Raw genomic sequence first — 72089 nt, 5'->3', positions numbered from 1 at the left:
ATATTCTGTCACTTCTATATTTCTGCATGAGAGTAATTAAGTCAGATATAATCATAATGAAACATCAGAAAAATCCAATTTACCAAAATAACTGGCCTAAAAGCTTCAAGTGTCAATGGGGATCTAATGTCATGAGGAATAGATAGCAGTAATGCATTATTTTGAATTTCTTGATTGTTATGGTTGTGCCATGGAACTGTAGAATGTTCCTGTTTGTACGAAATATACACCAAAGTATTCTGGCATGATGAGGCATTCTATTGGCAATTTTTTTTTGCAAACAGTTCAGAAAAAAAAGTTCTTTGTACTCTACTTGTAGCTGTTTATTATATACATTTGAAGTTTAAAAAAAATATGCTAGTATATCCTATGTTTCCAGTTGTTATAACTCAACTGTAGGACACTAAATTAGTTTTACAAGTTGAATACTTCATTGTACATAATATTTTATGTAATGCAACTATTTTTTATAATGATTTTAAACTTTTTCCCAGGTAATTCACATTGCTCGTTATATTTATTCTTACACCAACCATCAAAAGTAGCTTGGAAATTACCTGCCCTATTGTTTGGGCAGAGAAAATGAGGCAAAAATAGTTCAGTAATCATCATTCACTAATAGACAATTAATTGCTAAATATTTATGTCATGCAAGACACCACATAAAGTGCCACCACCTGCATCTCAGAGTTGTCAGCCACACAGTGGGACCAGAATTTCAGGTCATGTGATACCCACCCTGAGTTTTCTAATGACTTGTTATCCCGAACATCAGCTGCCAACTTCCTACATTGATAGTGGCTCTTGGAGCACTGTGTTGAGAAGGAAGGATCTACCTGGCTTCTGTGGGTCGGATGGGGGGGCAGAATGCATACGAGTGGGTTTTGTTGTTTTTTTATTTTTGTCCCCACATTTTGACTGTAAAACATTATTTCCCTAAAAATTAAATCTAACCTCAGGGGAAGCTATCATGGAGGACAGGACCAAATCCTTAGATTGTTATAAAATAAATTCAAAAGAACATCCAAAGAAATCTTAGTTGAGATGCCAGCAGGACATGATAGTTATGTGACCTGTTTATTACATGTCTATTGTGTGACAATCACAGTACTAGGTACTAAAGGGGAAAACAAATGTATAGCCCTCGCCTTTGCGTTCAAAATTTGGAGTGGGTAGAAGACCGTCATGTAAAGGATCAATACAGAAACATGGAAACAGAGCAACTTCTGCCCAGATAATTGAGGGAGGCACTGGGTTGCTTAAAACTGGTGTCTTAAATGTTAGGAGTTTGTCAGTTGAGAGAGAAAGACAGAGCATTCCAGATGGAGGGAATAGTATACTAAAGACAAAGTCTTGACAATGTTTGGTATGTCAAGGGGATTTGGGTGTGGTAGAAACATTGGGAGTTTGTGTGTGCATGTGTGTATGTGTGTGTGTGCGTCCATTCTGGTGCACTGTGACAAGAGAGCAAAGAGGGACAAACAATAATGCTGAAGTAGTAGGTAGGGCCCAGATTGTGAAGGAATTTACTGCTTAGGTAGAGAATTCTAAACATTATAATTTTATTCTGAGGACACTGGGAAGCCAGCATGGTGTTTTTAGGTAGTGGAGCAGGCCAATAACTCTGATACCATGCTGGGGAATGAAGAGACAGAAGAAAACAGAGCCAAGGAGACCCATCCAAAGGCATGATGAGACCAGAACTAAGACAGAGACCTTGAGGATGGTTTAAAGGCCAAAATGGAAAGAAGCTTCTTTGATAGAACATCATAGGATTTGTTAATTGACATGGTGCAAAGATGAGAGTGGGGAAGAGCCGACTATAACCCAAAGATAGCATTATGTAGAGGAAAAACCTTTAAAACCGATGACAACAGGAGAAGCAGTTTGAGAACGGACAACAAAGCAATACTTCTCAGCTGCTGGGTTCTCCATATTTAATTTCATAAGAAACCCATTTTGCAGGTGAGAGAGAACAGAAACTTGGAGAGTTTAGTTTTCTTTTTTTAACGCAAATCACGCATTTGGTAAATGTGAACATTTTGCGTTGTTTTGAATATGTTAAAGATATAGCGGCTGCTAGACAACCAAGGAGGAGCTGGAGGGCTCCAGCAGGATGTCCAGAACATTGGTGTGGAGCTAGCATGAGAGCTAAGTATATCCAGGGCTAGGGGTAAAGCTAGCAGTCTGAGGCTATGCAAGATCAAGTTTACTCAGAGAAAAAAGAAAAACAGAACCACAGGAAGCCTCCACATTGAGGGACTAACAGTAAAGGAGCCACTGAAAGAGACAGAGAGGCACTCCTGGGTGTCTCAGTCGGTTAAACAGCCAACTTCAGCTCAGGTCATGATCTCACAGGTTGGTGAGTTCGAGGCCCACATCAGGCTCTCTGCTGTTAGCACAGAGCTTGGTTTGGATCCTCTGTCTCCCTCTCTCCTGCCCTTCCCCCACTTGCACTCTGCAAAGGGATGAAGGGGCACCTGGGTGGCTCAGTTGGTTGAGCATCTGACTTCGGCTCAGGTCATGATCTCATGGTTCGTGAGTTTGAGCCCTGCATGGGGCTCTGTGCTGACAGCTCAGAGCCTGCTTCGGATTCTGTGTCTCCCTCTCTCTCTGCCCCTCCCCCCCATGCTCGTGTGTGCTCTCTCTCTCTCTCTCTCTCTCTCTGTCTCAAAAATAAATATCAAAAAAATTAAAATATTTGAAATTTATGTGAATTTGCAGCTCTACTTTCTGAACGTCACCACGATAGCATTGCATCATTGTGGAAAGAGTATAAGAAAGAGGAATTATGTTTTAGCTCTGCTTATTCAGGACTATACATACATCATTTCTCTGGATCTCGGTTTCCATATGTGTAAAATGATAATCTCTGAATTCCCCTCCAGCAATAAAAACTCTTTGATTCCATGGCTGAACTCAGACAATGTTAACCAGCTGCCCTGAAACACACTTGACATTTCACAGGATAATTAAGAAACCAAAAAAAAAAAAAAAAAAAAAAAAAAATGCATTTGAGCTACTATTTGAAATCGATATATTTTTCATTTGACATTTTAAAATCCTGTTTTTAGATTTAACTAGAGATTTATTGCTGTTGAAGTGAAATTTTTAAAGAGAGCCATTTATTTGCTTCTGCCAGTTGCATGCCGTGAACTTTGGTTTTAACACTTCTCTCTTGTTATGTGATAGAGAAACTGGCTTAATACTTAATGCCCAGGGGAAAGACTTCCGTCTCTCATAGACACCCCCACCCAATTTTTCAATTTCAATAATTTCATTGGCAAAAGAAAGCATACCAGAAGTGGCCAAAATTAATATGTCAAGTAACTAATATGTCAAGTGTATCTCTAGTTACAATCGGACAAGCCAACAACTGACTAGAAAAAATTGGGATGGGAAGAAAGAGGGAAATAGAAAATGAAAAGAGTGATTTTTGACTAAAGTAAGACTGTGCCTATAAGATTAGGTAGTGAAACACCAAACAAAAACAAAAAACAAACAAACAAACAAAAATCCCCAATTAGTAATTAGGTACAGTAACAAAAAATGAAGTAACAAGCTATGTTGAAGTCACCCCTAAAATGAATTTAAAATAAAATGCCGAGGCATCAAATTTGCCTGTCACTTCACAAGAAAGGAAGGAAGGAAGGAAGGAAGGAAGGAAGGAAGGAAGGAAGGAAAGAAAGAAGGAAGGATGGAAGGGAGGTAAGGAAGGAAGGAAGGGAGGGAGGGAAGGAAGAGGAAGGAAGGAAGGAAGGAAGGAAGGAAGGAAGGAAGGAAGGAAGGAAGATCTCAGATGCTTTGAACTAACTTATGGGCAAAACCAAAAACCTCTTATGGAAATTTTGCCCAAAATATTATTTCTTCAAAACAGGATGTGCACTATTCATTACAGAATTAATTATTAATTCTATTCTCAGTATAAAAATCATATATGGCTTTCACAACCAATCCAAAAAACAAAGGCCTAAATAAAATAAGAAAGGTAATGCACATAATAATGTGAGGGCAGTGTAAAGGAGATGTACTTTAAAATAATGTTTTACATTTTTGTAAAAGGGCACTCAATATTTCAAATGAAATTTTACTCACTTTCTGGAATGCTGGAGTACTAGAAAGGAAGGAAGGCTTTGCAGGGTGGTTAACAGAATTTTCAGGAAGTTCATGGGAAATGATTGCAAACATGTTGATCAAATTGTATAGTCAACCGGGCAATAAATGGCCTGCTATCTTATTTCTTCTTAATGGGAATTTAGAGAAGCAATTATAGATAGGCTGAGGAAAGGGGTCCAAACAACTAGCCAAATGGTGCCCTGGTTGTTGCTAATTCTCCAAGTGGGAGGACAGCCTCAGGCCCACCCCTTCGGAAGAACTAGTGCTAACATTCGGTCTGAACAGGCAGAAGGTTCTGCCCTCTTTCTGACCACAGTTACAGAGGCACATACCTACATTGAGTGTGAAGGCAGGGAAAATCGCACTCCCTACAAGCAGAACCTAGGCAAATCATTAGAACCTTTGCTGGTTTGCCTGGAAGATTGGGGGGAATTGTGCAGGACGCTTGTTAAAGAGAAGTAGAATCTTGGGGCCACCTTATGACTCAGCCTGTCCTGTGGTCTGTCATATCAACCTAGATCCGTTTGAAGACGGTGGTAATAGGCCTCAGAGCTTTTTGTTTGTTTGTTTTGTTTTGTTTTGCAGTGGGCAGTGATCTACTTGCTTTATGGAAGCTTTGGGCCCCTCAGAAAATTTTCCTGAAACAATTTCCCATGGAAAACCACAGAGAGGGCATTGACTGACTGGTATTAAAGCTCTTATCATCCTTGATTTGGTTTACAATGCCGAGCAGACTGATTCCATGAAGAGTGAGAAACTAAAATCGAAATAAATTTTTGCAAGCAGCTGCCATCCCTCTCCAAACTGGGACGTGATTTGCATACCACGTGGAGCCCTCTCCCTCTTTGCTCCCCTGTGACCCATCCCTTCTTTCACTGACCTCAGTTGGTTTAAGGAGAAAGGAGATTAGAGCAAGGGTGATATCTCCCTGTTCTGAAAGAGGATAAAAGGCCACAATCTATCCAGTGTGTTGGGGAACATGGGGAAAGTAAGGGATTCAAAGTTTTGTGGTTCTTGTGGATACAGGCACATGTGATGAGGGTATGCCCACATTCAACTAATGGGGTTGGGGCAGAGTTCACAGTGGGAAAGGGAAGTTAACACGAACTCTGGGGTGGAACCCTTTGTGTTATTTAATGTATTGCTGTTCTGGGTTCCACTGCTGAATATAGAATTGGTATTAGCGTTTTACATGCTTGTATGCAAATACTCATAAGAACAAAAAGGGCTTCGCCTGATTGGGAAGATCTGGATGTAGACAAGTGCTAATACTTCTGGGGCCCTCCATCGTCAACAGTCCCTTTGAGCTACACGTTTCCATGACTGACTTTGTTGCCAGTTGGAGCCTCTGGCAAAGGGAAGTAGCCTCCACTTGGAGATGCCCCTTGGGGTTTGGACTCATTGCCTCTTCATCATAGCTACTAGTCTTACCTCTTTTGAAAAGCAGCTATTAGTTTACTGGGGCTCTTGTTGAAACTGAATGCTTGACCTCTGGGGGAACTGTGACCATAACTTGATATTTCTATTTTGGGGTGGGTCGACTCAGACTCAATGACTACAAAGTGAAAAGCATCCAGTAATGGGAATGGTACATTCAAGAATGCAGCTGGTCTGGCCTCAGAGGCATCTTGGCTCTACATTAAAAAAAAAAAAAAAAAAAAAAAAAAAAAATGGCGGCTATTCCATTCCACCACCTGCAGCAAAGTCACTGGCTCAGTGGGGCCCTTGGTTCACAGAGTTTGTCTATAATGCTTGGGGTTGTTTCACTGATGGTTTGGCTAAGCTGATCCAATGGTGTCCACTGGGAAGCTGCAACTGTTCAGCCTCAGGGCCAACTGTTCAGAACTGAAAATGGACATGGTCATTTCCTTCAGTAGGCAGAACTCAAGGCTGTTCTTATAGCTCTGACAAATACTACCCCTGGTAAAACTCATTATATTTTTACTGATTCTTGGGTCATTGCCATGGCCTGATTATTGGATTGTTACTTAGAAAACTACAGACTGGGGTGCCTGGATGGCTCAGTCGGTAAGTATCTGACTTTGGCTTAGGTCCTGATCTCACAGTTCGTGGGTTTGAGCCCCATGTTGGGCTCTGTTCTGACTGCTCAAAGCCTGGAGCCTACTTTGGATTCTGTGTCTCCCTCTTTCTCTGCCCCTTTCCCACTCATGCTCTGTCTCTCTCTGTCTCTCAAAAATAAACATTAAGAAAAAATTTGAAAACAAAAAACAACAACAACTAGAGATTGGAAGATTAAATTTAGACACCCTCTTTGGCACTGCTAATTAAGGAAACAAATAGTGACTGCTAATTGAACCCTCTGGGTCACTCATGTAGATGGACACATTTTCTGTTGAAACTGACTAGAATTAAGCTGCTGATGGAGTCTGCACTACCCAGACTGCAACTGTTGCTTAGTGGAACTATCATCATACCAGACATGGTAACACATCAACCATTATATTGGGTACACAGTAAAAGATCCTGTTTGAGAAGCATAGGCGGCCATTGCCAAATTTTGAGTCCCAACAAAATGCGACCCGGTGGTCTCTCAGTGAAGGTAACCACACAGTATGGAGCATTGCCCATACTTGTTTCTAACACATCAATTACACCTGATCAAATTGGCCTCTTCTTGGGGTTTATAAGTGGTGGCTCATTGCTATTAACACTTTTTCAGGTTATGTGTTGCTGTTCCAGTCTGATAAGTTTATACTGGCCACACTATTGTGACTTGTGAAACTAATCTGTGTTATACTTTTGGCTTATATTTCTGGACCACCTCCAGTCTGACAATGGTGTGCCTTTTATCACAAAACAATTCAACAATGGGCTGATAGGTATTCAACGGGCTTTTCACATTCCCTGCAATTCGCTGGGATCTGGGGCTGTTGAGCATTGAGGGATTTTCCTCAAAAACAGACTCAGAAATGTCTGGCTCTACTTCTTTCACTCTATTCTGATCCACACACCTTAGTAAGGCAGTTTGGTTAATGAATGCAACTGTCCGCAGAAAGGGATCATCTCTTCTCAGAGGTTTTCTCGATTAGAGTCAGAAAGAAAAGGTTGGGTGATTATATAGAGCTCTTTTGAATATTCAAGGATTCTTCCTGATCATTCTTTTTTTTTTTTTTTTAAATTTTTTTTTTTTTAACGTTTATTTATTTTTGAGACAGAGAGAGACAGAGCATGAATGGAGGAGGCGCAGAAAGAGAGGGAGACACAGAATCTGAAACAGGCTCCAGGCTCTGAGCTGTCAGCACAGAGCCCGACGCGGGGCTCGAACTCATGGACCGTGAGATCGTGACCTGAGCTGAAGTCGGATGCTTAACCGACCAAGCCACCCAGGCGCCCCAATCATTCTTGAGTATGATTCTTTTTCTTTTTCCTAATGACAACCCCAGGTGGGCTTTGTTGGTACACATTCTAGGAGACCACTCAGCCAAAAGGAGGCAGGGGATTCAAACTTATTTTTGGTTCACAGATATGGATTTATTTGCTGTGTTGATATGGTCTTAGATCAAAAAGATAATCACTAACTCTTTGAGTACAAGTGCTTGCCAAGTCTCCTTACTGCGGTCTATGTGGGCCCAAGTTGTGGGGCACAATGGGTCTCTGTAAGTTTTATAAAATATCCTTGTCCCTCTTGTACCCAATTCTTCTGGGACAAGATATGGGTAGGAGGAGGCAACAGCTGGCAAATGGTAGAGTGACAGTTACTGGGTTAGGACATAGTTACATGTTAAGAGGAGGGAAAGCAGCAATTCTGGAAATTGATAATTCCTCAGACCCCAGAAACTTCTGGGGGCAAAAAGGACAAAAATGATCACTGTCTTTCAGAACCACCTGTGGAGCTTTCCTCAAGATGGAAAATACCCTGGTGTCGTTTTCCCAAAGTGTTATAAGCACCTTAAATTTAATTGACTGCTGGGTCAGCCACTTCTCAACAGAAGATTAAATTTGGTTGCCATTCTTGTTAACATTACTAAGAAGTCTAAGCAAACAGTAGAGGATGGCCCCAGTTCCAAACCCTTCCCTTAACAAAACAAAAACCACTTATCAACACACTTTTCAGTTATATTCCCCACACACATTCCCATAGCTATCACTTAGTCATTCTATGATATGGGCAAATGCCACCCAGCTGGCGATCTGCACAAATAGCACAGGGTGACCACCTCTGGGCTTCTCTGCAAAAGCAAGGACTAGACTCAATTACTGAACTGCACTTGAAACTGTAAGGCTTACCAGCTGAGCAAGGAGTTCACGCTGGAGACCGTGTCATCTGTGACCTTGACTAACATTGGTCCCATTTTAGGAGGCCGGATGATTATAAAGTAGGTGTTAACTTGTCTCTCTGGAAAAAATGGTGACTCTTAAACTTTTGTAAGATTTTCAAGTGTTTTAGGAAATACCACAAATGGCTCACATAGATTTCACATGACTATAGAGATCTCTCCAAAATTAAACTATTCTTTAAAAAAAAATTTTTTTTTAATGTTTATTTATTTCTGAGAGTGGGGGGAGCAGAGAGAGGGAGACAAAAAATCCAAAGCAGGCTCCAGGCTCTGAGCTGTCAGCACAGAGCCCAATGGACCAGAGATCATGACCTGAGCCAAAGTCGGAAGCTTAACTGACTGAGCCACCCACATGCCCCAAGCTATTCTTGTTCTGGGTTGGGGGGTGGGTGGGTGGGGAAAGCTTTCTACAGAGGATAACTGATTGTTATGTATAGCCTAAGGGCTATCATCTCTACGATGGGAATCATCCAATTAGAAAAGCTGGTAAAATTTTTTGCCTGTCTTTAGCTAAAATGATCAATGATATTCCTCCTTTTCCTGGAAACATTCAGTACCAACTCAAATCATGGCCATGGGGTTGTGGAGGACACATTGTCCTAGGTGGTGTCCTTGTAGGCCAAGGCAGAGTCAATGTAATTGCTCATACATCCTGTGACGTCTGGATTAATGTTAATGGCCAAGTGGGAAGGTCAATGCAGAAACTTACGGAGGACAGCTGGCCTCTTAAGGTAAACCCATAATGGTCCATGGGATTTGTTCAGGTAGATGGGACCAGAAACTTGGGGTCCACACTTGAGTTCAGTGCTACTGGGTGGCCTCATTCTGGTGCTTATAATCCTGTTCATAGTTGTCTTAATTCAGTGTTGTATGGAACAAATTGAACTGATTTGGTTGCAGCTAAATGGCAGAAGTTAACAAATATGACAGAGATATCACATGCATGGGTTTGCACCTTACCTTCAGTGTAGGAATATGCTAAGGCTACTTGACAGGAGTTTGCATGTGCACATCCACAGAAACATATTTTAATTTTTTTATTTAAAAACTTTTTTTAATGTTTATTCATTTCTGAGAGAGAGAGAGACAGAGAGAGAGTGTACAAGTGGGGGAGGAGCAGAGACAGAGACAGAAAGACATAAAATCCAAAGCAGGCTCCAGGTTCTGAGCTGTCAGCACAGAGCCTGACATGGGGCTCGAACTCATGAACCATGAGATCATGTTCTGAGACGAAGTCGGAAGCTTAACCGACGGAGCCACCCAGGCGCACCCAAAGGGCAAATTGGAAAGTAAAATTATAATCTACGTAACAGCAACAGCACATGTCTTCCCTCTAAATACAATTCTAACTCTTTGTGTGTTAAGATTACTCAGAGTCAAAGTCTTGTGAACCAACTGTCTTTATGTATCTTATAATCTGAATTTTCTTGAGATATATGCATGCTTTGGGTATTGAAATGTTTGCATGGCTGCGGTAATTCTGTCCTCTTATACTAAAAAATGCCTGTTTTAAAAAAGAAAGTATTTATTCTGAGAGAGGAAGAGAGAGAATGTGAGTGAGTGAGGGTGCAGACTGAGAGGGAGAGAGACAGAATCCCAAGCAGGCTCTGTGCTGCTACCAGTACAAAGCCGGATGCAGGGATGGAACTCAAGAACCGTGCGATCATGACCCGAGCCAAAATCAAGAGTTGGATGCTTACCCAACTGAGCCACCCACACGCCCCAAGAAATACATTTTATATGATAAAGACTTTACTTAAATATATTCTGGCTAAATGGTATCTGGACCGTCAAAGTACCATGAATTGTCAGTCTGCTTTATATTTTGTTCTCAGTTCATTTTGTTACACTTCAATTGGAATACTCAGCTTCTTATAAAGAATACATTTAAGTTCCTTACTGTTGATGATGATTTTTCTTATTCAGATTTCAGTTGAGAAAAAATACAATCAATAAACATTTAACTTAAGATCATAAAAGTAATAAAGTACATTATAAAAATTCAAACAGAAGAAATAGAGTAAAAACTACAAGTCTCCCTTCACTCATATCCTAGCTTTCTCTCTCTTCCCTTGCAAAATTCCAGTCTCCCCAACATGAACATATAGAATTTATTGTGATACTGATTTACGTTTTGTTCTTGTTGCCATTTTTTTTTTCTCCCTTGCTTTCAGAAATGTTTACGTGGGTAAAGCAACAGAAGGGTTTGGGATGGGACGTGGAAGGAATGACTGAGTGGTTTCTTTAGGAGGATAAAACCTTAAACCCTGGTGTTTCCAGCCTTAATATATTTTTTCAGGCTCAAAAATCGGGATTTAAGAGACCACCCACACATGGACAATAGGTATCTCAAGGTCAGTGAGACTGGAGGGCCTCCCTGGGAACATATGCTCATGATAACACAATGGATATCCTATCAGCCCAATGGGTAGGGGACCAGAATTAGACTGGAGATTATCCACATACAATTTTAGATACAACTTCCACGCATAGATCTATTTGTGGAGATGGATTTATAACCATACTAACCAATACTAGTAATACTTTAAATTTGTTTACCTTTACATTTTATTAAGGACTTTTACATATACTCTATGCTTGATCCTCAGACAACAATTTCACAGAAGAGTATACTATAGCAGAGGCTGAGGCTTATGCCAGAATACATGATTATTAAGTGACAGGACAGGTATTCTTAAAAAAAAAATCTGGATTCCTTCCCTTATACTATATTTGGGATGTATACACTTGACATGTATAGGCCTGATGCCTTTTTTGTTTTTTAAATGTTTATTTGTTTTGAGAGAGCGAATGGGGGAGGGGAAGAGAGAGAGGGAGACAGAGAGTCCCAAGCATGGGGATTGAATTCACGAATCATGAGATCACAACCTGAGCTGAAATCAAGAGTCAAATGCTTAATGGACTGAGCCACCTAGGTGCCCCAATGCCCTTCTTTATGCCATGTATATGTGGTACTCTTAGGATAATGCAGCCATGAAGGCTCTAAACAGAGTGATACCGTGTATATTCAAGCCAAGGCCTTGAAAGCTTCAAGGAGGTGAAGGTCATTAAAAGCTTGGGATGATTAAAACCCTGCACAGTCTTCTCTGAAAAGATTTTGGATATTATTAAATTCTCAGTATCTCTCCCACCCTCCCTCTTTACATTTAGAGTCGGTAACTTCAAATAAAGAGACTTCTGCCTATGACCACGATGCCTAAGATGGGGCAGATCTATTCTTCGACCTGAAACAACGACACAGTGGAACCACGTGCATGCTCTCAGACACTGGACACTGGCAGCACAGGACAGCTCCTTAAGGAGAACAAATGAGGCGAGGTCTACAAAGGCCCAGCTTACTGCGTGAAGGGAGCGTCCTGGCTGCAGTGCGGGGAGGGAGACCCCAGTGGAGCCCGCAGAGGAGACAGAGCCAGGACAGCCTGCGTCCGAAGAGGTTGAGGAGCTTACAATTCACAGAGCAGAGCATGAGAGAGCCGCACGGGGAGTGCCACAGACCTGCAGAGCCCCCCCCCCCCACGCCCCCTACACCTCACCTCTTCGTGAGTACAAACCATCGGAAGCATGTGAGGGGAGTATGAACCACCAGAAAGGACCAGAAGGAACAATCGCTGGGGCTCACAAAGGGCTGGGAAGTTTGAGTTCCACTAGTCAGAGTGTAAAACCTCAGGATCCGGCAGGTGTCAGCTGGATTGCCCAGAATGTACTGCTTGAGTGGTGAGGCCAAATTAGTCCCAGAGAAACGCTGCTCTGAAACCTCCCCAGAAAGGAAGCCTGAAATGATCAAACTGTTTCTAAGTACTTTTCAGGTAATTTAATTGCATTCCGTGACACAGCTCGTATTGATAGAAATGCAAATGGTCTGGCACTTCATGAGGTAGAACTCACCTCATTTGGGAGCTAATAAAGAATCATGGAGCACACTAAGAAGGCAAGAAAATATCATCCTTAATGAAAAGATAAATTAATTGATAGAAACAAACCAACAAATGACAGAGATGATTGACTCAAGAATATTACAACTGTTTTTTAATTATGTCCCATATATTCAAGAAGGTGGAGAATGAGCACATTAAATATAAAATGCAACAAATAAAAGAAAATAGAACTTCTAGAGATGTGCAGTATCTGAGGTAAAAAATAAAGTGGATAGGATTAATAACAAATGAAACATTGCAGGACATCAATGAACTCAACAACACAGCAAGAGAAACCATCCAAAATGAAACGCAGAGTGAAAGAATGAAAAAAAAAAAAGGAAAACAAAAAAAAAAAGGAAAAGGGAAGGAAAAAGGAATAATTATCAGTAAGCCTGAAGTCCCCAAAAAAGAGAAGAGGGAGAGACAAAGATTTGAAAACGCTGTGGCCAAAATGTCTCTAAATTTGATGAAAACTATAAATCCACAGATCTAAAAAACAGAAACTCAACAAACTCCTGACACAAGGAAAATGGAGAAAACAACACCAAAGTGTGTCATAATCAAACTGCTTAAAACTAAAGATAAGGAAAATTATAAATGCAGCCAGGGGAAAAAAGATTAAAAAAACAGCAGAAGGGGCGCCGGGGTGGCTCAGTTGTTTGAGCCTCTGACTTCCACTCAGGTCATGATCTCACAGCTCATGAGTTCCAGCCCTGCATCGGGCTTTGTGCTGACAGCTCAGAGCCTGGAACCCGCTTCAGATGTCTCCCTCTTTCTCTGCCCCTCCTCCACTCACACTGTCTCTGTCTCTCTCTCAAAAATAAATAAACATTAAAAAAAATTTTAAAGAAAAACAACACAAAAAAACGCAAACTAGAAGACAATAATGTAAGATCTTTAAGGTAATGAAAGTAAGGGGCACCTGGGTGGCTCAGTCAATTAAGCATCTGACATCGGCTCAGGTCACGATCTCACGGTTCATGAGTTTGAGTTGCGTGTTGGGCTCTGTGCTGACAGCCCAGAGCCTGGAGCCTGCTTCAGATTCTGTGTCTCCCTCTCTCTGTCCCTCCCCTCTTCCCTCTGTCTCTCTCAAAAACAAACGTTAAAAAAAATAATAATAAAATAATGAAAGGAAAAAAAACAAACCACCCTGTCAAACTAGAATTCTATGTATCTTTAAAAAACTGTAGGCAAAATAAGACTTTTTCAGCCATACATTGAAAGAATTTAATAGTGGCAGACCTGCATTATCATAAATGTTGAAGTATTTCAGGCAGAAGGAAAAGAATAGCATATGGAAATCTGAAACCACATTAAGGAATGAAGGGCACTGAAGAAAAGTAAATAAAAAGAATGAAAGAAAGGTAAACCTCTTTAAAGGATAATTTAGTGGAGCTTCCAGCCACTGACATAATACAAGGAATGAATTTATTCTTTCATCTGAAACAACCAAAAGAAAAAAAAAAAGCCAAAATACTGGAAACAAACTTTTTCAAAATACTGGACATCAATCAGGCAGTAAAAGACGGTGTTCTCTGACAGAAAGGGAAGGAAACGAGGTGAGCTTTACAGATGGCCCCAGCTTGTTGCCTTGAGAGAGTTCCCAGGCCACAGAGCTGAGGGGGTGGAGCTTGGAGGACTCCTATGTTGAGAAGCAGAGCTAAGAGTCTGAGTAGATCAGCTTGGTTAGAGTTTGTAAGACAGTGTCCCAGGGAAGAGTACGTTACATGGAAGGAGAACTCCAGAGAACCAGGGATGGTCTACCTGGTTACTTAGAGCACTAATCACCACATGCATGTGAGGAGAGTATCTGAAACGAAAGAAACACCCAAAAAGATTAGAGGGAACCACAAGGATAAGAAACATGAAAAACCAGACCAATATATATCACAATCAAATTGTTCAAAATCAGTGATAAACTCTTAAAAACAGCAAAAGTAAAAAAACCAAAAAATTAGATGTAGAAGAACAAATAACAACAGATTTCCTGTGTGAAATAAAGTTAGCAAGAAGATAGTGGAACACCATGTTTAAAATACTGAAGAAAAGGGGTGCCTGGGTGGCTCAGTCGGTTAAGCGTCCGACTTCGGCTCAGGTCGTGATCTCACAGTTCATGAGTTTGAGCCCTGCATCGGGCTCTGTGCTGACAGCTTGGAGGCTGGGGCCTGCTTTGGATTCTGTGTCTACTTCTCTCTGCCCCTTCCCAACTTGTGCTCTGTTTCTCTCTCTCTCTCTCTCTCTGTGTCTCTCAAAAATAAACATTAAAAAAAAAAGTTAAAATACTGAAGAAAAAAATGTTAAGCCAGAATTTCATACCCAGTGAAAGTATCTTTTCAAAACTAATGCAAAATATAGGCTTTCCTAGACATATAAGCTGAAAGAATCCATTGCCAGCAGATTTGTACTGGAATTATTTAAAGGATGTCCTTCAGACAGAATGAAAAGGATACCAGAAAGACATATCAGCACAAAGTAACTGCAGAGCACTGGAAGTGGTAACTACACAGGTATACATATAAGATTTTTTCGTCATTATTTAGGTTGATTTAAAGGAAAGCTGACTTTAAATAAGAGAGTAGTAATGTGTTGTGAGATTTATGGTACATGCTATTTATAAGTAAAGTGTGAAAAATAGCATAAAGACCAGGAAGGGGAAAATGGAAGGTTCTTGTACTAAGTGTGAAGTGTTTATAATAAACTTGTAGGTACGCTGTCAAGAGATAAAAGAAATCTCCAGGCCTAGAAGGTTTCACTAGAGAATTTCAACAAAAATTTAAAGTAAAAATTAATGCCAATTCTATACAATTTCTCCCAAAAAAACAGAAGAGGAGAAAACACCTCCCAATTCATTTTACGAGGTCAGTATTACCCTGATACCAAATCCAGACCAAAAAATGTACAAAACAAATTAAATAGCAAAACTTCAAGCCAATAACCTTCATGAATACAGATAAAACAGTAACACAAAATATGCTCTCTGGCCACAATGGATTTAAATCAGAAATCAATAATAAACACATTTAAAATATTCCTGAATATTGGGAAACAAAATAGGACACTTGTAAATAAAATGCCATGTTAAGCCTTTTCATGTTTTCTCATTGCTCTTACTTAAACCAACTTTACATTATTTTTAAAATTTAATCATTTAATTACTTAAAAGGTCTCCAAATATTTATAAATGTATCTGAAAAATAACACACAGATGTCTAAATTAATATTTACCATGAATAAGATGATGCTACTCTCTATGGTGCTAAGCATTTCAATAACCAGTAAATAAGTCAGTAAACTTGATATTGTTTACTGATAATATTTTAATTATCACTTATCAAAGTATAATTTGGCAGTAAAAACCACTTTTCACAAAGACATTACAGGTAGGTCAACAAATCAATCTTGATTCATTCATTTTGCTTCTCCATTTCTCCTGGAAGCTTTTGAAGTATCCATGACTTCAGTTTTTCTAGCTCAGCTTTGCTTAGCTCATGGTAAACACCTGGGAGACTATGAAACTTCGTGCTCACTCTTAGGGACTTTAACACGGAGTTTGTCTCTTCACCCCAAGAATGAGGAACTAACTCATCTGCAGTGCCGTGACACTGGAATAATTCAGGGAGTACACCATCACTTTCCTGAAGAGCCTGAAGAACAGGATGTACAAATGGAAAAGTTTAAGAAATTCATTGATGAACATCATTCTTGGAAATCAGACAGGGCAGAAAACTTCCAATATTTAAAGGGAAAAGAGGCAGTGGTGGTGTGGTCTAAGGTGCACACTGGTGGTCCTGGACTGGGGGCCCAGCTAGTTGCTGGCACCAATGAGCTATGGTTGTACATGACCAGCACTGACTCCATACAGGACCGTCTCAAACACAGTCGAAGCATTTCCTGAAGAAACCGTGTGACTCCGTAAGACAAACTTCTTTACATAGAGAGTGGAGAGAGGGAGGAATGCAGGCACCATCAAGAGAAAAATTACATTCTAGTTTTCATTTCTGTATCTGCTGTTTCTAATTCTGGTATGAAGTTACAACACTATAGTATCGCTTCGTATATTAGCATATTGCTATGAGAGGTGTCGGGAATGTAATTGGTCATTTGTTTCGATTATGTTCATGACATAAAAAAACAAGCCTGGCTATAATCATCTCTATTTTTATTATGTGTAAGGGATACATATGATTTTTATCCTTTCCTCTTGGACACCATGCTTAATAATATTCTTTCTATGGTATTTCCTGAACATTAATGACCAGCTGGAATTAATATTCATTATGACTAATTGGGGATGGATTCCCAGGAGTGCTCTGTGCATCGACTGCAATTGCTTCATGATCAATTTTGTTTTAGTTTCAATGTGTGATTATTTCACGCTTTTTTTTTGGTTTTGTTTTGTTTCTAAAATCTGGAACTTACCTGGTACACAGCAGATGTTTTATTCAGAAAACTAGAAAGAGCAAATACTCCTGCCACATCTTGATGATTTCTGTACACTAAATGCATTGCCATGCACCCTCCCATAGAAAATCCTCCTAAAAGAAGCAAAAATTCACTTAATCAGAAAAAGCCAGAATCTATGCAACAATAATTCAGAACAAGATACATCTGGGCCAATATTCCATGCATGTTTTAAAATATTTGGAGACACAGTGCGAAAAAGAAATTTAGTCTACTTTAGATCTCATTAAAAAAAGGACCTGCAATGCGTAAACGACACGGGCTCATCTGTCATCACTGGTAAGGAGACTTGTTATAAAAAGAGCTGGAATTAAACAAAGAAATCATGTTCAACGAGTAAGAATATTTACCATAGTTCAAAATATGAGTCATAGTACAAGTGTTATTTGTTTAAACATCTAGTGTCTACTTATAGTTTGCTTATACTTGTGTTATAGGAGTCCTCACTGCAACTAGAATTAATAACATGCATCTTTCTGTCGTTCTTGCCAAGCTCTGAGCCCCATGAGGAGTTAAATTTCCAGTGTCTGCCATATAATAGATGCTTAGCGATTTTTTAGGGAGGATGATCAAAAATCTGGTGAGCCAGTTGAAACATCTCTAAATTACAATATCGTTTTGGAAACTGATTTGTGATGGTATAATTAAAAACGTACTTACCTATACAAACTTTCTCAAAGTTAAAAAAATAATTTACTCACTTAACAAACTTTTATTGTCTTTTATGTGCCCAACACTGTGCTAGTCACTGGAGATATGCAGTCTAAAATACACGGTCCTGTGCTCCCTTCGGTAGCACATATATGAAAATACATGGGCCCTTCTCCTCAAGGGGGCACCAGAGACGTCACAGGATATGGAGACAGGTACGTGACTTGGTGACGCAACTTCAGGGGAGAGACCAGGGATGCTAGTCCCCAGTTTGAGTGAGACTTAAAAGGCATCTTATTTACATTTTGTGAGAAATAAATATAGAAAGTGAATCACACAGCCACACTCTTATGGAAATACAAGAATATACACTGGTACAGAATCCAGATCTCGCTTCCAGCCTCCTGCTTTATTTCACTTAACAAAGTGTAAAGCTGAGTCCTTAGAGACTATAAATTTGAATTTACCACAATCTACTTTTACAGATGAAGTGAACGGAGGCCCAAGATTAGGTGACCTGCTTAAGGATGCACCCCTAATTTTAGTTGTAAACCAGGACTTTTGGAATCTAGATTGCTTGCAACAGACTTTAATGTGCTCTCTACTATCTTCTGGTATTTATTAGAATAGAACGGCTTTTAAATTTTATTTATGTATTTTTATATTTTATTTATTTACTTAATAATATTTAATAGTATTATTGGGCCAACTGACAGTATCATTTTGGACCCAGGATACAATGTGTGAGTGACGATTACGAGGCTTGCAAAGTCTAGATATTTGAGAAGCACATAATATGTAAATAATTACAGTGTATGATAAATATTACATCTGTGGTTTTCAACATACCAGAGGGAAATAATAGGGTCTCGTCAGTAGCAGAAGTGCACCATGGATGAGAACCACTTGAAAGGCTCTTTCAAAATAGCCCCCACGCCAGCCACAGATGCAGATATGGTTAATTAGAGATCACAAATGGGCTTGGCAGGGGCAGAGGCAGCACACACATCTTAAAATCGACTGTGAAAGTTGCATATGTGCCTCAAATTCCCAAAAAGGTGAAAAACCACTGGGTTCCGGGGTGCCTGGGTGGCTCAGACAGTTAAGTGTCTGACTCCTGATTTTGGCTCAGGTCCTGATCTCATAGTTCACAAGTTCAGGCAGAGTTGGGCTCTGCACTGACAGTGCAGAGCCTGCTTGGGATTCTCTCTCCCTCTCGCTCTGCCCCTCTCCCGTGGGCGTGTTCTCTCTCTCTCTCAAAATAAATAAACTTAAAAAAACAACACTGAGCTCCATTACCTACGAACGTGCACATTAATGAACCTTTGCCATGCTCCACGTGGATATGAAGACCTTACCACAGACAAGACTAGCGTTTCTGGTGAACATTCACTGTTAAGTAAGCAGAGAGAATTCTAAACTTCCTGGGTTGTGCCACCGTTCTAGTTACAGACTTGTCTTTGCTTCTCAAGATTTTCTATGTAATACAGTACGTGGGTTATAAAACAAACGCTTCTTGAAATACAACTGCTATCACGTTTTCATTTATTAAATATAAATTAGTTCTCTAGATTGGGCTTCATTAAGCATTTGCATATTACAGATTGAAAAACTGGTGGTGCAATCTTTGAGGGTAAGAAACGGTTCTTTCTTCCAGCATGACGTGGTGCTTGCGAGCTCATGAGGGAGCTCAGCAAAGTGTCTCCACCGTCTGGTGCACATGTGCTGACAAGCTGGCCTCCCCACTGCACGTGCCCCCGTGGTGAGTACAGTGGCTGCTACATAGTGACAACTCAATAAAGTCTGTTCAGTTAGAAACCATGTATTACGGGGTGAAAATAATACAAAGTTTACACACGTCTCTTAAATGTATCGTATTTAAAAATTTGTTTTTAATGTTTTTATTTATTTTTGAGACAGAGAGAGACAGAGCATGAGCAGGGGAGGAGCAGAGAGAGAGGGAGACACAGAATCCGAAGCAGGCTCCAGGCTCTGAGCTGCCAGCACAGAGCCCGACGCAGGGCTCGAACCCACAGACCGCGAGATCATGACCTGAGCTGAAGTCGGACGTTTAACCGACTGAGGCACCCAGGTGCCCCAAATTTATCGTATTTAAAAGGACATGATGCATTTTCTAATTCAAAGTCTGGTGGGAGAGGACCACGTGGAAGTAAAGGAAACTGAGTTCTAACCCTACCAGTGACACTCTCGCCGAGTGTCTTTGGATAAATTATTTAAAACCCAGGATCTCATTTCCAATAAGATTAGATAATTGCACTAGATGATCTCTAGGGTCTCCACCAAGTTTTTAAATCTATAATATATAAATGCTTCATAATCACGTGTAAAAGTCAAAACAGCAAGGACTTTCAAAGTTTACAGAGCTTCTATAAAAACAGACGCCTACTTTAAGTTTGAGAGTAAGAATCCATATCTTCCAGAACACAATTTCAGCCTTCTGTAAAGTTCACAGAACCAGTCTTAGCAAATCCATTCTTTGCTTCATCCCTTCAGATCCCCCCCTTTCTCCAATTTACTTATAAAATGAAATTCAGGGTTGCTTATAATCAAACCCACTCTTTTTTTTTTTAATTTTTTTTCAACGTTTTTATTTATTTTTGGGACAGAGAGAGACAGAGCATGAACGGGGGAGGGGCAGAGAGAGAGGGAGACACAGAATCGGAAACAGGCTCCAGGCTCTGAGCCATCAGCCCAGAGCCCGACGCGGGGCTCGAACTCCCGGACCGCGAGATCGTGACCTGGCTGAAGTCGGACGCTTAACCGACTGCGCCACCCAGGCGCCCCTCAAACCCACTCTTAGCAATAAAACTGCATCTCTAAAATGAGGGCGGAATGTGAGGGAGGCGAGATGGGGCTGCTCGAAGAATGAGAGATCAAGAACAAAAGAGAAGGGGGGACACAGACCGTGGTATGGGGGAGCAGCAGCAATTAGGGGAATGACTCGACTTCCAACTGCTCCCCTGTAGCAAGACAGCATTCTTTAACAGAAGCGATCATGCCAAATCATACTAGAAACTTTTCCTAGCACTGAACTCCTGGGTGGAATTTGTCAAGTAGGTCTTTATTGAACATAAAACTCGAAACCAGACATTTTACATACAGCCACTTCTGCTCTTGATTCTTTTATAAAAAGTCCGGGACATAAAGAAAACATTCAGTAGTCTAATAAGGTTCATGTGAACAGGGTTTTGTGTCTGTTTTATTCACTGATGTACCCTCCCTATGCTTAGAACAATGCCTGGCACATAGTAGGCACTTAAATATTTTATCTAATCAGTGAATAAATGTAATTGTAGTCCCATAAGAATATTTCTGTAAGGGGACAAATTTATATCATCAGGAAATGTGGCTATCTGGTGATCGGACTTGATATAAAAGTAAAGCTTAGAAAATGCAGGAGTGAATTGTTAGTGCGCCCGGCTAATGATTCCTAAATCTGGCTCCTTGAAAATAGAGATTCCCAGACTCAGCCCTAGACCCACTACCGCAATCTCAAAGCCTATTTCCAATTTTTAAAAGCTCTTATACCCATAAATCAAATGTATGAGAATCACAGTCTTAGAAAAAAATCAATAGCTGTAAGGCAGACAATTCAGCCTTAGGTAAAATGGGGTAAGAACAGAAAGTGAAAATATGGCCATGATTTACAAGAAATCCCTATGTTATAGATACCAAGGCTGTAGGAACAAAGTTTTTATTTTTTGGAGTGATCCAAGAGCTTGAATTATATTTTTGCCAAATGTACCTAAGGAACATATTAAATGTGACCAGCGTGACTAAGGAACTAAATGTTTAATTTTATTTAATTTTAACTAGTTTAAATTTAAGTTTAAATAGTCACATGTGGCTAAGGACTATCATATTGGACAATGAAGTTCTAGGTAATCTCAGCTGCACCAACAATCGAAAAAAGCTTCAAAATTCATAAATGGAGCAAAAAGAAAATATTTCATAAAAAATATTGAGGCTAGGATCATTAAATGTGAACTTTTAATATGATAAAGATTTAAAAATCACATCAGAAGAGGGGTGCTTGCGTGGCTCAATCGGTTAAGAGTCCAACTTCAGCTCAGGTCATGATCTCATGGTTTGTGAGTTCAAGCCCCGCATTGGGCTCTGTGCTGACAGGTTGGGCCTGGAGCCTGCTTCGGATTCTGTGTCTCCCTCTCTCTCTGCCCTTCCCCTGCTCACACCTCTGTCTCTGTGTCTCAAAAAATGAATAAACATTAAAAAAAAACTTTTTTGATAACAAAAATCACATCACAAGATAGAATTTGAACATGATAAGCAAAAACAACTTTATTGAAAAAATTTTACAGATTAAATTCCCCCTCCATCATTTCATTTTTATTGATCAGAGAAACCTAATTACTTTGTGTGGTTTCAGAGCCCCCTAGATGAAACCAGTCTAGTAAGAATAAAACCAAAAGTAAGAAAGAAAACATTTTCTCACATATATCATTATGAAGAAATATAAATGCATCCTGCAGACATTTAACCTCATGTTTAATACTCATAATTTACAATGAAAATAAATGTACTCATTGAAATCTTATTATTTAAAGATTTAATCTAAGTCCTTTACCCAATTATAATCTTGTGAGGTAATCTGCAATTTCTCACCAGCCATCTTTGACAATACAATCACCTTTAGCATCACATTTTACTATGAAAAGGGACTTTGTGTATTTTTTCCTAATAGAAGGAAATTTAACACAAAAGACTAGTTATTTGAATTCAATTTCCATCTAAATGACTAAAATGCAATATAAAATATACTGTTCAATAAGTAAATACCAAATAGTAAACTCATTGTAGGTAATGGTTATAATGTATATTTATAGTTGCTGGCAAGGTATTAAAACGTCAAGAGTTAACATTTCAACATCCATTTAAGATTAACAAGCTGAATAAAACATGTTAAAAAAATAATAAACCTAGCTTTTATGAACTCTTTCAATAAAATAAAACAGAAACAATGTATAAAAAACTATACTGGGAAAACTAGTCTATCTGAAAACAAAATCCAGAGGAAAAAAATACTTATAATTCAAGTTTACCATCAATTGAATAGGATTTTTAAAATGTAATAAAATCTACCCTCCCTACAAATTTCAACAACTCTTCCATTTAAACTTATGTATTATAGTAATTCAGACTGAGCTATGATAAAGTCTCAAAGAATTGGGGAATATATATTTATTTGTAATTTTCCTCCAATACAAAATTTACAGGGTGAACAGAATACTTATCATCTTCCATAAAAAGCTGTTAGAACAGCAGTTACAAGCCTTTAAAGTTCTAATTGTTGTTGAAGAAACACAAGTTGTTTAATTAAGACACATATATGCTAAAAGAAAATAGAAAACTGCTATCATTCTCCAAGTGTTAGGTCAAGAAAGAGCTTCAGAAGAAACTTGTAGAAGGTCAGCCCAAAGGGAGCCTATAAATTCTGGTGCTAATCTTCATCTTGGTAATTCCAATTATCCCTTCATTTTTATTTTAAATATTGTAAAATTAATACATTGATATATACCCAGTATACAAAGTGTTTTCACCCTACAGACAGAAATGAGTCATCCAAAGTTTCACTCTTCATACATAATTTTAACATGTTTTTAAAAATTCACTTAACAGTTAAACCCTCTACATGTACCATTTTTTGTACCTTGCTTTTTCTTTCGTATCATACTGACTTGAAAGTCTTTCAACAGAATTATAAAATCCGTTATTTTATTAATTGAACACATACTTACAAAGTTCCTTCTATGTGTACATATAGCATTTAATAGTTACATAATATTCAATTATATTAATAGACCATAATTCCCTTAACCATTTCCCTCATGGTTGGCATTTAAAACATCCATGTAAATGACTCAGGTGTAATTTCAGGAGCACTTGATTCTCCCTGCTCCATAATTCTGACAGTATGCTCATATTATCAAAATTCTTATTATCTGGTTATATCAGTTTTTAGGTTCTATACATCCTAGATGGAAGTTAAACCTAAATTTTGTCAGTTTTGTCTTAACAAATTATCACCACCTAGTGGCCAAAAAAGGAATCCCATCCTAGTACAAAAGGAACCAAGTCAAAGGGTCTGGGTTCTAGTCCCAACTCAATTTTATGTTAGCTAGTAACCTGTTTGATTTTTAGTTTAACATCTGAAATGAGAATAATAATTTCCTGTTCTACCTATCACAAGGCTCAAAAGAGATATTGTGCATGAAAACAACCTCATAATTTAAACACTATCTAAAAATAAAACATTATGATGTATAGTAACAGCAATTTAAAAACTGTCAAGTGTAATATAAATGCCAACAATTTTAGTAGTATTACTACTATATACACTTTTAAAGCACAACAGTACACATGGGAAAAATTTTATACCTTTCTCCATTTTGATTTCTCACATTATACAGAAACATAGGAAATGAGTTTTAAGACAGATAGTAACAGAGATACAGATGTTAATAAAATAAGATGTTAATATGTTAATAAAATAAGAATTAGACAGGATGATCTAGCATTACTAATAATTTTCTCAGCATAGAAGATTCGATCCCAGGGCTTATTAATAACTCTCTTGTCAAAAATCAGAAAGTGATTTAAAGTCACTGTTCTGCTGCCTTTCTCCTAACTTTTGTCATACCCTCTGTGGAATCATGTGTGGTATAAATATATAAAATCAAATAAATAACTATGTTTTTAAAGTTTATTTATTTATTTTTGAGGGAGGGAGGGAGGGAGAGAGAGAGAGAGAGAGAGAGAGAGAGCGAGCGAGCTAGAGTGCATGAGCGAGCATGGGGGAGGGGCAGAGAGAGACTGGGAGAGAGAATCTGGAGCAGACTCTGCCCTAGTATGGAGTCTGCTCAGGATTCTCTCTCTCTCTCTCTCTCTCTCTCTCTCTCTCTCTCTCCCCTCTCAGCATTCCCGTGCTCTTTCTCTAAGATAAAACTAAAATAAAAAGAAAGCAATATATTTCCACTGATGACTAGAAAACCAAGATTTTGCTTTCATAGCTAACATTTGCAGTTGACTATAATGTCCTCAAGTATAATCTTATTCATCTTCATGTTCCCTAAATCCTGAAACTGTGTGTTAGTTGCCATCATTCCCTTGCATCTATTGCTGTTCTCCTGGCCTTCAGACTGGCCAACCGTCTATGGCGTTATCAGCATAAGCCTTCTGAAATGTACACTTGATCACATCATTCTCTGCATCTAATCTGATAATCCTAGGGGACTGGATGGCATACTAAACTAGTATTTTCTGAGAGATTCTGATGTGCCCCTTGCTTTCTTTCCCTTTCTGTTTACCAGTCATATTTTAACTCATTCGTTAAAACTCAGTTGGAGCCATCTCTTCTAAGAAGCAGTCCCTAACTCCTCCCAAAAGATTTACTTGTTCTTTCCTCACTGCTCACATTGTACCTTGTATACACTTTTACAATACACTGTATTAAAACACCTTACTTCTGTACCTTCCTCATCAGGCTATAAACGTTTTGATAGTTTTCTCGGTACTCCAAGACTTAAAATTTTTATTAACAATTTGGAGATCAAATTTAGTATGAGAACTATCATTTTTGACCTGAGCAAACTAGATAGACTAACCCCAAATAGTTGCAAAACATACATTATAAAAGCAATTGTCTTTAAAACTAAGCTTAATAAAACACCACTAATTAAAATAAAACCACAGACACAGAACAGGCTCCCACCCACTCAAATACAGAGAACAGTGTTGTTTTATAAAGCTTACACTGGTTGCAGTTATAATCTCAGAGATAAGGGCTCCAGGAGCACATATTATATGATACTAAGTCAGAAATGTTATCACATGTTAAACAAAATCAATAAGGATAACAATTAAAAATGTTTTACCTATTATCTCCATGTTTTTCCTTTTCAATATTAAAATTTTCTAAATTTTCCTTTTACAATGAATTTTTAAAAATAACCCAACCTCACTGTAGTGCACTGTGTTTGTGTGTACTAAAAATTGGTCAGAATCTTAAATGCATTTTTCTTTGACTTCCCACGGAATCCCTCCTTCGTTAACATGTTACGAATAGCACTTAAATCTTACTCCACTTAAAATGTACTATCATAGATACTACAAAAGCACAAAAACCAGTTGGAAGTTATTAAGCAGTAACTTCCTTTTAAATAATGTATGAAAAAGAAAGCAAGAAATCCAGCATGTACACCATTGAGGAGAAAGAAAACAGATGATGGGGAAGAAGTGGTGAGCCGTCTAAAGGTCTCCCAGGGGCGGCCATGACCTTAGTAGGGCCCTTCTGCTCTTTGGAGTGACCATGGCATAAAGACTGTTTAATAACAGGAAGAAAACGGTCTCAAAATTACATGCCAGACACATTCCTAAGTATTTTGACTAACTCAACTATCACATCTGTAAGATAGGTATATTACTATCGCCCAAGCACAGAGGTTAAGGAGATCTTATGCCTACAAAGTAGTGAATCTAGGATTAGAAGCTAACCCATGTAAAGAAGACGGCAAACAAAAAAGGGGAGGTATTATGATGAATGTTTTGTCATAGTATAAGAGGTCAAGAATCATGTGTGTTTTGGGGTACATGTAATGTTATAGACTGTTATTGAAGATTTATGTTCACTGACTAGTTAAATAACAATACAGGTAACAAGAACAAAGCACACTGCGTCTGTGCTCTGTGGTCTCTTTCACATTGTAAGCTAAGAAAGAGGCTTTATTGAAGCTAATCATCTCATCTCAAAAATTCTAAAAAAAATCTTCCTTTTCCAGCGTTTTGTATTCAAAAAATAATATATAACTATTATATATAACATGTTAATATGGCTTTGCCATAAATTTCAATTTTTTAAATTTTGCAATGTAATAATCTACAAAGCTCCCACAGAGAAATTTTGTTGTTACAGATTCAATGGTGTTTTGATAAAATACCGACCATATTACTGATGGCTTTATAAAAAGACTTTTTTTGTTTGTTTGTTTAAGAGAGAGATAGAGGGCATGAGTGAGGTGAGGGGCAGAGAGAGAGAGAGGGAGAGAAAATCTTAAGCAGGCTCCACACTCAGCACAGAGCCTGATGTGGGCTCGACCCCACAACCCTTGGGGTCACAACCTCAGTTGAAATCAAGAGTGGAATGCTCAACTGAGCCACCTAAAGCCCCTAAATAAGACTATACTTTAACAAGGCTCTCTTGGTACTTTAGAAAATATTAAAATCTCCATGATATGGTAAAAAGCAAATAAAATAAATTCCAGATGAATCAAAGAAGTACAGGGAAAAAATAAATCACATATAGAAAACCAGTAGAAAACCTATTTGAGGGGCACCTGGGTGGCGCAGTCGGTTGGGCGGCCGACTTCAGCCAGGTCACGATCTCGCGGTCCGTGAGTTTGAGCCCCGCATCAGGCTCTGGGCTGACGGCTCGGAGCCTGGAGCCTGTTTCCGATTCTGTGTCTCCCTCTCTCTCTGCCCCTCCCCCGTTCATGCACTGTCTCTCTCTGTCCCAAAAATAAATAAACGTTGAAAAAAAAAAAAAAAAAAAAAGAAAACCTATTTGAATATTTATCCAAGTTCTAGAGACTTTCTCACACTAAGACATTATTTGGGAAAAGAAAATCATAAAAGGAAAGAGTAACAGACAACTAAGAAAAGCCTTCCTGTGTTAAAATACAACAAAAAGAAGTAGATGGAGGATAACAAAATAAGTATGAATTAATTACGACTTTTCATTTACTTATTTTTAGCAAATATGTTTCAAGGCAATATTATTCAGTGACGATGCAGTAAGATGGACATTCTAATAGGAGTGGGAGAAGTACCAATTGGTACAATTTTTTGGTGAAAGGAATTCGAAAATATGTATTAAAAGTCTTAAAGATGTTTAAATTGAATGGGAGAATCATGGGCTTTGAAATGAAGTAAACCTCAATTCCAGCTTTTTTTTTTTTTTTTTTTTTTTTTTTACAGTTTATTCATTTATTTCGAGATAGAGTGAAAGAGTGAGTTGGGGAGGGGCAGAGAGAGAGGGAGAGACAGAGAATCCCAAGCAGGCTACGCACTGTCAGTGCAGAGCCCGATCTGGGGCTCGAATGCAGGAACCGCGAGATCATGACCAGGCGCCCAGGTGCCCCAATTCAAAACTCTTATTAGCTCTTTGACCTTACAACAGTCCCCACGGCCTCTTTCCAGAGATGAGTAATACGAAGTAGCTGATGGATGTGGGGAAGGGAAGAGGTGGGGACGGAAGGAGACGAGCAGATGGCAGTTATCGGTCAACATGATAGAATATTTAGCTCATATACATTGAGTACTAATCAGAATATTTTCTACTTTTTTACGTACAAAGATTTTGCAGTTTTATCTTAAAGCAAATTCTTATCCTAATCTTTGGTTTTCCCACTGTCATCACATTACTTTGGAATCTCCGGAATCAATCACTTTGGAATCAACTACTGAATTGTTCAATTACTGAATTGGTTTCCCCCACACACAACTTCGCATCTGTTCACTTAACCCTCCTGCCCGATTAGTTTTCCTGACACACAGTTCTAACGAGCTGCATGACTCACAGACCTTCTTTGACCATCCCTCACCAATCATCCACAGAATAAAGGACAGAAGGGGAACCGGAAAGAATTCGAGAGCCTAGAATGAGCCAAGTATTTTACAAACACCAACTCCCAGGAAAACAGATGTTGTATTGTTATTCCCACACAGGTGAGGCAGCAGAAAAGTAGTGTAGGTAATATGTGGTGGTAACAAGGCAGACGTCACATTTGAACCTGTATCTGTCACTATACCATCCTGCTCTGCAGTCTCTTAGCACAGCTATCAGAGTCAACAAGGCATTTTCCTTGGACAACAGACTTTCTGCTAAAGCCATCTAACGTCCAGACAGATAAAAACAAGCACCACTTTTTCTAGTTCATATCATTCTTTATGCCTAGACCTCCACACTACAATAGATAAAACTATTTATGTGTGCATCTCAAATCTCAAATGCCACTGCTACCTTCCTATTAATTCTTGAATAGCCTCAAGGTATGATCTCTGCTTTCATTTCCTGTGGTACTTAATTACTTAAATCAGCAATTCACTGACCAGGTCATGCCATTCATTATAAATTTCCTAAGCATTTGCTCTGTGCCAGGAATTGTGATGGGTCCTGGGAAGAAGTAATAAATGCACGTGATCATTCTCTTTGAAGAGCCAGCAGGTACATTGCTTTAGGTCACTTATCACAGGCTTGCTGGCATTATAGTAATCACTGTAAGTACCTAATGGCTCTTCCAGGTTGTTAACATTTGTGAGACAGATCCTTTTTTATTGATCTGTGTGTCCCTTTGAGCATCTAACATGCCTGGCACACAGTAGGAACTTAGAAAATATTTGCTAAATGATTGAATGACAGACTTTGTCATACATTCCCACATTTTGGATTCTGTTTTGTAACTGTTTTATAATTTACCCCTACACTGAGTTGCGTGCCTTTCCTCATGGTCTTCCCAGCACTCCCATTATGTTTTAAAACAAACTTTGTTTTTGAGAGAGAGTGAGTGCAAGTGAGGGAGGCACAGAGAGAGAGGGAGACAGAGGAGCCTAAGCAGGCTCTGTGCTGGGCTCAATCTCAAGAATCACAAGATCATGACCTGAGCCCAACCTGGAGGCTTAACTGACTGAGCCACCCAGGCACCCCCTTATGTTTTGTATTTAGATGCTGAAACAGAGGACCAGGAAGGTGATGTTACTGGGCTGGAGGGCTCACTGCTTTTAATTAACAAAAGTGGAAGTTGAAGGCAAGGCAGAAGACAATGGATTTTACTCATCATATTATACTGCTTCTCAACTCAATGACTAGTTCAGTACTTCAATAAACACAAAGGAAGTTTACTAATTTACCAAATTCTGTCTATACAAGATCTCAATGTGCATTTTATGGTTATTTAGAATATGATAGAGCTAATTTGCTTTATAATTTCATCATTAAATGCAAGTCATTTTAAATTGAATAGTTGTATTTGAAAATAAAACTCATTCACCAAAATATATTCTGTACCATTCCACATTCTACCCAGCCAATCTCACTTTCCTATGTATTATATAAATAGAGATTTTAATAGTTTATGTATTTGATGATTACAGAAAAAGGAAAGGACATTAAGTAGAATAAACAGCTTATATAAAGGTATATATATCCCCTTGGGAAGAGAGATTGCTGAAGACATGTTTAACAAAAGTTTATAAATACCTTATTCCTGTGACACTAACTCTGAAAGGTATACTTTTCATTAATTTTATATTATATTTTGATTGTATACTCTACCTTAATCATGGTAACAGTAGTTTAAGCATATTTATAAAACTCAAGCTAATTAAAATAAAATGTTTTAAAAACTGAAATGAATAATCTTTTAATTGAATATTAAACATGGAATTCTCAAGTTAAGTTATTATTAAAGAAAATGAATTAAAGTTTCAGGAGCTGTTAATTTCAATATTTTTAAAACCTTCAATATGTAAACTCATATTTGAAACAATGAACAGGTCAAGTGATATACAGGTGTTTCTAAATAATATTCCAAGTAAAGTTCAATGTATAGAAATAGGCAAAAGTGAAAGAAACTTACTAATATTTAAAGGTCTTACCTACTAATATTCTATTCTTCTTGATGCCACTTTTTACTTCATCATCAATCAAATCTGTGAGCACTTTACACATTACATTGATTGATTCAAGGTGTTCTGGGCAGTCATTAGATATTTTAAATCTGTCAAACCATACATTGGAGATTCCTCCTTTCATAGGAGTATATGGCCTGTTTAAAACCAGAAAAAAAAAGAAGAAAAAAAAAAGGAAAAGGGAATGTTATTAAAAATGAATGTTTCAATTTCTAAAATACTAGTGTGTTGAATAATTTCATTTTCCTCCAAGTTTTAAAAGTTAAAGAATTCATATTAAAAGCAGCCTCAGGCATACTGCATTAACTTGCCTATAATTACATTGATTCCATTAACATTTACTAATAGTTAACTCATCATCTTTCCTTATTCTCTCCATCTTTTCATATTGATAAATTCTCCAGAAAATCCCCATGAAAAAAGGAATTGTATATATAAATTAATATATATATTTACAAATTAATTATAAAATTAATAAATACATAGTGTGCATGCATATATTTTCTTCTGCTCAATTTAAATGACTGATTATTCAGGTCTATTTTTTTTTAATTTGTTTTGATTTGCCTTAGGCCCTTTCTCACCCTCTTGGCCCCCTGTAAATATAGGGTCAATATTTTAGTATTCATAGCTAAGTGAATAATTTTTCTCTCTGCAAAAAGTTTAATACCTCAAGAGTGGAAAAAAACATTCACCAAAATGCTTTTAAAAAGTGGTTAATTTGTAGCACTTAAGTATGAAAGATGAGTTCATAATTTAAGAGCTTTCTTGATCTCATCCAGATCATTCTTAGAATGGGGGCTAAATTTTTGTTTAATCAAGAGTTGGAACTTTTATTTTTATCTTCTCAGGAAACTTGAAATCAGAGTTGAATGGGGGTACAAGTAATCTTTGGAAGCACATGATCATACAGATATTCCATACTGTTTGCATCATTTGGGTCTCAGGCTGGGTGCCTCGTTGGACTCACGTTTTATGTGAGAAGATACTCTAGTTGGGTGCTCTGAATAAAACTGATCTTACATGATGCTTTATATTTACGTATAAGGTGGGATGGTTACAATAATTAGTGAATCTTATTCATTGTGTCAAGGTATTCCAAATGTTCTGTTTTAACCAATTACAGTGGGATTAAGGGTTCCTGTGTTCATGTCCTATGTTGGTAAAGGTAAATGAAGGGAAATGAAAACAATCTTACACGCTCCTCTAAATAAACACAGAGGTACCCAAGGATCTATAAGAATAAACATGGAGAACGAAGGTTTTCCAAAGACGAGGGTTAAGAGGATTTGATACAAGAAACTGTTTTCCACTTGGCCAACTGTTCTTTCCCCTTACATGACAGTGAAAATAGGATTTATGTTCCATGCAAGAAAGCCCTAGAAAACAAAACCAGTGCTAAACCTACCCATCATAGGGACTCCTGGGTGGCTCAATTGGTTAAGCATCTGACTCTTGATTTCAGCTGAGGTCATGACCTCATGGTTTTTGAGTTTGAGCCCTGTGTTGGACTCTGCACTGACAGTGTGGAGCCTGCTTGGATTCTCCATTTCCCTCTCTATTTGTCCCCTCTCCAGTTCAAGGGCATGCATGCACGTGCGTGCTCCCTCTCGCAAGAATAAACTCAAAAAAAAAAAATAATTCAAGCACCCATAATAACAAGAAATCTAAACCAATAATGATCACAGATGCAGAATTCCTCCTATATTTACCACTTTGCCCAACTCAGAGTTAGCTGTTTACTCTCACCCTCCATCGCGAGTGAAATAAAAGTAAGAAATATACAGGTAGAAGAACAACAACAAAACGGAAGGCTGAAAGACACTGAGACCTGTATGTTCTTTAGTGAGAAACCAAGTGGAACCTCAGTAAACCCTAAAAACTAGTTAGATTCAATCCTTATTTTCTTATCCACTGGACCAAAAGGACTCCAATGTCTCTGCAGATCTGTCCTTGGGTAATACCCACTCTTTGGGACCAATGGGTGGTACTGAAGACAACAGAACTCATTTCTCTATATTGATCATACCACTCCAAAATAAACCGACATCCACTTTCGGTGCCTGGAAACCAAGAGGATTATATTTGGAAAGTTTCTCAGAGAAACTGAAAGCAATCTAAAAACAAGAGCTCATCTACAAAGGGCCTTGTTTATTTACAAAAACAGATGAATGTTACAAATGTTACTTTGCAATACACTATATAAAATCTGAATGTATATTTTGAGTATCCCTCTAAGACAGTACATAAAAACCTACATTTTCTCCTTGTTTATGAAGGTATATGATATTTTGCAAATATGGGAAAGTACATGTGTGTGCTGTTTTGAGGGTTTTCATATAAATCTTACTGATGCTGTGTGCCACTCCACCTCCCCACTGCCCCTCCCCCACATCCTGCCCTTCACACTAAGTAAACCATGTTTAGATCTGGAATATACAACCCCGAAGGTGTTTCTTGCACATACATTAAAACATATATCTTTATAGGATATGTTTTACAGCACTATTTTCTTTTCAAATATGAAATAGCCTATTGGCTTTTCTTATGTGCATCATGCTTCCTCCCTTAACAAGACCTTATGGATATCCTTCCATCTGATAGAGTTGGAACTCATCCTTTTAAATGGCTGTATAATTAATACTGATGCTCCACAGTGTCATCAGCCATTCCCCTACTAATGGGCATTTGGTCCTCAGGTTTTAGCCACTAAGAACAGTGCGGCATTAAACATATTTGCATATATATTTTTATGTACTAGGACTTTTATTCCTATGAAAAAGTCCAAGTAACAGAGCTGCTGGATTGAAAGATACAATTTTTATGTTATTAGATGTTTCAAAGTTACTCCCATTAAGGCTGTAAAAAATTCACCTTTATGCAAGAAAAGAGAACATCCTTTTGTCCACAGCCCTAACTGCAATAGGTGCTGACATCCTTTAAAATATTTAAGGGTATCAGCTACAGTTTTAAATCAACTTTCTTGAGGTATAATTCACATACATAAAAGTACATGTTTAAGTATATAAGTCAAAGACCAAACAATGTAATCATCTCCACAATGACACAGAACATTCCCTTTACCTCAGAAAATTCCATCATGGTCCTTTGCCAGCAATTCCCATTTACTTCCCAGGCAAATGCTGAGGGATTTTTATCACGATAGAATACTGTTTTCTGTTCTAGAACTCAACATCAGTGGAATTACCTATTTGTATCATTTGCTATTTTTTTCTACTGTGGTTAAGATTTTATTACTTTAGAAGAGCACTTGGTCTATAATTGACACTTAAATAGTTGTCATTTGTACTTTAAGTATTTTTTAACATCTATTTTTACATATTGACATTATGTATTTATGGTGTCTTTTTAAAAATCAGATAAAAGTAACTGCATTTGATATAGTCTGTCCTTAAGAAACAAAAAAACAACTAAAATTTATAGGTCTCCTGATTTAAGAGGGCTCTTTTCTAATCCATACATGTTTACATATGGAATTCAAAATTTTCTTCTATGATTTTCGTTTTCACTTTTATATTTAAGTCTTGAAATTTCCTGGAATTTATTTCATATATGAAGTGTCATAAGAGTTCAAGTTTGGGGCGCCTGGGTGGCTCAGTTGGTTGAGCGTCTGGCTCAGGTCATGATCTCACAGTCTGTGAGTTCGAGCCCCGCGTCAGGCTCTGTGCCAACAGCTCAGAGCCTGGAGCCTGTTCCGGATTCTGTGTCTCCCTCTCTCTCTTCTCTGACCCTCCTCCGTTCATGCTCTGTCTCTCTGTCTCAAAAAAATAAATAAACGTTAAAAAAAATTAAAAAAAAAGAGTTCAAGTTCATTTTCTCCCATATGGATAATCAATTGCGTCTGTACTACTACTACTAAAAGAAAAAACATCTTTCACAAAGGTGAAATTCCACTTTTTCCATATATTTAATTTTATAGTTCTGACTTATCTAATCTCTCAAACTAGGTTCTGTGAGAGTTAAGTCCTGATGTCTAACACGTACTATATATAATAAATGGACTTCTCTTCAATGGATCTGGAATGGTACTAGTTCTGTATTATCCTTGGGGAAATCAAGAAAACAATAACTGAAACCATTTCCTGTGCTTTGTGATTCAGGTGAAGAACCCTGGTGGAGAAAGGCTCTATTTTGTTCTACTGATGTATTTACCCATCCTGTGTTAGGATCCTATTGAGCGTATTGAAGTGGCTTTACAGGATGTTCTGAAGTTGAGTAATGCAGTTACTCTCTATCATCATCAAAACCAGTCTCCTTTTCAGACTTGTCCTGCCTCTTCTCAGGCATCCATTCTTTCTCACTTATCTAAGAAATTAATCAAATATTTAGCAATTTTTAAAATGATTTCAAATACTCCTTAAAAGTCCTTGTGGGATTTTAATTAATATTGCATTATTCTATGGGAATTAACACTTGATGACATAAATCTGACATAAGGGAAGATTTTTGCAGACTGAGCTCTTCCCAGGAATTGCCACATTCATATAGGGCTTCTCCTGCATTGTTCTCCAAGCTTCCAATGGGTGCACAGGAGATAGTTTTCCATCACATTTCTACTAGCACTCCAATAGAACCTACCTCCGCCCTCATTCTGCAGGCCTTCTGACCTCAGAAGCTGCTTGGCTCAAGAGAGGTAAATAAATTGGAATCAGAAGGGGAGAGAACACAGAAAGCATTCAAGCCTCCCACCTCCCAGAATCCCTTTCTGTTATTTAAGAATAACTTTCTTAAAGTACTCTGAAAATGAAAGCAGGTGGTTTCTACTAGTATTAATGTCAGTGTAAGACAAAATGAAATCCCAAACTGTATTCAATTTGTCATTGAAATCAGTGTTCTGAATGAAAACTGAATACACAACACTCACTTTAAAGCTTGAGTTAGACTGTTACTCTTTGGAATTATTTCTACTTCCCTTTTCATTTTATTTTGCTGTTTCTCTAAGTATTTATTTGTCTGTCTAAATACTTAAATAAGGATGATATCATAGGCTAAAATCTGAATCATTCTGGGAACTCAGCCATTAATAGAAAAAAATGACACTCACTTAACTTTTTCTCTTTGACAGGGCCTTCCTTAATCAGAGATAGATGCTCCATGGAGGAGGACTCCCAACGTAAATTTCACCAATACAGTAGTTTTTTATTCTCCCAATTCTCTAAGAAAATTGCAATTTGTTTGAAGGAGATAATTGGGAAAATTTAATGAGATAAATAATAATTTAGAACTTTTTTGTTAAGAAAACGTTACTAAAAATGCATAATTCTATTAATGTTAGAATAACTTTTAAATAAAGCATAAGAGATTGTTTCCTAAAACAGCTAAACAAACTGGCACATATGTTATACTCATTCACCTTTTCCCTCAAATAAATCACTTTATTAGCTGGTATAAGACAGCTCAGACATTACCACAATAAATACATATGCTCGGCAAAGAACATCTGTGTGGCCCTTCAATCAATCAATCAATCAATCAAACACACTGGTAACGTATGAAGCTGGAATAAAATGTCCAAAGTGAAAAAACGAAAGAGCTGACATTCAGCTTGATACCAAGTTCTGTTTTGATCTGTGGTCTCTAAAAGTCATAAAATCAAAAGGTCATTCATGGGGCGCCTGGGTGGCTCAGTCGGTTAAACGTCCGACTTCGGCTCAGGTTATGATCTCGCGGTTCGTGAGTTCAAGCCCCACGTCCGGCTCTGTGCTGACAGCTCAGAGCCTGGAGCCTGTTTGAGATTCTATGTCTCCCTCCCTCTCTGACCTTCCTCCATTCATGCTCTGTCTCTCTCTGTCTCAAAAATAAACATTAAAAAAAAAAAAAAGACGGTCATTCATAACCTTTAAGATAACACTGCCTGGTCCTGTCTTCCTGTGTGTCATGCCACAGCACTTCTGCAGCAATCACCAGGATCACCGGGACCAGTCACATTTCCCTCTGAGTTTTCTCCTGAAAGGACAGCCTCATTATTGATCCAGAGGCTTTGCATCTGATATTCCCTCTACCTGGAACACTCTGTGCCCCATTTCTGCACGGTGGGCTCCCAATGATCATTTAGGTCTCAGCTCAAATGTCCCCTCCTTAGGGAAGCCTTCTTTGACCCTACAATTTAAAGTGTACCTCCCCTCTACCCTACAACACACACCCACACACACACACTCTCTCTCTCTCCCTCTCTCTCTCCCTGTCTCCCTCTATCCTATTATCCTATTTAATGGTCTTAACAGAATTTATCACTATTTGAAATTTATAGATTTAGTTGTTCTTTTATTTTCCATTTATCTTTTCCACAGCAATCCCCTCAGTGCTAAGAACAAGCATTTGTTGAATGATGAATGTCAATAATCATTTGTGACACTAGGGTATAATGTGGGTCAGCTAGAAATAAGAGAATACCTAAAATCAGTTTATTTTTCTCTGAATATCTTTTAACTTTAATTCTTGTAAAATCCATATTGCAATTTCTAGTAAAAGGTCAAATTTTTCTTTAGGTGCTTAAAAAAAAAAGAGTTTCTAAGAAAAAGCTTTTACATACTAATGGGTATTTAAATGTACTGTTGAAAATAATTACCAAATAAGTAAAACTATTTCTTCAAAATAGCTGTTTTGAGTAGGGTTCCTTATCAGTAAAGTGTACTTCAATTACATATCTCCTGGTATCAGGAGAGTGATCTTCATACTGGGCTTCAGACAGGAATCGAATCCCAAGTGATAGAGTAAAAATGAATCTACTGTTATCTACACCTAAATCAAAAGTACTAGTTTTGGAATACATTTAATAAAAAATATAAACATACACTTCATTGGAAAAAATAGTAATCAAAAAGTAGAAGCACTATGCAAATCTTATTATTTTTAGAATTTTTCAAAACACCAAGAGCAATTTATATCATCATATAAGTCATTAATTGGCTTGTTAAAAAATTGCTATTATTTTTAAGATGGAAATTCTAATAGTAAGCCCCAAACCAAGAAAACCTCTAATTACAAATACAACTAAAGTATGTTACAGAAACAAAAATCTTTATTGAGCACTTCAATTAAACAGAGTCCAAATTAATAATGAAAAAAAAAAATGAAGCAATATTTTCCATTTAAATCAACACAGCAAGTTAATTGCTGGCTTTTACTTAATATGCCCCTAACTTAGCTGATTAAAAACATCTATTAAATAGGGTTGAGGAGAAGGACTATGTTATAGTCAAATGGCAATTTACAATTTAATCAAAACATACTGACATGCTGTAATAGACCACAACTTGGTAAATATAATAGACTATTGTTCTCCTCTCAAGCTCTTTAAAATATGCATCACTGTTGAAAACAAAAATTATAACCATGTTTTGACAGAGTTTTCAATGTACATAAATGAAATACATATGACAGGCATAACAAGCAGGAGAGATAAAGGAAACTATATGGTTGTAAGCTCCCTGCATTTCATATAAACTGGTAAGAATCTAACCAGGTGAAGTTTGGTATGTATTTTGTAATCCCTAGAGCAATCAGGAAAAATAAAAATAGATAAATAAAATGGAATATTAAAATAATTCAAATTATCTATAAAGAAGATAGCACAGGGGAAAAGAGGAACAAAAGCTATAGACTTAAATTCAAACATTATCATTACATTAAATGTAAATGGTCTAAACAAATCGCTTAAAAGACAGAAACTATCACATTGGTTAGAGAGAAAAAACAAAGCTCAAAAACATGATGTCTGTGGGAAACCCACTTTAAATATGGATTGGTTAAAAGTAATACAAAGGTAAAAAAATACATATTATAATATTGTTTGTTGTGAGTACATAAAAATACAGTTTATCTTAGTATCTTGCTTTTGCATCCTACTGTCCTCTCAAGTTCACTTATTTCTAGTAGTTATTTAGATTCTTTGTGATGTTTGTGTAAACAGCCATATTATCTGAGAATAAAGGCAGTGTTACTTTTCTCTCTCAACCTTTATTCTTTTTATTTCATTGTCTTGCCTTATTGTACATGTTTGAACACCCATACAATGTTGAACAGAATCAAGGACCTCCTTCCTGTGTAATCTTAGAAGGGAAGGATTCAGTATTTCATCATTAAGTATGATGATGGTTGCAAGAGTTTTTCTATGCACCTTTTATTATGTTGAGGAAATTTCATTCTTTGCCTAATTAGCTAAGGGTTTTCTTTATGAATTGGTTACATGTTTTTTCTGTATCCTTTAAGATAAACACAGTTGTTTAATCTTTCATTTTGTTAACACAGTGATTACACTGATGGATTTTCAAATGTTCCTGTGATAAACCCCACCTGGTCATAATGTATTATCCATTTTATACGTAGCTGAATTTGATTTGCTAGTGTTATTTTAAGTTAAGTTAAATTAAGGAATTCTATATGTTCATGAGGGATATTGATTTGTAGTTTTCTTTTCTTTAACATATTTGTAAAGTTTTGTTATCAGGCTATAATGGTCTCTTAATATGTGTTACCAAATGTTCCCATTTCCTGAGTTTGTGTTATTTTTCCTTCAATTGTTCAATAAAATTTATTAGTGGAATTATCTGGACCTGAAGTTTTCTTGTGTGAAGGTTCTAATAATGAATTCAATTTTTTTTTATGAGAGTATTCAGACTTTTTGTTTCAGTTTTGATCATTTGTGTTTTTCATGGAACTTGTATCTTTTCTCTAATTGTTCAACTTTACTGCCATAAAGTTATTCAGGATAATTCCTTTCATTGCCTTCAGAATTTATATTGATATCCTTTATTTCATTTCATATTTAGCAATTTTGTTAATATCCAAATGTTTTGGAGTATTATAGTTATCTTATTGCTGCTGATTTCTAATTCCATCCCATTCCCGTCACAGAAAATATTCTGTACAATTTCAGTCTTTTGATACTTATTGGTACTTATATTATGGTCTTCCATATAATCTCTTGGTGACTATCCTACGAGCATTTTTGTGGAGTTCTATAATGTCAATGTTCAAGGTGGTTATAGTACTAATTAAATTTTATATCCACTTAGCCATTATTTTTCTAAGTTGTTATTAGATCCTGAAGAATGGGTATTAAAATCTGCAACCAAGATTGTAGATTAATCTACTTCTTCCTTTAGTTCTGTCAGTTATAAACAATATTATTAAGTACATGCCCATGCAGGATTATTGTCTTCCTCCTTAATAGCTACTTTTCGCTTATAAATGTTCATTTTTATAACTGATAATGTCTTGAAGTATACTTTATTTAACGATAATATAGTATGTAACCTTCCCAACGTTTATTGTGTATTCAGCTCTCTTTTCCCCTCCTTTTACTTTCTTTCAATTAGTGTTTTTTTCAAAACTTAAAAAAAAATAGTATCTCAAATAATCTCAAGCACGTAAGTAAGAAAGATATTTTAAAAAGCTATGTCCTGCAAAACTGTTTTTAAAAATGCATTTCAATTTAACCCACATTTTCCAAAGTAATAGCTTTCAAATTCTGATGCAGAAAAACTATAGAGAGTCAGGTCACACCCAAAAATTTGCTTCAGTCTTCAGAAGTGGGAAGGAAGATTCTATAATCTTTCTTTTCCCCACAAATATGATAGTACACTTGAGTACAGATGGCTGGTACACACTTTAAATCTACCTCATCAAAAGTGGTGCTCCTTAAAACGCAAATTACGATCTCTATCTCCTACCTACTCAATCCGAATCTAAAAAGTCATAACCTAAAAATCCACATTTTAATAACTGCCCAGATGATTCTTATCGTGAACAATGTATTTTAAAAACAACTGCCTTCCAGTTTAGACTTCCAATTTTCAATTTAACTGTAGAGTTAAAAAAAAATCCTTCTAAATGGGTGCTAACTCATGAACAGCAGGCTAGTATGCTAAATTTAAAATGCCCCAAACAAAACACATTTGCATGTTCAATCTCTACAATTTTCTCAGATTCCCTACCTTCACATCACCACCTTCTCCCTTCCCCTAATTTTCAATATTTCCCAGTCTCTGCTCTGTGAATTTCTCTTGAATTGACTGCTTGTGTTACATTTCCCCCACAGTGACCTTGTTCAGACTTTTATGATTGCTAGACCAGTGGATCTCACTTTTGGCTGCATACGAGAATCAGAAATGAAGCTTTTAAAAATCTTTCTGCTTTGGCCACATCCCAAACCAATTAAATCAAACTCTCCGGGGGTAACAACCAGATGGAGTTGCAGATAAAATACAGGACACCAATTAAATTTTAATTTCAGATAAACAATAAATACTTTTTCAGTATAAGTATGTCCCAGATTGTTTCTATATTTGGTAAATAATTCTGGCAACTCCACACTCTAGCATCTGTAAGACTTTAATTGCTGAAATGTAGGTACGGGATCAAGTCAAACATATAACCTATTGTGAGTTGGGGTTTAAAAATTCTGAGGGGTGCCTGGATGGCTCAGTCAGTTGAGTGTCTTGACTTCAGCTTAGGTCATGATCTCCCGGTTCGTGGGTTCAAGCTCCGCATCAGGCTCTGTGCTGACAGCTCAGAGCCTGAAGCCTGCTTCAGATTCTGTGTCTCCCCCTCTCTCTGCGCCTCCCTGCTCATGCTCTGTCTCTCTCAAGAATAAACATTAAACAATTTTTTTAATTAAAAAAAATAAAAAATTCTGAAAGCTATTCCTTTAGATCAGGGGTCAGCAAACTTTTCCTGTAAAAGCCATGGAGTAAATACCTTAGGCTCTGTGGATCATACAGTCTCTTTGGCAAATACTGTACTCTGCTTTATAGTACAAAAGTAACCAGCGACAACATGTTAATGAGAGTGTGGCTGTATTCCAATAAAACTTTATTTATAAAAATAGGGGGTTGGCCATATTTAACCCACAGGCTGTAGTTTGCTGACTCTATTCTAGACTATCAGATCATTTCAGATCTCCACTTTGTTATTCAATATATTCATTATTTTTCTCAGCTTTACATCATCTGGAAATTTGAACAGTACGAAAATAAAACTCACGTGTATGAAAATAAAACTAACTCAAATGGTCCTTGAAAATACAACCCAGAAGCATACGTCTGGAAAATTTCTTCAAGGATTATCAGTAATTAATTCTTTGGATGATATTTCTATATCCTGCCACAAGGATATCATAGACTACTATTAATAACATTCATTGAGTGCTTATTTTATGTCAGACATCATGTTGAGAAATTTACATACATATTCAATAACATTATATATTCTCACAATGACTCCTTGAGGTAGGTAGATACAATTGACCTCCATTTTGCACTTCAGGAAATTGGGACACCATTAGAGAAGTGAAATACCTTGCTCAAGATCTTAGAGCATTAAGTAGAGAAATCTAGATTCAAACATAGGTCTGCCTAATCCAAAGATCAGATTCTTAACTACTGTACCACAGTAATTCCATCTATCCTTAATAGGCTACTCATTTTGGATAGTTCTCTGACCTACTGGTCTAACACTGCAGCAAAAAATCTGAGTATTACATTACTCGTTCTTATCTACACTGCATAAAATCTGAAGGGAACTAAAATTCAAAAAGTTAATGACTGTAAGGGATTTTAGAGTCTAATCCAATCTGTTCATTTTAGACCTATGAAAATTAAGACCCAGAACTGATGAATTCTTCAATGACAGCCTTAACAATTTTACTTTAAATAGGAATTAGATGACATATTTTTTTTTAATTTTGTTAATGTTTATTTACTTTTTGAGGGACAGAGCATGAGCTGGGGAGGGGACAAAGAGAGAGGGGGAGTCACAGATTCCGAAGCAGGCTCTAGGCTCCGTGAGCTGTCAGCACATAGCCCGATGTGGGGCTCGAACTCATGAACCACGAGATCATGACCTGAGCCAAAGTCAGATGCTTAACCGAGCCACCCAGGCACCACTAGATGATATATTTCTAAAAGTCTTCACTTCTCCTCCTTAACCGAAGTATTGGTTTCTCAAAGATTCCACATTGTATATAGCCCATATCAGAATGTTAATTCAAAGCAATCAGAAGGAATAACAAGCAGATTTCTTGTTTACTTATTACTGTTTTTGTCACTCAATGTAACATAACCTTTACTTTTATTAATATGTAATACATTTAAATATAAATGGCACAAAAAATGAATAAAACATAAATGTGACTATACATATATTTCCAAAGCTTATATCCATTAATGAACCTCAGAATCAATCGACAGATTAGTACTCTGTTCCTGTTTTGATACTTCTCTGTGTTTTTCTTTTTAGTTTGTTACCTTTTAAGAGGCTGTTAAATTATAAGTAGATGTCATTGTAAAGACAACAATTTTGTGATCAAGAAAAAATATTTAAAGAATTCTGAGTTGGGGGGCACCTGGGTGGCTCAGTTGATTGAGCCTCTGATTCTTGATTTCAGCTCAGGTCATGACCTTGTGGTTCATGAGATCCAGCCTTGCACTGGGCTCTGCACTGACAGCACAGAGCCTGCTTGGGATTCTCTCTCTTCCTCTCTGCTCCACCTCGCTCGTGCTCGCTCTCTCTCTTTCTCTCTCTCTCAAAATAAATAAACTTAAAAAAATAAAGAGAAAAAAAAGAATTTTAAGTGTACAAGGGAAAAAAATCACATAGCTCTCTTCTTATCTAAACACATTAGGTGAGTAAACAGCTAAGCTGAATTAGTGATATTGAAAGCACTGTTTATTGGATAGCTGTTAACCGTTAGAGACTCTCAGTAATAAAATTAGAATCTGTTTTTATTTTTTTTTTTTAATTTTTTTTTCAACGTTTTTAATTTATTTTTGGGACAGAGAGAGACAGAGCATGAACGGGGGAGGGGCAGAGAGAGAGAGGGAGACACAGAATCGGAAACAGGCTCCAGGCTCCAAGCCATCAGCCCAGAGTCTGACGCGGGGCTCGAACTCACGGACCGCGAGATCGTGACCTGGCTGAAGTCGGACGCTTAACCGACTGCGCCACCCAGGCGCCCCTAGAATCTGTTTTTAAAATAAATGAATGCTTGCAAGTGTTATTTGAAATGGGTATCCTGATACACTGCTGGTAATGATGCAAACTGTCTATTCTTAGAATACAATTTAGGAGAATTAATCCCCTAAACAAAAAGGAATTGGCTTTAAGGCCAAAATGTTCCTCTAGGACAAATTTTTATTAACTATATTTATACACAATCACCACTAATAGTCCTAATATCTGAGGGCATTATGGCTGGACATTCTGAACAGTGTGGAAAAGGGATACCAAAAAGAGGCCAGATTGTGAATAGGAGAGAATACATAACTACCAAATATAATTTCATGGGAAAAAACTAAGAAATGATAATTCGTGTGACAGAAGAGTAAGTCTAAAAGTATGAAAACCCTTAAAATGTATTACATTTTAATTCACCATGAAACTAAGAAAGCATCATCACCAATTCCAATCCAACAAGATAATCAAATATTATTGAATTGTAAACACTATCTGATGTCTTAACTACCTCAATACAATGCCTTTAATACCTATGTACTTAAGTAAAAATAATCTTGAAATACATTAAAACAGAAGGAAAATGGCACCAACCAAAACTGCAATAAGATGTAAGATGAATTCAGATTGTAAAATCCTCAGTCAACAGAGATGTGGTTCATGCTTTAAAAATAAAATTTATTAAAACGAATAAAGTTTCTAATTGCTCTGGGTTTCTGAGACAACTAGAATTAAAACTTGCTGATATCTGCACTATCATAGACTAAAAGAAAAATGATTTCACAGTAATGTTCAAACAGATTTTCTAATATGATAAAATATTGAACCAGTTCTTGCTTGTAATACTTGCTTGTTATAAGAGCCCTTCCAACATTTAGAAGATCACAAAGTCAAAAGGTTTGGAGCCATTGGTAATCAATCCTTGATCATGTGACATTGGATTTCCAATATGGAAAAGGACCAATGAAATACAGCAGAGCTACAGAATGTACAACTTGCCAAATATTTAAACAAAATAACTTTGCTAGGTTGGTTGAGAGTGCTGGTATTTATGACTGAAAGCAATAAACATATTTTACAAACTTACTTGATTTTTAAATTGATAGCAAATTAAATGGCATTACTATCCTTAATTATATATGTCTCACTTCACTGTTTAATTTGATACCTCTAATCATGAATAGGGGTCTGAAATGTAATACTCCACAATGCAGACATATATATTCTTTCTGAAAATTGTTTGAAAAGCTCCTTAATTCCTTAATAGGAAATTACAAATTGTATTTAATTGTGAGGTTTTTACTTCTTCATCTTAGGAATCCTAGAACTAGTGAAAACAAGGAAGCAAAACTTCACAATTCCATGCTCTCAATCAGGAGTAAATTTTGAAGAAAAGTGGAATTTTGTATTTAATGTTTCTGACCTTGAGTAATTAAATCTAAAAATAAAGAAAGCCTAGTACATAAAGACCTGTTCTTAGGTACAATCTCAACTTCTTTTTGTATTGATTCAAAGACAATGATGCCATTCATACTTTAAGTACCTCAGATATTTGTTTTTCTAAAATATAAACAGCTGATCACACTGCAACATTATTTTTTTTCCTAACAGAGAACCAGGATACTAATCATCTAGCATAAGTGGGACAGAGGTGTAATTTAAAGCAGGGTTTCTCAACCTAGGCACCCCTGAGATTTGGGGCTGGCTAATGCTCTGTCATGGGGTCTGTCCCATGCAGTAGAAGGTGTATAGCAGTAACCCTGGCCTCTACCCAGGAGATGCCAGTAGCCTCTAATGCTGCTCCTCCTGCCAGCTGTGACCACCAAAAAACATCTCCCAACATCGCAAATGTTCTCTGAGGGAGAGTCATCCTTGCTTGAGAATGAATAATTTAAATCACCTCATCATTAAAAAAAAGGAAATCTTACAAGTTCAAGAACTGTCAGTCATGAGAAATTTAGGTAAAAATGATGAATTGATCTAGAACAGTTGCCCCTAGCAGTTGTCCCATAAACGTATGGGAACTCCTTTTAAAAGTCTAAAATTACATTGTCCAAAATGGTAGCTCCTAGACACATATACCTATAGAGCATTTAAAAATGTAGCTAGTGTAACCAGTTACTGAACTTTTACGTTTATTTAATATAATGTTTTATTTAAGTATAACATACAGTGTTATATCCATTTCAGGTACGCAACATGATTCAACAATTCTATACATTACTCATGGTAAGTGCGGTCACCATCTGTCATTAAATGTTATTACACTATTGGCTATATTCCCTATGTTGTACTTTTCATCTCTGTGACTTATTTATTTTATAACTGGAAATTAGTACCTTTTAATCCCATTTATCTATGTCACAGACCCTCCACCCACCTCCCCTCTGTATTTAAGAGTCTGTTTTTTGGTTTCTTTGTTCTTTTTTTTTTTTAATATTTATTTATTTTGAGAGAGAGAGAGAGAAAGAAAGCAAGTGTGCAGAAACGTGGGAGATATTGTGGGGGAGGGACAGGGAGAGAGAATCCCAACCAGGTTCCATGTTCAGCACAAATCCCAACACTGGGCTCAATCCCACAACCATGAGATCGTTACAATCTGAGCTGATATTAGTCAACTGACTGGGCCACCCAGGCACCCCCCGTTTGTTTTTTATATTCTACATGTAAGTCAAATCATATGGTATTTGTCTTTCTCTGACTTATTTCACTTAGCGTAATACCCTCTAGGTCCATCCACGTTGTTGCAAATGGCATGATTTCGTTCTTTTTTATGGCTGAGTAATATTCCTGGTTGTGTGTGTGTGTGTGTGTGTGTGTGTGTGTGTGTGTACACACATACCACATCTTTATCCACTAATCTATTGATGGCACTTGGGTTGTTTCCATATCTTGACTATTGTAAATAATGTTGCAATAATAAACATAGAAGCACATATATCTTCTCAAATTAGTGTTTTTGTTTTGAGTCAATAATTATTTAATGTAAATTTATCAGTATTCAAATTGAGATGTGTTACACATGTAAAATACACACCAGATTTGAAAGATTTAGAATGAATAAAAGAATGCAAATTATCACTTTAATAATTTTACATACATTATGTGTTGAAATGATAATACTCTGGATATAATGGGTTGAATAAAATATGTTATTAAAATTAATTTACTTATTTCTTTTTTTCTTTTCTTAATGTGGTATCAAGAAAATTTAAATTTACATTTGTAACTCCTATTACATTTCATGGTTAGCATGGTCTAAAATGTTTGATCTGTCCAAATATGTACTGACTATTAAGATATATAATACCAAAAAGTTATTATGCATTCAGTGAAATATTTCAGTGATTTTAGATTTTACTTAAACACAACAGCACCCACAAACAATACTTAGATTGTTGTATTCTTAGAACTATCTCCAGCCTAAAGTCTGAGATACACTTATCTGTAAACATATATCAAAACTGGTGATGATGTAAATTCATGAACTGAAAAGTACTGACTCTAGAATCTGTTTCCAATGATCTTCCATTCAATTTTATTAATTATGCTTATATTTAGGCTGAAATGAACTTATCTTTTCTGTCTCTGTAGGAATACCATTGTCTTTCTTCTTCCCAACTTCACTACAAACCAATAGCAAATAACAAAGCTCTTCTGACATTTCAAAGACATTCAACTTACAGCACAAAAATAACCTCTTGGTCATTAGGTCTTTTTTCTTTTTTTTTTTTTTTAAATGTTTATTCATTTTGAGGGAGAGTGAGGGAGAGAGAGAGAATCCCAAGCACACTTTGTGCTGTCAGTTCAGAGCCCAATGCGGGGCTTGATCTCACAAATGTAAGATCATGACCTGAGCTGAAATCAAGAGTAGGCTGCTCAAACAACTGAGCCACCCAGGCGCCCTGGTCATTAGGCCTTTCATTTGCCCTACCAAACTACTAAACTCTTCTAAAATTATATTAAAATAACTTTTTTTGACTCTTAAATTTTATGACAAAATTATCATTATTTTGTTCTACCATTTTCAATTCTATCAACTAAGGTAAGTAAAACCTTAATTGCATTCAAAAGGGTCCTTGAACTTCTGGTTCTGATTAATATTAAGTTAATAGAAAAATAAAAATCACATTTGCATAAGCACACAGTGTCATTAATAAGAATAAACCAAGAACAGATAATGAGAAATTAGTGGATTGTACAGCTCAGCACATTATTTTGCTTACCCAAAAAAGTATTTGGAAACCCCAGTTTAAAGCATGTGCTCAGGATAAAAGCTTATGGAGATGCTAATTTAATAATTATAAAAAGCGGTTTGACTTCAAAACTGTATCAATCTCATGACTCTGCATTTTGTTAAACACATCTATAGGTTGCATAATCTATTTAGTAAGTAGCCAATTCCACATTCCTATTCTGGTTTACTGATTCAAAAAGCTTAATATTATTTCCAAAATTTTTTAAGTGTAGAAACAATGCCACAAAACCTTTTTCCAGAGTTTATCAATTGTGGCATAACTAAATTATTAGAAAGTTTATGCTTCTTGGAGTTTCTTTTGGGGTAAAAAAAAAGTTTCTTTTGGAGTTTCTTTTTGGGGGAAAAAGAGAATCTGAAAGACAGCAATCTGCAGGGTTAGAGGAAGCTGAGTTCAGCAGACTATTCTTTAGGACAAAGTTTAAGTTAAAAGCTTCAGGGAATGCTTTACAAAAACGCAATAAGTTATTCATCTAGCAAAACTTGGCTGAATCATAAAACTGAAAAAATAAAAAGTTCTGGAAAAAAAGTACCCCAATTCAAATACAAAATTAAGTTTAAAGAACATTTAGCTGGTACATCTATTTATATACATTTTATGCTACAGTTATACTGAGCAGTGAGATAAATTACTGCATACCTGGGAGGAGCTGTTGGATAAATAATTTTTATGTGCTGGAATGTTAAATCTTGATTTAAAACCTGCTTGATCCATGTTCTCAATCCTTGTCCAGAATCACCTGATGGATCACAAAATTTAGGTTAAGATAAAACATTTTGACAACTCAGTGTATTTAAAAGCAGTCCATAACTCTCATATCACACAGAGGCTGGAACAGGGAATAAAAAAAAAATTTCCATAAATAAAAATAACTGCACAGAAACCAATTTATCAACATGAATTAACTGGTCAGGTATAAACAGCCAAAAATAATTTAGATTACTTTACTCGTAACTTCAGCACTGATCACTTTATGAGTTTTAAGTTTCTCCTCTGTTTAAGGGTACAACAGCAACAAATACATGAAGTAAATTATTTTTTCTAAAAAAAAATTCTTTATCTGATTTTAAACACTGCCATTTTTTATCTTACCCTTAAAAAGAGTAAATTTTTAAAGTGTACATAAACTTTTGTACTTGGAACAACCTAAAACACTTTTCTTGGTTAAAGCAATAAAATCTACCAAAGGGATAGTTAGCATACTTTTAACTTGAAGAAATCTAAGTCTAATTTCGATAACCTGTTTACATGATGTAAACTAATGATTATACGCCCGAAGGCTGAAAAGTAACCAAAATCCATGCAAGAATTAAGGTATGGATATTTCCATTAAAAAAAATGGAAGAAAATATAGGTCCATCTTCTGTAGTCCTGAAGAGGAAATTTTAAAGGTGACAACTTTTAATTTCTTTTAAATCAGTTCATTAAGACATCAATTCAAAATATATCTATGAATGCACATCAGTGTGTCAGGCAGTGAGGGCAAGATGAGGAAGAAAAGAGTCCCTGCTCTCACTGAGTATACAGTTTACTGTGAGGAGTGGACAGTAGCCGAGTAACCATACGTAAACATTAAAGGCAAATGTAACCACTGTAACGATGAGACCCTTGGTGCTGCCAGGGTTTATGGTATTCAGAACTGCCTCAGCAAAGGAGTTCAGGGATAACATTACCCGAATGTAAGCTCTGCAGAGCAAAGGTCACTTTGCACTTTATCCCCTGAGTTATTTGTTCACGTAAGGCCTAGCGCACAACTGACACAAGCCGACACCAAGTTTTAAGGTCCACGGGCTGGTGAAAAGGGAAGGGCACTAGGAAAGAGCATCTCGGACAGGATATGGCGAATGCGAAGATCCTTCATTGGAAGGAGCAGGATGAGTCGAAGAATTGAGAGAAAGAGCAGGGAGTGCAAGATGAGGCTAGAGAAATCCTCAGAGCCTGGAGCTAGCTGCTTTTTGGCAGAAAGGTGGCCATCTTTTAAGGGGCACTCTGGCAGCTGTGTGAAGGGAGGGACAAAAGTGGGTATGAGGAGATCAATAAGGAGGCTACTGTTCAGGTGACCGATGCTTAAGTTAGGGTTCTAGCAATGAAATGTACAGAGATACTTAGGAGATCAAATTAACAGACATTGACGATAGGTTAGTTATGAGGGGTCAATGGTGGAAGGTTTCAAGGACGATGGTGGGGTTTTTGGCCAGGATAACTGAGTGAGCAATGGAACTACACACACTGAGATAGGAAATGCATGAATCAGCAGGTTTATACTCGCTGAGTGTGAGGTACTCTTCAGAATGCATACAAGTCCTCTACCTGGGGTTGAGCAAACTATAGCCAGCTGGAAGACAAAAACCATAAGAACGACTTTAACAGTTTTTAAAGTTTATTTTATTTATTTTGAGAGAGCGAGAAAGAGACAGAACAAGCGAGAGAGGGGCAGAGGGAGCGAGACAGAATCCCAAGCAGGTTCCACGCTGTCAGGGCAGACAAGGCTCGATCTCAGGAACCATGAGATCATGACCTGAGCCGAAAGCAAGAGTTGGACACATAACCAGCTGGGCCACCTAGGCGCCCCCAAATTTTAAGAATCATTTTAAAAAAATGAAGGAAAAGAAAGGAGAAGAGGGAAGCAGAAAAGAAGCCATTACGTGGCCCACAAAAGCTACAATGGTTGCTATCTGAGCCTTTACAGAAAGTTTGCCAACCCCTGCCCCACACCACCTGTGCCAGCACCCTTTTGGATATCCTGGCCTACTCCTCTCACTCCAGACAAACACGCCTGACTGCTGTTCCATGTCGGAGAACCTACTTCAGACCCTCTCTCCTGGCTTTTCCCTGTCTGCAACAGTCTAGCCCAAAGCCTACATGATTGCCTCACTCAAGTGTAACTTCTGAAGTGTCACCACTGTAGTGAGACCTACTCTGACCACCTTATCTAAAATTATCACCCCCTATACCTCCCATCCTCCTTGCCCTTAGAATTTACTACTATCCACTCACTCTATAATATTTCCTCCACTAGAATGTAAGTTCCACGACAGAAGGGAATTGTGTTTGTTTCGTTCATTACTATATGCCTGGAGCCTAGAACAGTGCCTTGCACAGTGGCCATATAATAGATATTTCTTGAATGAATGGGTTAATGAATGAGTGATTATTAGGCCACTGGAAAAACACGTCCAGAGCTCAAAGGAAACTTAGAGACACACATATATATCACCATACAGAGGAAAAAACAGAATCCTTAGGCATATATGCACATTAGCTGGGGAGAAAAAAAACAAAATGAAAAAAAAATAGGACCAAATTCTGAGGAACCCCAAAATTAATGGATAGAAGAGAATGCAAAATACACCAAAAGGAACAAACAGGTAGAAAGAATCAAGAAAGTGTTTCAAGAACAATGAATGCTGATGGGGCCCCTGGGTGGCTCAGTCAGCTAAGCCTCTGAGACTTCAGCTCAGGTCATGATCTCACATTGGTGGGTTCGAGTCCCACACTGGGTTCTGAGCTGATAGCTCAGAGCCTGGAGCCTGCAGCCTGCTTCGGATTCTGTCTTTCCCTCTCTCTGTGCCCTTCCCCTGCCTGTCTCTGTCTCTCTCTCTCTCTCAAAACTAAATAGACATTAAAAACACATTAATAGTTGCTTCCTGTACTGGCCTTTCTCTTCAAAAAAAAAAAAAAAAAAAGAATACTGAATGCTGCTGCTAACAGTTGAAATAATGAGATATGAGGATGACTGAAAAATGTTTATTACATTTAGCAACACACAGGTTACTGGTGACTTTACTAAGAGCCAACTCAGTTCGCAGACACTTACTACAGGAGGAGAAAGCAAGGCACGCATGGTTTGTGTGAACCTTATAGCGCAGTGTGGAATACAGACCTTAAATTAAGTAATTACAAATATGAATACCATTAAAGGAGCATCCAACAGAGTGAATTAATCTAAGCCGGGAAACTAAACAAAGCTAATTAAACTATTACTTGTGTTTATCATCCTGAAAGAAGATACTTTTGTATTTTAGGAGTAGGACACGGTCAGATTAAGCTGGCTATGTACTACTCACATTCCCCTATATTCTTCTATCGCTGGCATATCCTAGAGAAGGTCAGACTTTTAAAATTAAAAAAAAAAGCTTCTAAATTCACTTCTTCAATCTTAAAAAGCAAAACTTAATGCCACAAAGCAACATCCATTCATCCATTCACAAGGTCTGCTTTTTAAAAAGCTGGCACTTTCTTCTAAGAGCAAGGTAAAATTGTTACAATTGTTTTGGCCATATTTGGAGTAACCAGAACTCAAACATCTCCTATAACATAACCACATATAGTAAAGTCTAAGTCTAATATAAAATCATACTTTCAATAAGGGTCTTATTTACTACAATGGAGCTCTAACTATATAGGAATTGCATTACATTTGCATAATTAGCAGAATTCTTTGGATAAATTCTTTGTTCCAAAGTACAAAAGAAAAAAAATAATATTTTTATATTGTACAAATCTGGATTTACAATTTATGAAACATCGGTAATTTGAAATTGAAAAGAGTAAGGATAGACGTTAAGCAAAGCGACCCGTGGAAAAAAGAAACGTCCAGGAGTATTTCCTAAAAATATTATTAACTAATTAACTTATTTATTAAAAAGATTATGGTATTGGGGAATTTCTGGATGCTTATAAATGAACACCCCTGGAGCCCAAAATAGTACCAGTAACAGTCTCTTAATTGGAAAGCACTGGTGTCATCTTAGACACCCCACCTCACCTTCTAAATATATCTCAGCAGCCAAATTTCCCTTTCAACACGTTTGGCCAGTTTCTTCCTATTTCCAAAGTGATACATCCTAGCTCAGAGTTTTTTCCACGATACCCCTTCTGAAGTCAGAGAGATCTGAGTGCGAATCCTAATTTCATGACCACTCACAGTAATAGCCAAGTGACCTTGGGCAAACTTCAGCCTATTGGGACTCATTCTTAAAGCGAGAATACTTCCCACAACAGCCCATTTCCAGGTTTCCACCCAGTACCTTTCCAATCCCCTTCACTATCCAATCACCATCTCTTTACGCCTACCAAAGTCTCAGCTCAAAGCCCACGTTCTCGGTCAAATCTGACAAGCTCTTCATCTTCCAAATGCCTTAATATGCCTAACCACAGTTTTTTCCTTACAATTCTCTTGGCAGTAAATCATGTACCATCTTGTGATCTCCCGTCCACTGCTGACTCAAACTAATTGAATTGTTTTTGTTTTTAACTTTAGGTAGGCGCCCTGAGGACACCGGCTGCATCTCATTTCTTTAAAAAAATATTTCCCAAGAACTTATTCTGGGCCAAGCACTAGGGATGCAAAGATTAAAACAAGGGTCCTTACTCTTGAGGAAGGGAAAGTGAAGTGAGAAAGACAGACGTAAGTAATTACAGATGAGTGGAAGAAATGCTATACCGAATTAAGCACACGTCACTAAAGGCGGGCAGTACAAGGAGAAGATCTACCCCTGGGACTGAGAGCTGACTCGGTGCTGTATCTTGGGGGCTTAATGACAAGAGAGGGAAAGAGGAAAAAGAAAGAAGGGGGAGCAGGAAAGTGAGGAAAGGGAGAAAGGCACTCCAGCCCTGGCGCAGTGCCTCACAGAAAGTATTAATAAATATTAAGTTAGTTGTCTGAAAGGTCTACAGTAGTATAGGAGACTGGAAAAAGAAAAGCAATGGCAAACAATCCAATGCGGTTGAAAACCCAAATCACTAATAGCTGACCCTGGAAAGTACTAAATAATTTATTTGTCTCTAGCAGAGAACTTACCTTACTAACTTGCTCTGTTTAAACTTGAGGGAGAACAATGGTGGGGGTAGGTGAGGGTAGCAAGGGTTGCAAAGAAGAGTATATTGTAGATGGAGGGATGGCCGAGGGGCGGGACACAGGGGACATCAGCGAGGGCGGTGGGCCAGTGAGCACAAGATAGAAAAAGGGAACACACGGTGGGGAAGCCTGGGAACAGATTACCAGGCCCGTGTGTCCCCAGCCACAGGGCTAGCGAAGGGAGGAGGGTCGCCCTCTCCGAGTCCACCGAGCCCTAATGGGCCCAGCGCCTCCTCCACTAGGGCAACACTGGGGGACCCGAGGGGAGGACGATTCCCAAGCAGAAAACTAGGACGTGAAACTGTAATCCACCTGAGCCGTGCAGGAAGATCAGCGAGGCGCTGTGCCTCCCAGCTGGCGACACCATGCAACGCTGCACGCGAATTGAACCCGACGCAGCCGCCATCGCTGCCGACCGAGGAGTTTCGTGGGCCCCGCCCCTCCACCGCCCCGCGGGCCCGCGCACGTAGGCACGCAGGGCGCGCGCCCGAAGACGCGCCTGCGCGGTAGGGCGGTGCTGTCTGGCTTCTGGGTCAAATCTGAGGCAGGTCCTGTTTCCGTGAGAGTTTTCGGTTTTGCTGAGGGTGGTGTTGTAAAGGTGACAGCTTCTCTAAGCCTAATGGGTATATTTGTTTGCTGTGGGATTTTTAGCTGCAATCCTAAAAGTCAGTATTGCCTTTTTATTTGGAGAAATAAGGGTGTTGTTCTGTTCAAAATTTAACAGGTACAATCATACTTCACCTTCTTTGGGACTTGAACAGGATGTGTGTGGCTTTTTATATGCAAAATAAGACAGCTATATAATAAATCTGTAGTTTTAAAAAACAGTTTGCAGGGTCGCCTGGGTGGCGCAGTCGGTTAAGCGTCCGACTTCAGCCAGGTCACGATCTCGCGGTCCGTGAGTTCGAGCCCCGCGTCAGGCTCTGGGCTGATGGCTCGGAGCCTGGAGCCTGTTTCCGATTCTGTGTCTCCCTCTCTCTCTGCCCCTCCCCCATTCATGCTCTGTCTCTCTCTGTCCCAAAAATAAATAAACGTTGAAAAAAAAATTAAAAAAAAAAACAGTTTACACAGCAAATCTAAGGAGGTACCGTTTCACACCCATTAAGATGGTTATTATTCGGAAAACAAAATATATGTTGGTGATGATGAAATCCTGGCGCATTGCTGATGGGGATGTAAAAATGACGCAGCAGCTGTGGAAACAGTTTAGTTTTTCCTCGAAAAGTCAAACAATTACCATATGAGCTGGTGATTCTACTCTGGTATATATGCAAAGGAAATGAAAGCATGAGCTCAAACCAGTATTTTGTACACCAGTGTTCATTATTCACAAAAGCCAAAAGGCGGAAGCAACCCAAATGTCCTTCAGGGGATGGATGGTAAACAAAATGTATACACATAAGATGGAATCCCTGTGATGGAATGTTATTCAGCCTTAAAAAGGAATGTAATTCTGATACGTGCTACAACATACATGAACCTTGAAAACAGTATGCCACGTGAAGTAAGTCAGACACAGAAAGACAAATATTGTATGATTCCACTTAGATGAGGTATCTGGAAAGTAGAGGAGGGATTACCAAAAGCAGAGGGGAAGGGGGAATGGGGATATGTTGTTTCATGGGTGTAGAGTTTCTGTTTGTGATGATGAAAAATTTCTGGAAATCGTGATGACGGTTGCACAACATTGTGAATGTCCTTACTGTCACTGAGCTCTACGTTAAAAATGGTTGAAATGGTAAATTGTATGTTATGTACATTTTATCACAATTTAAAAAAATTTTTTTAATGTTTATTTTTGAAAGGAGAGAAAGAGACAGAGCATGAGTGGGGGAGGGGCAGAGAACAAGGGTGGCATAGAATCTGAAGCAGGCTCCAGGCTCAGGGCTGTCAGCACAGAGCCCCATTAGGGACTTGAACCCATGAGCCACGATATCATGACCTGAGCCAAAGTTGGACATCCAACCGACTGAGCCACCCAGGCACCCTGTCACAATTTTTAAAATACTAAAAATAAATGGAACTACCTTCTATCTGAAGACCTAACCATAGACATCTTCTAACACTGAAGTCTGTAGACCCAGCAGGTGGCTCTTTCTTTGTGTAAACTTCAACAAACAACCCAGTGGAACTTTAAGTGCCATTAAACACCAGCCTTCCATTCATTGTAGTTGGCATCATATTTAAGCAATTACAACTTACCTTTTATTTGTTCATGGTACTCACCCTACTCCCAAGTGGCTAAGTTGCTTAACATCATCAGCCAGTTGCCAAGATAAGCTCTGTGCTATCACAGTGTTGGACCAATGCTGTCCATGGGAATGGTCCTACATGCTTTTAGTTGACCAGATGCAAAAGGAACTTCGAGTCATTTCACTCAAGACTATAGATTGTCAGCTGAGAGTACTGAGAATGAAGTCATTAGAAAGGACAGACTGGGATGGACCTCTGACAACCAATTCTTAAAAAATACTTCTGGGGGCACCTGGGTGGCGCAGTCGGTTAAGCGTCCGACTTCAGCCAGGTCACGATCTCGCGGTCCGTGAGTTCGAGCCCCACGTCGGGCTCTGGGCTGACGGCTCAGAGCCTGGAGCCTGTTTCCGATTCTGTGTCTCCCTCTCTCTCTGTCCTTCCCCCGTTCGTGCTCTGTCTCTCTCTGTCCCCAAAATAAATAAACGTTGAAAAAAAAATTAAAAAAAAATAAATTAAAAAAAAAATAAAAAATACTTCTGTCTTCAGGCCTGCCTTCCCCACATGAATTCTCAATAACTTTGAAGAGCAAAGTGAGAAGAGGGCAGTGTTACACTGGGAGAAACCACTTGGAGATGTGCCAGGTAAGGCGTTGAGTTCTACTCTTAGAACTCTATTACTGCCAGAGAACCTGGCTGCACATCACCGTGTTCTTCGAGATAGCAGAAAATCAGGAGCGTAATTATTTGCTAAAGTAATACAGCTAATATAGCTAATGTAATATAGCTATATCACTATTGTTAACAGTGATACTAAACAGCCGAAATTCATTGGGACTTAGTAGGGTGCCCAGTGCTGTCATAACTAAATTCCCATAAAAGTCTGTACTATTGCTATCTGTTTCTGCCAGTGAAGCTCAAAGAAGTCAAGACCCGGCTTAAGAGCATACTGCCAGTTATCCATAAAGCCTGGGCTCACGTATTAGGCCTGACTCCAAAGTCCAGGTCCTTAACCGTTACACATTTACACATTAGCTCACAAAAATAAGACAGGATATACCCCAGCTATTTTAATTCAAAAACAAAAAACCCTCCCTCACCCCCAACACACAAGCCCCAAAATACTTCTGGTATTTGGACGGTAGCCCTTTAGAGTCTCTACTGATTAGGAGTTCTTATGTTTTCAGATTTCCCCACGTCTCCTGGTATTAGTTCCTGGTTTGTTTCTTAATGTGAATGAAAACCATTTTGAGCAGACGGAAGAGCAATACCGGAAGGCTGGGATTCTGAGTTTCACCTAGAACGTGAGTCTTCCCAGATTCGGGATCATTGTTAGAATAAACTAGATTTTTTCTAAACCCAATCAAAGTGCTCTTTTATTCCCAGTGATTTAAATGCTTAGATATTATTGCTATTCCTTTCATCTTTATTTATAGAACAAACAGAAGGTTTTAGATTACTATATTTAGAAATGCCATCTGGTAGGCAAACTATTGAACAAAAACGTTTTGTTCCTTTCATGTAACTGCATTACTTTGAAATGTAATTAAGTTTCAGGATGGTTGTTTGCTTCTTTTATGGTGGATCTTTTGCCCTATTGAACTTGGGGAAAAATTCTCCCTCGAAGATTTTTATTCAGGCATTCTTTTACTCTTTGTGTAGCTCTTAATTTTTTGTTGTTACTCATTTGCTCTCAGACAGTCTATTTGCCCATTATATTTGATGTACCCTGTTTTTGGTAACTTCAGTGTCTAAACTAAGAACATCTAGTAAACGAAATAAAAACAAAAAATAATCTCCCTTTTTGTAGGGTCTCAACATCTTCTGAAATCTAAAGATATAAATGGCAAGGTCGGAATTTAGTTTGCTCTCCTCCTGTGAGCTTAGAAGTTCTTTAGGGCACACTTGCTGGCTTTAAAAAAATGGTTGCAAGATTAGTCATTGAGAGTAATATATTAGATACTTTCAAACGATTACAGTTAAGCTCACATTAGTCATGCAGACAATGCACAGTTACGCATCTTGTTTTCCTCAATCTTGAGCATCAAGTTGTTCCCCTCCATTTTTTATCTGTTGAATTATTTAAAGGGACAGAGAAATACATGAACGGAAATAATACATACACGTTAAACGAAATGGCCCAGTGGTAGATAATTTGTTAAATTTTGTGAATTAACCAAGTAAGGTCCTTTATATCCATTTATGGAAGAAAAAGTAGAAAAAACTTAAGTATCTTATAAATATCTTCTAAAACAGTAAAACTAAACTTAGAAAGGAATAGTTATATGAGTTTATAAACTTTAATATAGCCATCTCCTCAGTTCTTGGGAGCTTCAACTTGCATTTGTCATTCTAGATACAGTCCTTTTAGGTACAGGTGAGAGGAGTCCCCCTACTTCATCCCATGAGTCCTACTAGATATGCACGGCATAGATGGGGTCTTTTTAGAATAGATGGGTCACCTGAGGCATTGTGAGCTGGGCTGAGGCAGCACTGGGAAGGTGGACACATGAATCACTCAAATATAGGCTAAATGCAGTTTTGGTTTTGGAGCATGGGTATTTGTCACTTCGGCTTTACTATTAACAGTCAAAGTAATTCCCACCAAAACAGTGTGCAGGCCCAGGGTGAGGACTGTGGAAGTCCCTCCTTTGAACATAGGCTGGGTGGTCAGTATAAACGCCTGGACACCGGAACATGTGATTTGCATTGCCATATGACTCTTATTTAGTAAAGGGATTTTCTCCCTTTTGAACACCTCCCCTGACCAGTTCTCATATTCCCAAGCTACTCTCTGGAAATATTTCTTAATCAACTTTCTCCAAGTCCTTATAGTAGTCTTGGGGTCCCTCCATTGATCTTCATATTGCCTGTGTACTCTAGAATCCATTCTTTGTTCTCCTTCAGTAGACCTTGAGAGCTCTTCAAATTCAGAACAATAACTATTAGCAACTCCTAACCAGATCCTGTTTCCCTGAGGGCATTGAAGGTTAAATCTTCAAACTCTCCCATTTGCTGAGGGGACTGTTGGATTCCATACATCTATTACATAGACAGGGAAGTGAAGCAAAAAGAGTAATTTCCCTATCAATACAGTCTGAACATCTATATCCTGATACATTCAGTTAAGAGAAGATGAACTATATATGTAATCGTAACAGTATACAATGAAAAGAATATTGAAATGGTACTAAGGAGTTCTTCCAGCTTTAGGAATAACAAGGTGACATTAAACAGGCCATTTAATCTCTTTAATGTGTTTCTCTAACTGTGAAATCAGGGAGTAGGGCTTGATAAGCTTACCAGTTCTATGATTCTAGGATCATGAAAGTTTAAATATGGAACACTTGCTATTTTTATACATGTACCTCTTCTATTTAATTCTGCTCATAAAATTATGGCTCAAAACTCTTAATTGTACTGCACAAACTCCTATTTAGTAGTATCAGAAAGATCAGCAATTATCATTTTCCTCCTTCCTTGTATGACAGACTGACTTAGCAACCTTACTCTCCCTTCCTACTTTTTCTTGTTGTTTAGTAAAGGCCAGTAAAGGCAAAAAAAAGAGTTAAAAAGAATCTTTTAAAAAGATAATCAGATAATACAAAATCAGTCTTTCCATGTAAAAAGTAAATGCAATTTATTCCAAAGTGGACTATGTTAAGGATATATATATATATATATATATATATATATATATATATATATTCTGTGTTGAAAACCTGAAAACCCACACACAATTCTAAACTGATTGTAGACAAAGTTATGAGTGTTCTGTGGTGGAAGGTGCAGTAGATTTGAGGTAAGAAACCTAAGTTTGAATACTTATCCTGCTAACCCTGTGGTCTAGTAAGTTTCAATTTCTTAAGGGCAAGAACTGTTTTATTGATCTTTGTATTCTCCTGAAATACCCACAAAAGAATTGTAAATATTACATGTTGGAATTAAATTATGCTTTTAATTGAGTTATATTTAGAGGAAAAAAGAGTGAATAAAGGGTGAAATTCTACACTCCTTCCAACACCTGCCATAATGTCATTGGCCATATTGGGAGTCCCCAGGAAGAGCTAGGGGTGGATGGGCCAAGACTTGGAGGAAACAAAGCCAGGGCCAGGATCACAGTATTAGGACTGGTTTCCACCTTCCCTTAGGAAGCAGAATTCTTTGAAAAAAATAAAACCCATTATCAAGAAATCTTGTGGTGGGAATCAGACAAAACTGACATGACACTGAGTGAAAAGAAGAGCTAGGTCATAAAGGACAAGGCAAACAAAGAGCCATAATCCAGGAAAGCCAGTTGCTTAAAATGTGGCTTGTGTGATTGGAGCACTACAGTCAGCCAGCCCACGAAGAAAGGATGTTGTTGTATGGTAAGTCTATTAATTCAGTGATGGTGAGGATGGTAAGGGTATGTTCATGGTGTCCTTTAAGATTCAGCTAAAGTTAAGGACCATTTCAAAAGAAAGGGACACCAATGCACGTGCACACACACACACAGACACACACACGCACACACACACACACCATTTTGAATGCACTTTAGAGGTATTGCGAACTCACTAAAGGATTCCCTACAAATGTATGGATCTCAGGTGTGACCCTCCTTCTTGCTTGTATGTTTTTGAAAGCAACATCATGTATGATTAATGGCCACAGGTTCATTCAAATTCCCAACAAAAAAGGCTTTACAATTTTTTTTTTAGTGTTTATTCATTTTTTGAGAGAGAGGGACAGAACATAAGTGGCAGAGGGGCAGAGAGAGAGGGAGACACAGAATCTGAAGCAGGCTCCAGGCTCTGAGCTGTCAGCACAGAGCCCAACACAGGCTCAAATTCATGAACCATGAGATTATGACCTGGCCGAAGTCGGGCAGTTAATCACCTGAGCCAATCAGGCACTCCTAAACAAGGCTTTTAGATGCCCCTTTTCTTTATACCCTCAATGAAACCAAAACAATTATGTTTACCTGGTGTTAGCTACCTTGTCATCCAGTTTAGTGGGTAGGAGAAAAATAATAATTAACTTGTATAGTATATGGTAATTGTCTCCAAAATATTTCCAATGTATGCCCTATCAGTAAAAAGTTTTTTTATCATATTTTATATGTGCATATTTATTTATTTATAAATTATATGAATGAACTATACAGACACAAAACATAAACAAAAGTAGAAATTTAAAAGTGTGGGATAAAAACAAGATATCAACAAGCTTTAATATTTTCTTTCTACATTCCAAAGAATTGTCTTGCCTTACATACTCTTGAAGTAAAGTTATCCTATTTAGAAAACACTGTCCTTTAGGATAATTCTTGCAAATCCAAGCCTGGAAACAAGCAAATGGGGTCATTTTTATAGGAATGCCTCATTTTATATATGCATCTATATATGCATATATATATGCATAGATGTATATCTGTATATGTATATATATCATAGTATGATATGCATCTCAAAGTCTAAATTTCCAAGATAAATTAAATATGGTATAATTTATATTTCAGTGAGTGTCTATTTCTTTGATCTTCTTGAAGCCAAACTGGATTTTTTTTATCATTATATTCCCAGTGCCTAGACTGTATGAAAGGATTCTTCCCAGAATTGTTTTTTAAAGATATTTTTGATATCTGATATAAGGTTTGACTTCACAAAACCAGTTTTCAAAAAACTGTTCAGTTCCCTGTTTATTTCCAACGACAACCAGCCTCCTGCTCTGTTTCTTCATCATGTTGAACTCCAAGAATTCTCCAGATGTGCTGTGCTGCCTCTTGCCCCTGTGCCTTTGCCCATTTGGCCAGGAGTAACTTTCCCCTCTCCCATCCTTTACTTGCCTACTTACCTGCCAAAACTTAAGTCTATCTTCTCCTCCTTTGATTTGTCTTCATTGAGCCCAAATGCCCTTTACACCTGCTCCTCCAGTAAGCACAGCCACCACAAAAGTAGCATTTGCACAACTGACCATTTACTTTTCTGTCTTTCCCACTTCCCACTCTAAACTATGGTCCTAAAAACAGTATTAACAAAAATAAAGAGCCTCCACTTAATGTGGCCCCTGGGCTAAGTTCTTTGCAATTATTTTCTCACTTGAAGGCAAGGCTGAAAGGGTGTGCGTGTGTGTGTGCATGCATGTGTGTGCACGTGCATATGCATGTATGGGTGTGTTTGTAAAAGAATTTTCACTTAATTCTTTTCCCATATTCTCCACTAGTTTATATTTACATGGTCATTATAGAATGCATGATAGACAGAGGATGTTCAAAAATCTCATTAACTACAGCTGTGTCAATAGGAAAAGTACATGATGACTGAGCAATCTACTCAATACTTTACATTTTTAAAAAACATTAAACATCAGCTTTTGGAACTTTAATTAACAATCTCAACTTCTTGCATCAATTTGCGCCCATGGCGGTCTTTGAAAACCTGTTTATCACGGTGGTTTATTTCTCTCTTCTAGCAATTTGTATATTCTTCTTACTAGCATTGAAGTCTAAATGGAAAAACATTAATAATATTTTGTTTATGAAGACAAGTGGGTTGACTCTAATAAAAATATTGACTCATGTCTTGCTTCTCAGTGAGAAATGCCACCCATGAAGCCTGCTGACACTTCTAATAATAATATAATTTTAAGAAAGTCAGAAATAGTACATACCTTCACTTGCAGAAGTGTGAATTATTTATTTTTCTTCACACAAAAGATATGTAAAATGCATCAATGTTCAATGTTAGCTGAAAACAATTTAAGCCAATTTTTACCTAGACTATGTAAAACGTTAAAAGGGCTTGCCATACTTAACAGACTATAAGAATGTATATCCCTTTCTATAAAGCATGGATATAAGACTTAAAATCTAAAATAAAAAAAGTAAAGCATTAAAATATAAATAGTAATCCGCTTTCATCTACTTATTTCTTCTTTTTTGTAACAAAAGAATAGATCCACATATGCCATACAGATTTAAATCTGTCCCTTCTGCACAAAAAAGTATCCTAATGTAGGTGTTTTACATCATGCAAGTAGAACTGATAGACAAAAAAGTGTGTTTCATAGTTATTAAAATCACTGCATATACTAACAGTTTCCCCTCTCTTGCCAGTTTCCTCAGAGAGGAGTTCTGTTTAGTCACATGGTTAAAATCTGGAAGCCACTCGGGGAAGTAATTACCATCAATTTGTTGCTTATTCAGAGAAGACATGCTAAAATGGAAGTAGAGAAGGCAAATCCCATTCTCCTTTGATACACACACACACACACACACACACATAGACATAGACTCCAATGTCATTATTGTCTTAAGACATTCAGTAGACCACAGCAAAGACTGAAGTATCAACAAATATGTTCTTTGTCTTAAAGCAAGCTTCCGGAAGACATAAAAATGCACAGCAAGTGAAATCTCTTGACTATTTCAGTTCACACAGGACACAATTTTGATTTTGACCCATGGTGCTGGCTATAAACAAAAGGTGCTTACATTTTTTCCAAGTTGTGCTTTGTAAAGCACCAAGTTTCTCTCGTAACATCACTAAGGAGACTTGTTCATTTCTGAGTAAGGAAAGAAGGAGAAGGAAAATACAGAGTGTGATATTAAAAGTTCACTGAGGCGCCTGGGTAACTCAGTCAGTTGAGCATCCAACTCTTGATTTTGGCTCAGTGATCCCAGGTTCCTGGGATCGAGCCCCAAATCAGGCTCTGAGCTGAGCCTACTTAAGATTCTCTCAATCTCTCTCTCTCTCTCTCTCTCTCTCTCTCTCTCTCTCTCTGTCCCTCTGCTCCTCTCCCCTGCTTGTGCACATGTGCTCTCTCTCTCTCTAAAAAAAACCAAAATCTCAGCCATATTCTTTGTACTCAACAGCAATCTTTTTTTTTAATTTATTTTTATTTTTAAAAAAAAATTTTTTTTCAACGTTTTTTATTTATTTTTGGGACAGAGAGAGACAGAGCATGAATGGGGGAGGGGCAGAGAGAGAGGGAGACACAGAATCGGAAACAGGCTCCAGGCTCCGAGCCATCAGCCCGGAGCCCGACGCGGGGCTCGAACTCACGGACCGCGAGATCGTGACCTGGCTGAAGTCGGACGCTTAACTGACTGCACCACCCAGGCGCCCCAGCAATCTTTTTTTTTTAAGTTTACTTATTTATTTTGAGGGAGAGAGAGAGATACAGAGACAGGGGGAGGGAGGGAGGGAGGGAGGGAGAGAGAGAGAAGAACCCCAAGCAGCTCTGCACAGAGACCAATGTGGGACTCGAACTCACAAACTCTGAGATCATGACCTGAGCTGAAAGTAAGATTTGGGCACTTAACTGACTGAACCACCAAGGTGCCCCAACAGCAACCATTTCTTAACTGTTCCACAGATCTCAGATCTTTACAGTAAGGTCAATCCAAGATGCTTCTCTAGGGATTTCATTAAAAGATTTGTATGGGCTCCAAAAGAAACAAGGACACACAAATAGTGTAAAGAACCATTTTTTTTCTTTTAAATTATATCACAAGGTAGAAAAGAAAGACCATTCTTTACGTTCAAAGATTATGCTAATCATGGGAATTATTTTGGGCTCTGAAGCCTAAAATGAAGTCCTTTGAAGAGAGAACTTTAATTTGTGGGTATGGCTATTGTTCTCAGAGGTTGTCATTGTTTATAATTATTGTCTTTTTTGACCTGTGGCTGACTAAATCCTTTCCTCAAACGATGTCACCACATTCCACATTACTACATTCCAAGTTTTTCTGCTGAAGTTTCTTGCCCACCTCCCACGTTGTTTGAAGAAGGGCTTCCTTGCAGCTCTATGAGCACTTCTGTCAGGTCCTGCTGTTTGCAGTTGATTTACTTTAAGCTCGTGTAAGCCTTTTGGGTGTTTTGTGCCTACCCCAGTGAAGTTTTACTGCAGTGACCATCATTTGAATTCAAGTGGATGAAAAAAATCTCATTGTCAGTGATACAAAATCAGTGATTACTCACATATCCAGATGTCTCATGTTAATGTAAAATTGTCCAAACTTGACCACTTTCCAAATCTGAACAGTCCAAATCTTAAAAAAAACAAAACAAACAAACAAACAAAACTAATAATCTCTCTTCCACAGTGAAATCAGAATCAATGCTACCTTCCTAGATGTGACCTGGAGATGTGGTGAACTGCCTTCCCATATTTAGTTATCCTGAAAGTTCAATCAGATACCAAAATCTTAGTACCTATTACCTTAGGATTGGTAGTAGAAACTTTTCATTAAACTCAGCCAAATTAGATAAAATGCTAATAGAACTGATAGATTGACAGTTTTGTATTCTTAAAGAACTTATATTTTCCTTTCTGTAGCTCAGAGTATATAGCAGCAGGATGATGAGGAAAAAAGATATATTTTATAGCCATTTGCTATACAGTAGTTAGAACCCACTGTAGTTAACCAAAATCCTTCTTATTCTTACCATTTTGGTGTATATAATTGTAAACTGACTAGTAATTCAGCAGTAATAATGACAGGGGAATAGATTCATTCTTGAAAACCATCTGCCATTTGCAGAATTTGCATTTGTTTGTGAGGAAAAGACTCCAGTGATGCATTATATTATATTATGGAACAAAAAATGGTAATATGACTTAGCTCATGTAATTGTAGTCTTAAATTTATGCTACAAAATATACTGAAATACTTTTGGGGATTTGAAGAAGGTCACTTTTCTGTGGCTTCTTCACGTAATTGCACATTTTAAAAGCTGCAATCAGAATTCCCTCGTTTCACCCTATTATTTATTAATCAACTGAAATGGGACTTCTCCCAAACGTTAAGCATGCCTTTTTGTTTTCTCAATTTTCTTTACTTATGACTACAATAAATATTATTTGGTGCTGTGAGTATTTGCTTATGTATAATGTACTATGCTAAATACTATTGGTAAATTAAAGATACATAAGACATTGGTCCTACCCTTAAGGAGCTCACATTTAGTAGAGAGACAAAAGGTGTATACTTATAAGGTAAATACTAATAACTACTATAAAAAGGTTATAGGTAAAATTTTAGCAAGGTCAGAGGAGAGAGAATGTTTCTAGGTATGGAAAATCAGGAAGGCATAGCAGAACAGACAACCACTGTTCCTTAAATATTACAAGCAGAAATTCCCAGCCACTGGACTCTTAACACCTAGAAGCCTGAAGATCAGGCCTTGAGCTGCTCTCTCCTCCTGTTTTCACTGAAGTTCAATATGTTTCTCTATAGGGAAAGAATGTTCCTGACAAGGTACCCTCTTGTCTCTCTTTTTTTACTTACCTTGTTCTGTCTCTACCAAGTTGACTTTTGGGCCCTGAATAAAGGGATTTCTTCTCATGATAAATTTAGGATATTCACTGTAATGGCAGAGTTTTCATGATTTAATAGACCTATGTGACTTGGAAATGGTAAATTTGCAATAGATGTTTAGTGATTGAGTGTTGAATGAATAGCGAGTGAGTGATGAGTGAGTGAGAGTAAATGGTCATCAGCTAGGAAACAAACCAGCCCAAGAAAAACAACTGGATTCTGATTATATTATTTAATGTAAATTACCGAAGAGCACTTAACATTACTCTTTAAACTTTATTATAGTTATTTAATAATGGGGCACCTGGGTGGCTCAGTTGGTTAAGCATCCAACTTCAGCTCAGGTCATGATCTCACGGTTCATGAGTTCAAGCCCTGCATTGGACTCTGTGCTGACAGCTCAGAGCCTGGGGTCTGCTTCGGATTCTGTGTTCCCCTCTCTCTCTCTCTGCCTCTCCCCTGTTCATGCTCTGTCTCTCTCTCTCTCTCAAAAAAATAAACATTTAAAAATAAATAAATAAGTAAATAAGTACTTATTGAATGTGATGTTCCTCAAAATGCTCAATCTGTACATTCATATTACGGTATTTATACTGTTGGGGAAAGCTCAGTCTCCTTGTAAAAGGGATAATCCTGTTTCACTACTGGATAAATAGATCATTATGCAGTGTTTCCAACAGCTTTCCTAGAAATGACCCCTTTGAGGTTCAAAAAGGAACAAAAAGTGATTAGATTTTATAAATGTTAGGCCACTTCTTATTACATATAGTATTCAATAAAAAGAAAATCCCACAAGACAATTCTGTTTGCCCCATGGGTCCAATCCCATAAAGTCTTATTCTTACAGCATCTCCATTTTGGCATTTGTTTGTCGAAAGTGGGGTGGAGGTAAAAGTAATCTTTTTGCCAGTTTATGTGATGCCATAAAGCAGCATTTTTCATTTTTCAACACTTATTAGCTCAGCTCCCCAGCTGTGTAGCACCACGCCCTGGTGTGAAACCGAGAGGGAGAACACTGACAAGTTTATATTGGCCTAAATTTATAGCTTTTCTTTAAGGTGGGGGAGGGTGTCTTTTTTTTTTTTAAGAGGACATTATAGTTTTATGATTTTTGTTTCCACAAAACTTCTATAACATGGAATAAGGTCTTATGAAAATGACTATCAGTATATCATGTTTGGCTCCCCTAAACAGATGTTAGGTCAGAGGAGAAGTGAAGCAGAAGGTTAATTAATTAGTTAATCATCTGATTGACCCATTTAATCCAAGTGTTTTTCTATCCTGCAAAATATAGATAGCTCAGGGCCTTCCATGACAAATACGCTCGAAATGGTGAGCCAGTAGAGAAAAATGCAAGCTCAAACTCTACTTCAGTAGTTGGATTTTGATGTAATTATTTGTACAATTGCCCCCCATCTTTATGTCCCTCATTTTCTCAAGAGCAATTTCAAAAGAACAAAGTAAACTGATTTCACAGAAAGGCAGAAATGGGTTAAAACAATTACTGTGGGATGATGCAGCACATTAAAATGAAGTGATTGACTACAAGCTAAAAATTTTAAGATAAACAAACTTAATCCTTGGCTTCTTCTTTCCTGCTCTCACACACACCCTAACACATGACAAACCAGGGGAAGATTCTTAAAGCGTTTTTAAGATCCATCTTGAGTGAGACAGTACAAGTAAACTCAGATAAAGCTCTTGATATTTATGTTGTGCGAAAGGCTTAAAAATCAACACAGGCTTAAAAATCAGAAAGCCTGAATCAGGCTTTCAGTCTTCTAAGTAATGCTTTACGTTGGAAGCCAGAAGAGCCTTTACAAATCTTAAACAACGGTTTGAAAAAAAAAAATGCTTGATTCTTCCAGCCATGGTGGGAGGGGAGATCCATGTGTTAAGACTTGCACGATGCCCAGCCTGGCACTGACAGTGAATAAGAACCTTCTTGAGCTGTCAGAGAAAACTGGAAGCAGCTTTAATTGGCTTGATGGTTTTGTTTGCACATGTAAAAGGCAAACCAACAATTGTAAATCTTCAAAAATAATCCTGAAAATCCAGGGCCATCTTCAATTAGGTCAGTTCCTTTAATCCTTATAATCTTATTCCAGATGGAAAGCCAGGACCCTGGACATTGCAGAGAGCATTTTAAAAGTGACATTAATTTTATTGTCAAGTGAAAGGACTTTTCTGTAGAAATAAATGAAGCATCTTTAAGAGAGCCTACTGACGCCCAAATTCCATCTTTTAACCATGGCTGTGAGATACAACTGAACTGCCACAGCAGGCCGGTCAGGCTGGTATGTAACCACTGATGAGGAGAGACCCTTTTTGGAGCAGAGGGAATTGCATCTGGAAAGAGGAAGAATTGGTTTCACAGATAGCACCTGGTCCTTTGAACAATAGAAGAAAATGGGAACCGTCTCTCAAATAAAAACCACATGGGCAAAAGTTACACACTGGGCTTCTCAACCAGACTTTATATGTAGACCTTATTTTACCTTTGGAAGACAAAAGACAGGCTAGTTTTTAAAACATATTTCAGATCAGAGTTAATTTTTTTTTTGTTTAATAGAGAAGTGACATGGTCATGTATGTAAGAAGGTAGCTCTGGCAACATAGAAATAATTTTAGGGCTGACATATTGAGTAGATTGAAAGAGGGAGGGACTCCTTATAAAGGGACTCGTAAGAAGTCTTTGTCAATGGACTAGGGAAATACAAGAATTACCTGAATTTAGGTTGTCAGGATGGGGATGAGGGCATATTGGAAAGGTAGAATGGGTTAAGACCTGGTTACCCACTAGACCTGGATGTGCAGTATATGAAATAGTCTCAAATGACTATCTCCAAGTGTTCTATGCGGCTATTAACAAAGATAAAGAATATAGAGGAAGGAGCAAGTGTCAAATGAAAACAATGAGTTCAACTTCTTGCCAGCTATTTGAGATGTCAGCAGAAATTTGGTGACTGCTAGAAATGTCTAAAGTTTAGATTGGGGGTGGAAGTAAATTTTTAGAATCATCAGTGTATAGAAATCAGATAAATCATAGGACTTATCCTGTGATAAATCCAGAGGAAGCAAAGAAACCATTTTGAGAGAAAAGTGGTAATAGGAAGAAAGAGGACGTAGGAATAATTTTGTAAAAGACCGACATTTAGAGGCTAGGCCAAGGAAGAGCGATCAGCGAAAAACCATCAGGAGGAATCATGAAGGTAGAAAGAAGCATGGAGGTGGTCATGAAAACAAGAATGTAGGTAAACAACTGTGAGGGGCTATCTGAGGATGAAATAAGACTATTGGATTTGGCAGGTAGCAGGGGGGTGACTAGCAATGTTTTTGGTTTTCTTTTTCTTTTAGTTTTATTGAGATACAATTGATGTACAGCAATGTGTAAGTTTAAAGCATACAGCCTAATGGCTTGACTTACATCTATTGTGAAATGATTGCCACAGTAAGTTTGGTTAATAGCCATCATCTCATATAGGTACAAAAAAAATCCCCCCTTTTTTCTTGTGATGAGAACTTTTAGGATTTACTCTCTTAGGAACTTTTAAATATACCATACAGCAGTGTTATCTATAGGCATCATGTCATGCATTACATCCCCACTACTAATTTATCTTATAACTGGAAGTTTGCTCCTTTCGATAGCCTTCATCCAATTCCCCCATTCCCCACCCCTGGTAATCACAAATCTAATCTGCTTTTCTATGAGTTTGTTTGTTTTTAGATTCCACTTATAAGTGAGATCATGCAGTATTTGTCTTTCTCTGGCTGACTTATTTCACTTTGCATAATGCCCTCAAGGTCCATCCATGTGGTTGCAAATAGCAGGATTCCTTTCTTTTTTTTTTTTTTTTTTTTTGTGGCTTGATAGTATTCCATCGTGTACATATGCTTGTTTTTGAGAGCAGTTTCGGTAGAGCGGTGGAGTATGAGTCAGATTGCAGTGGCTCAGCTTGGGAATGGAGAGTAAAAAAGTGAACATGGCTATTCCTTGAACAAATTTACTTGTAAAGCCAAGAAGGGCACAGGGTGGAAAGAAAAAGGACACTTAAAAATATGGGGATGCTTTGAGCATGTTATGAATTGACAGAAGAAGCCAAGGGAAATGGTGAACTAGAACAATGGAACTCCAAACGATGGAAGGGGAGGGAATGGGAGCCCTGGAGAATAGGGGCACTCTTCCTCTAAGACCCGAAAGAAATCTAGGCAAATCTGAATGTGATGAGGGCACCTGGGTGGTTCAGTCAGTTAAGCATCTGACTCTTAGTTTCATCTCAGGTCATGATCTCATGGTTCATGGGATCGAGCCCCACGTTGGGATCTGTACTGACAGCGAGGAGCCTGCTTGGAATTTTCTCTCTCCCTCTCTCTCTGCCTCTTCCCCATGTTCTCTCTCTCTCTCAAAATAAATACATAAACAAAAAAATGTGAATGTGGTGATAGTGACACTGAACAAGATTATACCTTCTAATGGCCATTTGCTAAGAATGAAAGGAATAGGGAAGAGGTTAAGCACTTAAGAAACTCCATAAATGCTTAAAGAAAAAGGAAGCTGAATTAGATTGGGGAAGAATTACTAAATAGCCATACATGCATGTAGAAAGTTCAAAGGAGCTAATCTGCATCATCATCAAATTTGTACCAGTAGCTACAGAAAAGAAACAGAAGAAATAAACAAGTTATTAATCAGTATTAGAGATAGCAAGGCTGAAGGTCAAGGTGAGACAGGACTATTGATTATATCGATGAGGATGTGACACCATATAGGCTGAGCAAGGAAAGAAGTCCAGAAAGGGCAGATAGATGGAGAAATAAGGAGAGGAAAAAGCCTGCAGGTCTCCAACCCAGTCTTTGAGCCAATTTAGTTGAGCATGAGGAAATGTGAGAAAAGGAAGGGGAGAAAGTTACGTATACAAAAAGGATGGGGTTAATTATTTCAGAGGTGGACTATTATTATGTAGAGTAGTGTAAGAAGACTCCCTGAGGAAGTAGGACTGAGCAGGACTTTAAGAGTTGGTAGTTTTAACACTGGGTAAGAGGAGTGACATTCTGTGCCCACAGTCGAAGGGGAACCTGGGACAGGCTGAAACAGTAACCGTGAGGCCTGGAGAAGGAAGAGGTACAGCTAGAAAGGAAGCAGTATGGATACTGACCTGTCTGGAACAGTAGCTCTATTGGAGTTTACAAGAAAGATGGATACATAAATTGAGCGACATTGTAGAGGGGTCTGAAAACTTATTGTGGGATTAGTGCTTTTATCTAGTGGACAGTTGGCAACCCAAACAAAATAGTAAGCAGGGGAATGCCATGAAGAAAGTCATGTTTCAGGAATATTTATGTGGAAGGAGACTATGTGAGGGATTCCAGCAGGGAGGAGTCTGTGCCCAAGGGTGTCACTCAGGTGACAGGAAATGGGAAATCTGAGAGCTGGAGCGGTGACATAAATGGACACAGTTTCAGTTTTGACGACACATTAGATGCAGGGAACACACAGAAGGAAGCATTAAAGTTTTCAGGCCAGGCCACCAGAACACAATCCTGCTACTGAGGGATGTGGAGAAACTGGAAAGGAGGGCCAGAGTGAGGATGGGAGAGAGAGAGAGAGGTATTTGTACAGAGGAGAGAGCAGATCCACCCAATGCTTCCTGTTTGTGCCGTGAAAAACCAAATTTCTGATGAAGCCGCGGGCTGTCAAAAGCTTACAAACAGAGTTATTTTCATGTTGCTTTCTTTATTAAAACTGACATGGGACAGAGTGGGTACACTGTTGAGAGACGTCAGTAGCAGGCATCAACCTGGCAAGAAGAAGCAGAAGTTGGGTGGCTCCTGTCGTCACTTAGAGCAAAGACTTCTGGTGAACAGGCTCTGTTAATGATGGCTGTGTTCCAATTAAAAAACCTTTAAGGGAGGATAATATGAAAAAGACCTTTTAATCACACCTTGAACTTTTTCATTCACAGCTGCACATGGGTAGCAGGCACCGTGCTGGGAGCACTACCTTTGATTGCAAAGCGTAAAATTTTTACAGGCTTTTTTTTCCTAATAAGTGAAAATTTGGGGTCTCGTCTATGTTTCATTTGGGTAATAATCCAGGACAAAATAGTCCAAAGTGCATAAATGGACCCAGTTAAAATATGTTTAAAAAAAATCATCTTTGATGGTTTAGGTTGTGGAAAAATGTGGATTAGTGAATATTTTAAATGAACTTTAACTGTGTAATAGATTTAAAACAGGGCTAGATAGATCAGTAGTAACCAAAAGTAATGAAAATATTTCTTGAAATAGTTGTTTGATGGCAGAAATATGACAG

At 37.8% G+C, this 72089-nt stretch overlaps 1 protein-coding gene across 1 annotated transcript; it reads right to left on the bottom strand.

Moving 5' to 3' along the window:
- Window positions 1–15651: 15651 nt before the first annotated feature.
- Window positions 15652–53713, bottom strand: LYPLAL1 (lysophospholipase like 1). Its single transcript, XM_047840885.1, has 5 exons — window positions 53591–53713; window positions 48058–48157; window positions 30155–30324; window positions 16772–16887; window positions 15652–15996 (listed from the first exon to the last, which is right to left on the bottom strand). Exons 1-5 carry the CDS (start codon window positions 53682–53684, stop codon window positions 15757–15759), a joined length of 720 nt encoding a protein of 239 aa, XP_047696841.1. The 5' UTR covers window positions 53685–53713; the 3' UTR covers window positions 15652–15756.
- Between the last annotated feature and the right edge of the window lie 18376 nt (window positions 53714–72089).

Source organism: Prionailurus viverrinus, chromosome F1 (assembly GCF_022837055.1).
Source record: "Prionailurus viverrinus isolate Anna chromosome F1, UM_Priviv_1.0, whole genome shotgun sequence".
NCBI classification, from domain to species: Eukaryota; Metazoa; Chordata; class Mammalia; order Carnivora; family Felidae; genus Prionailurus; species Prionailurus viverrinus.
The sequence above is the reverse complement of the archived record's forward strand: the minus strand, read 5'-3'. Positions and strand labels throughout refer to the sequence as shown.

Coding starts and splice junctions, on each gene's coding strand:
- LYPLAL1 (XM_047840885.1), bottom strand. CDS start 53,684: ATGGCGGCTGCGTCGGGTTCAATTCGCGTGCAGCGTTGCATGGTGTCG. Junction 16,888..30,154: donor GAAGAATAGAATATTAGTAG/GTAAGACCTTTA, acceptor TGCTTCTTTTAG/GAGGATTTTCTATGGGAGGG. Junction 15,997..16,771: donor AAACATCTGCTGTGTACCAG/GTAAGTTCCAGA, acceptor CCTGTTCTTCAG/GCTCTTCAGGAAAGTGATGG.